The sequence below is a fragment of the Vigna unguiculata genome, chromosome 4, assembly GCF_037176805.1.
Source record: "Vigna unguiculata cultivar grain cowpea cultivar isolate G323 ecotype 2 chromosome 4, ASM3717680v1, whole genome shotgun sequence".
Lineage (NCBI taxonomy): Eukaryota > Viridiplantae > Streptophyta > Magnoliopsida > Fabales > Fabaceae > Vigna > Vigna unguiculata.
The window spans coordinates 39,299,528-39,371,616 of record NC_140795.1 but is presented as its reverse complement, the minus strand read 5'-3'; the positions used below and the strand labels follow the sequence as shown (position 1 = coordinate 39,371,616).

General features: G+C 30.5%; 5 protein-coding genes, 1 long non-coding RNA gene and 1 pseudogene across 8 annotated transcripts; 5 read left to right on the top strand and 2 right to left on the bottom strand.

Moving 5' to 3' along the window:
- Positions 1–4,651: 4,651 nt before the first annotated feature.
- Positions 4,652–5,604, top strand: LOC114181795 (chlorophyll a-b binding protein, chloroplastic-like). Its single transcript, XM_028068351.2, has one exon. It carries the CDS (start codon positions 4,713–4,715, stop codon positions 5,505–5,507), a length of 795 nt encoding a protein of 264 aa, XP_027924152.1. The 5' UTR covers positions 4,652–4,712; the 3' UTR covers positions 5,508–5,604.
- A 10,811-nt stretch (positions 5,605–16,415) lies between these two features.
- On the top strand, positions 16,416–17,470 carry LOC114181796 (chlorophyll a-b binding protein, chloroplastic). The gene has a single exon (XM_028068352.1). The coding sequence runs from the start codon at positions 16,544–16,546 to the stop codon at positions 17,336–17,338; it is 795 nt and encodes a 264-aa protein (XP_027924153.1). The 5' UTR covers positions 16,416–16,543; the 3' UTR covers positions 17,339–17,470.
- A 2,831-nt stretch (positions 17,471–20,301) lies between these two features.
- On the bottom strand, positions 20,302–27,268 carry LOC114182328 (WD-40 repeat family protein / notchless protein). 2 transcript variants are annotated; one of them, XM_028069186.2, is made up of 14 exons: positions 27,053–27,268; positions 26,031–26,305; positions 25,860–25,941; positions 25,588–25,677; positions 25,290–25,415; positions 24,748–24,875; positions 24,055–24,254; positions 23,669–23,732; positions 22,712–22,822; positions 21,873–22,010; positions 21,347–21,489; positions 21,209–21,263; positions 21,025–21,081; positions 20,302–20,931 (listed from the first exon to the last, which is right to left on the bottom strand). In XM_028069186.2, exons 2-14 carry the CDS (start codon positions 26,193–26,195, stop codon positions 20,848–20,850), a joined length of 1,443 nt encoding a protein of 480 aa, XP_027924987.1. In that variant the 5' UTR covers positions 26,196–26,305; positions 27,053–27,268; the 3' UTR covers positions 20,302–20,847. The 2 variants fall into 2 exon arrangements, with proteins under 2 accessions (XP_027924987.1, XP_027924988.1); XM_028069187.2 differs by having other exon boundaries at positions 26,031–26,299; positions 27,053–27,250.
- A 13,788-nt stretch (positions 27,269–41,056) lies between these two features.
- LOC114182198 (polypyrimidine tract-binding protein homolog 3-like) lies at positions 41,057–47,778 on the top strand. Its single transcript, XM_028068997.2, has 15 exons — positions 41,057–41,195; positions 41,700–41,766; positions 42,866–42,937; positions 43,048–43,124; positions 43,785–43,863; positions 44,176–44,299; positions 44,701–44,765; positions 44,865–44,914; positions 45,071–45,112; positions 45,211–45,262; positions 45,370–45,415; positions 45,509–45,522; positions 46,131–46,238; positions 46,332–46,475; positions 46,928–47,778. Exons 2-15 carry the CDS (start codon positions 41,710–41,712, stop codon positions 47,315–47,317), a joined length of 1,320 nt encoding a protein of 439 aa, XP_027924798.1. The 5' UTR covers positions 41,057–41,195; positions 41,700–41,709; the 3' UTR covers positions 47,318–47,778.
- Positions 47,779–49,539: 1,761 nt separating this feature from the next.
- LOC146887143 (secreted RxLR effector protein 161 pseudogene) lies at positions 49,540–50,371 on the bottom strand (annotated as a pseudogene).
- Positions 50,372–54,817: 4,446 nt separating this feature from the next.
- On the top strand, positions 54,818–58,851 carry COG0212 (NagB/RpiA/CoA transferase-like superfamily protein). Its single transcript, XM_028067536.2, has 6 exons — positions 54,818–55,210; positions 55,529–55,619; positions 57,059–57,285; positions 57,632–57,707; positions 58,204–58,329; positions 58,537–58,851. The coding sequence occupies exons 1-6, from the start codon at positions 54,857–54,859 to the stop codon at positions 58,689–58,691; spliced, it is 1,029 nt and encodes a 342-aa protein (XP_027923337.2). The 5' UTR covers positions 54,818–54,856; the 3' UTR covers positions 58,692–58,851.
- Positions 58,852–63,528: 4,677 nt separating this feature from the next.
- On the top strand, positions 63,529–69,691 carry LOC114182537 (uncharacterized). 2 transcript variants are annotated; one of them, XR_014994367.1, is made up of 3 exons: positions 63,529–66,777; positions 67,066–67,182; positions 67,904–69,691. It is a non-coding gene; the product is annotated as an uncharacterized LOC114182537 (long non-coding RNA). The 2 variants fall into 2 exon arrangements; XR_003604109.2 differs by having other exon boundaries at positions 63,529–63,698; positions 65,550–66,777; positions 67,066–69,670.
- The last annotated feature ends 2,398 nt before the right edge of the window (positions 69,692–72,089 follow it).

The window sequence follows — 72,089 nt, the reverse complement described above, 5'->3', positions numbered from 1 at the left end:
TTAACTAATATTATTATTTTGAAATTATTATGGTTTTTATAATATTATAACATTATACTCAATCTTAAACGTACACATTCAATTATTAATTTTTATAACTAACATTATTAAATTAATTTAATTTTTCTTAGTAAATAATATTTCCGAACTGGAATACTTATACTTTATGTAACTTGTATGGATTTTTTAGTAATCATAGTTATATAAATTACCAATTTTATTTATCAATTGCAATTAAGAATGAGTTGATTAACGTTTAATTTTTGTTGCACTACGTTTGATATAATGCAAAATTTGATAATATATTATTTTAATTTATTCAAATTTATTGGTTATTAAAATAATCTACCCATTCAGAATTTAAATTTGGTAATATATATTTTTTATTTATTCAAATCTTTTGGTTACTCTAATAATTTATTTAAACAAAATATAAAGTACTAGAATAAAATTATTTAACATACACCAATGAGAAATAGTAGACATAATTAGACGCATACTCCATTTAATAGTAAATATTCAGGTCTTCATAAACATACATGCCAACATACCAAAAAACATTAATGTTGACATACAAATATTAGACAAGTTGAAATAAAGAAAACCAAATATAAAGATATTGTTCATAGGTCCCATACATTTGTTTTACACACCAAAATAACAACAAACACTTATACATGCTAAATCTTCAGAATATGGATCACGTTGGTTTCGTCAGTCTACACCATAAATCGAATACGATCACCAGCAACCAACCCATTTTCCTTACAGAATTTCTTCCAACCACATGTCAGATAACACTCAAATGAACTTCTAATTGTCCATCAAATTTTGCAGTTCTAGTATTGTGATTGGCCATTTGTTAGCACGTAATTTTTTTCTCCCCTTCACCAAGCATTCTTTCACAAACTTCGCATCCAGATACTACATTAAAAGAAAATGTGTTACCAACATAAATATAAACCAAAATTATAAACACATAAATATAACTATCAACCATACCAAAGAAGATGATTGAACATCATAAGAACTTAATATTTTCTCACAATCAACAAAACCAACTTCAACTTTGTTGTTGCAAGCATTGCCCAAATCTCTCTTATAATCTATTTCAACTCCTTCCGCCGAGAAGATCCTGTGAACAAAGATATTGTTTCCTACATAATTTAAATGTAGGAAACAAGGAGAAATGAACTCATAGTATGCCACATACTGACAAAAACCAAATAATACCATCCTCCCACCCTCATCTGTGTCCACATATATTTCAAACTTTTTTGTGAAAGGATCATACAACTTCATCGGATCGTTAAACGAAACTTTGTGCTCACAGAAGATTTGGAAGTAACCGGGCAAGATTATCAACAATTATCACAACAATCAACAAAAACCCTTTATTAGTAACAATAACTACAAATTAAAAAAAAATGGACTAAAGTTCCATACCATGTTTGGAATGAATTGCACCCTAAATGCTTGGAAAAATATGACTGAGGACAGAGGGTCACATGCAAGACCATTGTTTCTTCTACCAGGATACACAACTTCATTCCAGTCTAGATCGAACACCCTTATGCGAAAGTATCAATCTCCACAATAAAGACTACAGACGTAATATACATCGTTTAGCTAAAACCACATTATCTGCTCAACCGCACGGAACTGTCTCTAAGCAAGAAGAGTTTCTTCAAACTCTATATTGATCATGTTTCCTTTCGGATCACTGAAAAAGTTAGTCCCCATCAGTAGAGATTTCCCCCATTGTTCATAAAAACCTTCTTCAAATTGTAGATACTAATTTCATACACAAAACCACAACGATCCATAAAAATAAGAACTGTACAAAATATAATGGACATGGTTGAAGCAAAGGATCATAGAAAAATTGAAACTTTCATCCAAAAAGTAACTGTATACATGAAACACACAAAACATAAACAAAATCAAACATGTAAACGAACCAACCTCTAAGGGTTCCATCACCATGACAGAGTTCTGGTAGAAATTGGTAAAGCTAAAAGCCTTGGAGGTAGACATTCGATCGTCGGACCCTTCTATAGCTCGTGAGGAAGATTGCTTTCTTTCTTCGTTTCTGAACAAAAAAACCTACAATCATCAAAATTCCTTTTATTCAAACTAAAGGAAACGTCTCCACCAAATCCAAACGTCCTGACCATTTAGATTAAAATGCTCCAAAATATCAGTATGTACACGTTGATAAGACATACAATAATTTCTTTTGCCGCCATCTCTTCAGATTCCCATCAGTATTTTATTTCAAATTTAATGATATTAATTTAAACCAAAAAATTATGTTTCTGATACAATTTAAATTATCTACTAATAGGTTCAATCAACAATAAAAATCTTAATGATATTATATATAAAATTTGATACTAATGACATAAATTTAAATTTAGTAGCAATTAATAAACTTATAAATCAATAACATTACAAATATAACCAAAATTAAAAAAAATTAAATATAATATATCAAACTAATTAATTTTACGTTATTATATCAAAATTATATTTACTTAATAAATGTAATAATTACATATACTCAAATTAACAAATCAATTCTTTAAAATCATTTAAATCGAAATAATTGATTTATATACAATAACATTAAATAACAATATATATTACAAAAAATAAAAATACATATTATAGATATACTTAAATCCTACCTTATCACCAATTCATCATGAAATATACTCAGAAAACATAACATAAAATAATAATGAATTCAACCAATTATATCAATAATATATCTCTTAAATCAATCTAATCGATACATATAATTAAATTAACTTTTGAAGTCTTGAAAAAAAAATTTTCTCTAATAATTTATTTATACATAAAAGTATAAAAATATTTTTTTTCAAAATAACCAAATTTTAAAAACAAAAAACACGATTCATGCGTATGCACGGGTCTCCTACTAGTTTTATGTAAAACTTTTGGTCTCGTTGGTTTTTTTTTTGTCCTAGCCCAGGTCCACGAAGACCCAATCACGTAGATCGGGGATTTAGTCAAATTAAGAGTTTTAATTATTATTCATTATTTTTAGGTTAAATTACTCTTTTGGTTTTTTTATTTGTCAAGTAATGTTAAATTGGTCATCCAATTTTTCTTTGTCTCAATTTGGTCATTCTTTTTTTAAGAATGATTCAATTTGGTTTTTGCTGTTAATTTTGACCGAATGGTGTTAAAGTCAACATGACATGTCAATTTCTGTTTTTTTTTTTTTTGAATTTTTTATACATGTCATTTCACTGTTGTGTCATGTGTCAAAATGATTCAATTTGATCTTTATATTTATTTTTGGTTTCAATTTAGTCCAATTTTTGTAAAAAAAAAAATAATATTGTCCCTCCTTAAATTGAGACTCAATTTACTTTTTGTATAAATTCAATCCCAATTTTTGTATAATTATTACTAAAATTAAGTTTTTATTAAATATTTCTAGAAATATTTTTAAATTAACTTTAAATTCTATACAAAACTTTAAAGTAAATTTATACAAAAAGTAAATTGAGTCTCAATTTAAGAGGAACAATATTGCTCCATTTTTACAGAAATTGGGATTGAATTGAAACTAAATAATGTAGGGACCAAATTGAATCATTTTGACACGTGATACAATTATAAAGTGACATATGTAAAACAATTCAAAAAAATCAGAAATTGACATGTAACGTTGACTTTAATCTCGTTTGGTCAAACTAACTGTAAGAACTAAATTAAATTATTTTTTAAAAAATAAGACAAAATTGAAACAGAAAAAAACTTGAGAACCAAATTGACACTTGTAATAAATACAAGGATAAAAAAAAGTAATTTAACTTTATTTTTATATCTAAACATATATATGGATTTGAGTTGCGAGTCATATTTGAAGTAGTGATAAATTGTATTTTATTCGTTGGATTATTTGAAATTTTATTTAAATATATATATATATATATATATATATATATATATATATATATATATATATATATATATATATAATAGTTTTCAAAATATGAAAAACTTATTTTAGTGGGAATGTTTTGATGATTAAAGTATACGATCTACACTGCCGTGAATAAAGCATAAATATTTGACGCGGAAGATTTGGATGACAATATTTCTACTGTGTCTCTATTATGCATTTTTTTCCTATATATAACACGCTTTAAAACGAGTTTATTCAAAAAGTTTTTCATAAAAAAATAGAATAAATTTTTGTTTGTAAATTAATCTTTTTATCTATAAATTAAAAAAAATAGAAAAATTATAAGATTTTTCTTACAAATTATTTTAACGGATGAAAATTTTAATTTCATTTTCATATTCCATACATAAACCAGAAAATCTTACGTATTCAGTTGGGTACTAACCTCAACTTAAGTGGATGTGAAATGGGGGCATTATTCATGCATGTGAATATTGCACGTAGCCTATCCAAAATCACAGGTGGCAACTTCTTACTGGATACGATTTGTTTTTGGTGATATTTTGTAGATACTCCATCTATGTTGTCAAGGGTTCATTGAAGAGATAAGTGGACAAAATGGATGCAGCAAACCAATAGAAATTGAGTAACAGATCTCCCAAAGATAACAACCCTTTCTTGTTCAACCTATATATATCATACGCCTCTCCCATCAACAACACCCATTCACTTACAAACCTTTTTCAGTTCTTCATTCTACAACACTGCAATGGCCGCTTCCACCATGGCTCTCTCTTCACCGTCACTAGCTGGTCAAGCCATCAAGCTCTCCCCTTCCACCCCGGAGCTCTCCGGTGGAAGGATTTCCATGAGGAAGACGGCCTCCAAGTCGGTTTCTTCCGGAAGCCCATGGTACGGCCCAGACCGTGTCAAGTACTTGGGCCCATTCTCTGGCGAGGCCCCTTCGTACTTGACAGGGGAATTCCCAGGTGACTATGGGTGGGATACCGCCGGACTTTCTGCTGACCCGGAGACATTTGCGAAAAATCGTGAACTGGAAGTCATCCACTCTCGATGGGCGATGTTGGGGGCATTGGGGTGTGTGTTCCCTGAATTGTTGTCCCGGAACGGTGTGAAGTTCGGGGAGGCGGTGTGGTTCAAGGCTGGGTCTCAGATATTCAGTGAGGGTGGGCTTGACTACTTGGGCAACCCAAGCCTGATCCATGCACAGAGCATCCTTGCCATCTGGGCCACACAGGTCATCTTGATGGGTGCAGTGGAGGGTTACCGCATTGCCGGTGGGCCTTTGGGTGAGGTCACTGACCCAATCTACCCGGGTGGGAGCTTTGACCCATTGGGCCTTGCTGAAGACCCAGAGGCTTTTGCTGAGTTGAAGGTGAAAGAGTTGAAGAATGGGAGATTGGCCATGTTCTCCATGTTTGGTTTCTTCGTTCAAGCCATTGTCACTGGCAAGGGTCCTTTGGAGAACCTCGCTGATCACCTTGCTGACCCTGTCAACAACAATGCATGGGCCTACGCCACCAACTTTGTCCCCGGAAAGTGAGAAAAAAATGACATGTGAACTATAATTTCATTGTTATCTGGTGAAAAACATTGGATATATGCTTTTACAACCATGTGAATCATACATTTTTATGCTACATTCATACTTTTGCACAGTCTTTTATATATATTATGCATTTTTTTATCATACATGATGCATCACATATCAATTAAAAGCATTGATTGAATAATAGGAACTAATTAATATTTATGTAAAACAAAAAAAAATATAATACTATCAAAGAATATCAAATTAATTTATTTCTTCAATATTAAATATTTATAAAAAAATTATAATTATATAAATTTTAAATGAAAGTGTTAAATAATAAAAAGTGAAATAATTGTATAAATATTATATAATTACGTATAAATAAATTTTGACAACAAAAAAAAATCTACTAATTTTTCAAATGTTATTTTTAAATATTAAAAAAATATTTAAGTTTAAAAATATTTCAAATATTCTTTTATTTCCTTCTCTAAATTATAATAAAATATATTTTTATTCATTAATTATATTATATTGAACAAATCACTAAAAAAAATTAAACTAATAATTTTTTGTATTTAGACATAGATCTTTCATTTTTTAAACTTCAACCTATGTTTAATGGTGCAAATAAGATCATAATGATTTTAAATTATTATATTATACACTGCATGTCTCATTAAGAACTAATTTTTGTGATCAAAAGTTGTTAGTCATTATGATGACCAATTTAGATACCAATTTAAAAAAAATAAAATTATTGGTTATTAAAATCGTCATTATTATGAATAAAAAATTATAATTGATCGCTAAATTGGGCACAAATTAATTAAAGACTAATTTAGAAACCAATTTCTTTGATAGCAAAAACCTTGGTAGCTAATATATAGTAACTAATTTACTTTGGTAGTACGAAACCAAGACTGTTAGAGTAAAAACTATTCATTATTCTTTTTATTTCTCTTTATTCAAATAATACCTTTTTTTTTTGGCATATTTTATATTTTGAAATATTATTCGCTCCAACATAGTTTGGATGATTATTAACAGAAAAATATGAATTATTATAGATCATTTGAATATATATGTCCACTGATATCTTTCTCTTAAGACAAATGTTACTAATTTCACGATCAAAGTGAATGGAATCTAAGACCTATTTTCAAATCAAACTTATTTCATTTGTCAATGAAAACACAATAATATTCACCTTCAAGGAGGAAACATTATATAGTTTTGAAGGGAATCCTTTAGATCCCTTTCCATTGACATTCTTCCAAGGATTATATTAATACAAGAGAGTGTTGTCTCTTCCTTAATCTCTAGTCACGAGAAGATGTATCATTAACAAATCTCAACTCATGATAATGTAGAGGTTGCTAACATTTTTTTATCAATAAAGAAAAATATCATTTCCTAAAACAAAAATAAGTACAAGATATACATAGAAAAAAATAACAAATGTTATAACTTACTTTTATAAGTATAGAAGAGAGAGTTTAAGAAAACTACAAAACTATATTATATTACTTTTATAAGTTTAACATTTATTTTTACAAGTATAATATAGAATAATTTCATTCTTCATTTCTCTAAAATACTTTATCTCTTTAAATTTGGAACATTTCTTACAACTATAGAGGTTTAGGAGTTGATTTTTCGTCCTTTATTCACTTAAAGCACATCAGTTACAAGATAGAGAAATTTTGGATAATCAAAGTCAATCAACTATTGTTTTACGTAAGTTTTTCCTTTTCCACATATATTGAGTTATTTATTTTAGTTTTCTTATGCATGTGGACGAGTTGTCTCTTGCATGTGGGATTTGACTAGAAAATATGAATCTTTGCCTCTCTTTTTTTATCGGTATATGAATTTTTACTAGTTTAAAGTTTATCATGATGTGGTTAATTTTTTAATTGGATTTCCTACAATTAAGTTAGAACTTCACTGAATCTTCCCTTTCTTTAGTGTAATTTCTTAAAAAATGTGATAGAACAATGTAAGAGAAATTACTTTAATTTAGTTAACATGAACTAAAATGATCAAAACCCTAAATTTCACTAAAAGAATGTAGGTTTTTTGTGTCGGCCGGAAAAGAATGCCACTAGTCCAAAAACGATGATAAGAGAATGATCGCGTCGGTCCAACAACGACAACGAGGACCACGTCTATTACCTGGATGTAAAGTTTGTTTGCGTCAACTAAACGTGGACGAAAATTTGTTGTTTATTTATCGTTGGCTTAACCAACGAAAACGCATAAAAAATATAATATTAATTTTGTATGCATGGGACAAGTCCACGAACAACTAAAATAACTAAAAACTTAAAACAGTTTTCATCGGTTAGGACGACGCAAATGAGAATAATTCCTTATGCGTAGGCCAAGCCCACAAATGATTGAAATAATAAAATATCTAAAACAGGGGTTTGCGTGGGTTGTTATAGTACCAAATAAGTGTCTTATCCACGAGAACTTATGCAAAAGCTCAAATAATTTTAATTTGTTATGACTTGCTATGAAGTTGCTCTAAAACAATGTTGATGATGTTGTTGTAAATGATTTAAAAAAGTTAAGACAAGATTGTTAATAACCAATATATGAATGCATATTAAGATTGAGTTTCACCTATATTCTTTAACTATATTTTTACTAATTCAGTATATATCAATGCAAGTATCCAATGTCATTGAAAGTTCTTAACTCATTTTAAATCAATCCCTTGTGACTTTTAACTCAACTAAAGCCTTTAAATTTGTTCCGAGCATTCAAGCGCATTAGATGACTTGGTTGGACCTTAATTCAAGATTACTTTTCCAACTCAATCTAAATCAGTTATGTAAGATGAGTGATGAGTTCATCTAAACATTAAAGCATAGACCAAATCATTATCACGTAAATAACAACAATATATATATATATATATATATATATATATATATATATATATATATATATATATATATATAACAATAGACTACATCTTATTACATGATTCCCAATTGTGGCATCAAAGTTGAGGTTTTAATCAAGGGAGAGAGAGAGAGAAGTAGTTTGACATGTTGAGTAGGGTCAATGTTACATTACACCCTTGGAGAGATGTTGGTGTTGATGGTTTTTTTATTTGTGTAATGATTTTGTTGTTAGATATGTCATGAGGTTTGGCTTGGTTGGGCAGTGTTGAGGATGAATTCTAACTTGAATATATGTGAGTTGTCAACGATAATGACGTGAAAGTTGTTGACAACAAGTTTGATATACAAGGTGGTGAGAACTAACACAGGTAAGGATTGATGTCAATGAGTCCATAAAGATCATTAGCAGCAAGAGTGGTTCAAGCAAATATGTTGACAGTATATCAATTTTTGTTTGTTTTAGGACACAAAAAAAAATGATGTTGAAGCGTCATTGTGGGGTTACTTTATGTGTGAGAATTTTTACGAAAGGATAATATGTTGTTTCTCAAGTGGGTATTCACTAAAGTCTCACATTGAGTAATATGAATAAGGAAAAAGTGGAAAGCTACTATAAAAATGAAGATTTGATTTTAGTGTTGTCCCTAAACTCAACAAGTATCTTAGGCGTATAGGAGATTTGGGTAGTTGTGTGAGTTGAGGGTTAGTAATTTTTCCAAAAAAAAATGCATGAGAATGTTTGCATTTTTATCCAAAAAAATTGCATTAGAAGATTTGTAATTTTGTCTAGAAGAATTGTACAAAAAGATTTATCGTTTTTGACAAAAGTATTACATGTTGAGTAATAACCTTTGTCTTGAATATTTGTGGATGTAGACTATAAGGTGTCAAAATGTGTTAATTATTTTTGTGTCTTTTATTTAAATTATATGCTCCTATTTGTGAGTGTGCTTATGCTAAAAGAAAATATTTTTCCATTGTGTGATTTCCAACACATACACACAAAGGTCTAAGAAATCTCTATAAATATATTGATATCTTATAGGTTTGGCAAATATTTTTTATAGCATTTATTACTTATACATACATACATTAACTAACCTCTTGATAATACTCACTCTCTATTCAAACTCAAAGCATCACTGACTTAAGATTAGTTAGAGGAGTATAAAAGTCATTACGTTACAAAGAGTTAGAAAGACCTTTTCCAAATAAAATCATGTTAGGCATCACTATGAGATTTGACATCTCAGCTATGTTGACACTCTAAAGTTTGTCAATCATTTCTCATCACATGAAAATTTATTAAAAAATAAAAAAAAAATCAGAGAAATATTACTCATTTGTTTCTTAGATTTATTTCTAGTCATACACACCAATTCTTTAATTTTAAAAACAGCAGAAGTAAAAGCAATCGGAACCTGAAATCTACTATAGCTTTTCATTCTCTAAATCATCTAGATAACTGCAATAATGACAACCACTTTAATCACTTTAAGCAAAAAAGTACAAGAAGACTTCATAAAATGAACAACTAAATTCAAAGAAAAAAACTACAAATCTTGAAAAACACCCTTCAACCATTCTGATAATCAAATAGCAATGGAATAGTGAAAGAACAAATGAGAGAAGATTGAACATTGTTCCCATGCAAAGAACACATAGAGCATAAAACCACACCCATTTTTTGAACCTTCAAATCAATAGGTAAACGATCATACAAAAACTTCTAAAAAACCAAAGGTTTAGCTGGTGGAACAACATTCATCCAAATACAATCCCCCTAATCCACGCATTCCATACCAGAAGAGTAAATATTTTAAGCAATTTTTTTTAGAAAGGACATCAGTATCATCTAAAATCCAATTAGGCATATCCTTATCCTCATTAACTATAAGAAAAAAGAGAAATCACATAAATTGGCAACAAAAGGAGGAAATTTCAGTAAATATTTGTCCAAGTCAAGTGAACAAAGAGTTGGAAAGTCATTGTCTATTCTTGTAACAACAAATACGTATACAAATTTATGTATATTGGTGAATTAATATAGTTGTTTTCGTATGAATGGATTGTAGAACATTGGGAAAATAACTATTACATTTAGTGGCGGAACTTGGACCAAAATTTTAGGGGAGCCAAATTATATTTTTTATACATAAATTTTTTTATATTTAAAAAAATTATTTCCTCACATTATTTTCTTTATTAAAAACAAGCACATATGATAATAGAATCCAAAAAAATATGATAATATATATATATATATATATATATATGAAAGTGTAACATAAAGTTTATTTATCAACAAACATATATTAAAAACAACAAAAGTTACTATAGGTAACTTTTAAAAACTTGAATAATTGAATAAAAAATGAAGTTTGTTGTAATATCTCTTGCAATATATATTATTATAGTCCTTGCTATAAAAACTTTTAAAACCTATAAAAAAACACTCAAAAAAAAGATAAAACATGTTGATGACAATCAACTCAATGTCAATTAGACTTCAATGTAACAATGAAAACATTTGAGTCAGATCGTCCTCTTGGTTTTTTACTAAAAAGATAGTATGATAAACAATATGCAACATCTTTTAATAGCAAATACCGAATACTCTAACCATGAATTAATATTGGTGAATTAATATAGTTGTTTTCGTATGAATGGATTGTAGAACATTGGGAAAATAACTATTACATTTAGTGGCGGAACTTGGACCAAAATTTTAGGGGAGCCAAATTATATTTTTTATACATAAATTTTTTTATATTTAAAAAAATTATTTCCTCACATTATTTTCTTTATTAAAAACAAGCACATATGATAATAGAATCCAAAAAAATATGATAATATATATATATATATATATATATATATATATATATATATATGAAAGTGTAACATAAAGTTTATTTATCAACAAACATATATTAAAAACAACAAAAGTTACTATAGGTAACTTTTAAAAACTTGAATAATTGAATAAAAAATGAAGTTTGTTGTAATATCTCTTGCAATATAGATTATTATAGTCCTTGCTATAAAAACTTTTAAAACCTATAAAAAAACACTCAAAAAAAAGATAAAACATGTTGATGACAAAATGTCAATTAGACTTCAATGTAACAATGAAAACATTTGAGTCAGATCGTCCTCTTGGTTTTTTACTAAAAAGATAGTATGATAAACAATATGTAACATCTTTTAATAGCAAATACCGAATACTCTAACCATGAATTAATATTGGTGAATTAATATAGTTGTTTTCGTATGAATGGATTGTAGAACATTGGGAAAATAACTATTACATTTAGTGGCGGAACTTGGACCAAAATTTTAGGGGAGCCAAATTATATTTTTTATACATAAATTTTTTTATATTTAAAAAAATTATTTCCTCACATTATTTTCTTTATTAAAAACAAGCACATATGATAATAGAATCCAAAAAAATATGATAATATATATATATATATATATATATATATATATATATGAAAGTGTAACATAAAGTTTATTTATCAACAAACATATATTAAAAACAACAAAAGTTACTATAGGTAACTTTTAAAAACTTGAATAATTGAATAAAAAATGAAGTTTGTTGTAATATCTCTTGCAATATAGATTATTATAGTCCTTGCTATAAAAACTTTTAAAACCTATAAAAAAACACTCAAAAAAAAGATAAAACATGTTGATGACAATCAACTCAATGTCAATTAGACTTCAATGTAACAATGAAAACATTTGAGTCAGATCGTCCTCTTGGTTTTTTACTGAAAAGATAGTATGATAAACAATATGCAACATCTTTTAATAGCAAATACCGAATACTCTAACCATGAATTAATATTGGTGAATTAATATAGTTGTTTTCGTATGAATGGATTGTAGAACATTGGGAAAATAACTATTACATTTAGTGGCGGAACTTGGACCAAAATTTTAGGGGAGCCAAATTATATTTTTTATACATAAATTTTTTTATATTTAAAAAAATTATTTCCTCACATTATTTTCTTTATTAAAAACAAGCACATATGATAATAGAATCCAAAAAAATATGATAATATATATATATATATATATATATATATATATATGAAAGTGTAACATAAAGTTTATTTATCAACAATCATATATTAAAAACAACAAAAGTTACTATAGGTAACTTTTAAAAACTTGAATAATTGAATAAAAAATGAAGTTTGTTGTAATATCTCTTGCAATATAGATTATCATAGTCCTTGCTATAAAAACTTTTAAAACCTATAAAAAAACACTCAAAAAAAAGATAAAACATGTTGATGACAATCAACTCAATGTCAATTTGACTTCAATGTAACAATGAAAACATTTGAGTCAGGTCGTCCTCTTGATTTTTTACTAAAAAGATAGTATGATAAACAATATGCAACATCTTTTAATAGCAAATACCGAATACTCTAACCATGAAGGAAATAAGCTAAACCATGTGTGTTGATATCTTCTTGGATAACCATCTTTACTAGACAACGGATAGTTTTCTAGATGCATTTGATATGGACCCCATTTTAGATAAGTCCTTCGTACCTCATTAATTTGATTTGATAGGTATTGCCAAGTTTGAGGATGTTTACCCGGATCACGTTCTAAAGCATTTTCAAATTCATTATATGTAACTCTAGGAACTTTAGATAGTTATTTTTTATTTTCTTCAATTTTTTAATTATCGTGAGTTTTTCAAGTTTAGATGATGTAAATGCATTTTTTTCATTTTCATCACAAATATTCCTCTTGTAAAAAGAAACAATTCTACTTTTTATCATAATTTTTCTAATAGAAATTTGTCACCTCTCACCTATTTAGGAAAAGATAAATTATGAATATCCCAAATTAAATTTCAAAACTAAGACTCAATATATTAAGAAAATTAACACCTTGTAAATAATTAGCTTCCCTTATCTTAAATTAAATTCCTAATATTGTTCTTTCCCTATATAACTTCAAAAGCTAAAATAGTTCTATCTACACAAAGAGAGTTTGATCAACAATTAGAGCATGATTTTATGATCATAAAGATATGCCTAGAGCGTAGAAAAGCCACATACAAGAGGAAAACATATTATTTCGAAAAAAAAAAAGGTAAAAAATGAACTTACTCAAAAGAAATAATTGTTCAGTCCAAAATGTTTCTTAACTCCTCAATTTTGTTATGTTGCCGTCTGATTTTGAAAATGATAAGAGATTGATGATGAAAATTGGAATAAAAAAAATAGAAAAAGAGATGAAGGTACCGAAAATAAAGAAATTAAATGAAGAAGTAAAATAAATTACAAAAAGAAAAACCTGATTTTTAAATTTAAATAAAATTTTTAAAAATTAAATTATATAAATAATATATATATATATATATATATAAAAGAAAAAAAAAAACCTTGGGGGAGCCGTGGCTCCCCTCTATCAAGCTTAAGTTTCGTCCTTGATTACATTAGTGTAATAACAAGATCTATTAATGGATGCTCATTGCTCGTAATGTCTAAAGGTATGTTATTTTAAGGTTTAAACTCTCGATTGATTCTTGTTTTTGTTTAAAAATCTTAATTAGATCCTCAGATTTTCATTACTCTCAATTTAGTCCTCATTTTTGAAAATGTGTTAAGATTTGGTCATTTTTGTAAGTATATTGCTAATGATGTTAATTGATGTTGATGTCACATGTCAGCTCATTGACTTTCTTTTTAAATATTTTTAAAATTAAAAAAAATGCCACATGTCAAATGAGGGGTCCTACCACATGACAAAGATAGTGTGACATGGTAGTGACAGTATCATGTGTCATTGTTGGGACAAGTGTCATGTGAAAAATCTCAATTTAGTCCCTCTATTTGTTATTTTATCTCAATTCAGTCCCAATTTTTTTATACCTAGAGTAATCTCATCACTATCCAAATTAAGACCAAAATTAACTTTTATATAAATGTTATAATGATATTTTTATTAAAATTGATATTTTTACCAAGATTAGAGTTATTTAAATTTATATACGTTGAACTTTAGTTAAATTTTGTTTTAAATAAGTATATATATTTTAAATTGTTATAAAAGTATTTTAAAATTTTACATTTTAATTTATAAAGTTGTTATTTTTAAACCAACTCTAACATTTGTATAGAAATTATTTATATATAAATATTTGAAACAAAATTTAAATAAAGTTCAATGAAAAATATAAATTTAAATAAACTTAATCTTTTTAAAAATATCAATTTTAATAAAAATATCATTAGAAAATTTATATAAAAGTTAAATTTAGTTTCAATTTGGAGAGGAATAAAATTTACAGTATTAACATAAAAGTGAGATTAAATTGAGATAAAATAACAAATACAAAAACTAAATTGAGATTTTTCACATTACATTTGTTCTAACATTAACATGTAATATTGTCATTGTTATGTCATACTAACTCAACCACATGACAACATGGTAAGACTGTTCATTTTCATTTGACACGCAACAACTTTTTGTTTTAAATTAAATAAAAAATAAAAAACTTACTAGCTAACACATACTACATCACTGAATGTCGTTAGTATTGTATTAATAAAAAAAATCAAATTATGACACATTTTTAAAATGAGGACTAAATTAAAATTAATAAAAATTTGAAGACCTAATTGATATTTTAAAAAAAAACGAAAATCAAAGAAGAATTTAATACTTATTTTAACTTTGTTATTTAGGTAGTATTTTAGTGACACGACTATTGTTTTAGGATGAAGGACCCATTATTGGCAGCAATTCTATCACGTTGTATTTTATGTTTTATTTTTCTATTTTGACTTTTTTAATATTAATTTCTATTTTTTATTTTTAAATACAAAATAATAAACTTTTTACTAAAATAAACACGTAGAGAAACTTCATATGTCATTTTTTATATCTATATTTTAATAAATTTTTAAATTTTAGAACATGAGAATTGACTAAAGAATAACTAAATTAAATTAAAACTAGATGAATGTCATTTTAATATTGCATTAGTGGTGGCCTACCGAAGTTATTACAATAGATGTTAATTAATAAACGCTACTTTTTTTAATTAAGAATGACAAGGGGTTGGTTGGTGCTGTATCTTATCTCCATTCCTGCTATAAAAAGTTATCATTATTCTTATTCTTATAAATTGATATGAAACTGTTCTCACATTGTTATTTCCATCCGAAAATATAACTTTACTCACAATTGCCTACTTCTTTACTATTTTAAATATTAATTATATAATTATTTTACAAAAAATAAAGATTATAACAAAAAATATATTATTTATTATGTATTCAATGTGAAAAAGACATTTTTTATCCAATATTAAATATAATGAAAAAAATTATAAATATAAATATCAAACAAAAAAAAAATAACAATTACATAAAAGTTTAATAATTATAAAAAAAGTAAAAGTTATAAAATGTTTAAGTCACAATTGACAACAACAAAAATCAATGGAAATATTTTAAATTATAAAATAGTTTAATAAATCAAAATAGATATAGATATGAGAACGAAAACCAAAACCGTTATTTAAATACAAATCGAAAGTATTTAGACATATAGAAAGACGAATTTATTTATTATACCTGATTTGAGTCAATGATTATGAACATAAAATTGAAACAAAAACATTTTCAATTTATCCCAGGATGGAAAAATTTATTCAAAACATAAAACCTAAAATTGTTTTTGTTGGTCATATTTTGATATAAGTTGATTTTATTCAACAATGTAAAATTTTGGAGTTGTTATTTTTTTAGCATAATTCACTTTGAAACCTATTTACTTATTCGATCCAAACTATCCAAAAGAATCCTACGTGGCAATGTCTAAGAGGCATTTTATGATTGTGGTAGAGATCTCATCCAACCTACATAGTACGAGAAGAAGCTTGTGGCCATTAAGGATCCTACAAATCCAAGCCAATAGAAACTCAAATGCAGATCTTCTAAGATGTTAAGATAACAACGCCTTTTCTCGATTAAACTATATATATTGCTCCTCTAACCTTTCTCAAATACAACAACCACCATCACTAACCATTCTCACTTACAAACCTTTTTCAGTTCTTCATTCTACAACACTGCAATGGCCGCTTCCACCATGGCTCTCTCTTCACCGTCATTGGCTGGTCAAGCCATCAAGCTCTCCCCTTCCACCCCGGAGCTCTCCGGTGGAAGGATTTCCATGAGGAAGACGGCCTCCAAGTCGGTTTCTTCCGGAAGCCCATGGTACGGCCCAGACCGTGTCAAGTACTTGGGCCCATTCTCCGGCGAGGCCCCTTCGTACCTGACGGGGGAATTCCCAGGTGACTATGGATGGGACACCGCTGGACTTTCTGCTGACCCGGAGACTTTCGCCAAAAACCGTGAACTGGAAGTGATCCATTCTCGATGGGCGATGTTGGGGGCATTGGGGTGTGTGTTCCCTGAACTGTTGGCCCGGAACGGTGTAAAGTTCGGGGAGGCGGTGTGGTTCAAGGCTGGATCTCAGATATTCAGTGAGGGTGGGCTTGACTACTTGGGCAACCCAAGCTTGATCCATGCACAGAGCATCCTTGCCATCTGGGCCACACAGGTCATCTTGATGGGTGCAGTGGAGGGTTACCGCATTGCCGGTGGGCCTTTGGGTGAGGTCACTGACCCAATCTACCCGGGTGGGAGCTTCGACCCATTGGGCCTTGCTGAAGACCCAGAGGCTTTTGCTGAGTTGAAGGTGAAAGAGTTGAAAAATGGGAGATTGGCCATGTTCTCCATGTTTGGTTTCTTCGTTCAAGCCATTGTCACTGGCAAGGGTCCTTTGGAGAACCTCGCCGATCACCTTGCCGACCCAGTGAACAACAACGCTTGGGCCTACGCCACCAACTTTGTCCCCGGAAAGTGAAAAAAAAAATGACATGAGAGCGATAATTTCATTGTTATTTGGTGAAAAACATTGGATACATTTGAAACAATGTGAATTATACATCGTGTTCGTGTAGTTTTATCATATTGTTTATGCACTTTATTGATCACACATGATGCATCATTATATCAATTAAGAGTATTAATTGAATTAATAACGTATGATGTTCTACATCCACCATATAGAAGGTGAAATGGTAATAATGAATTTGAAATCTTAGTTTACAAGTTATGGATTTATTATATTATTTGATATTGCCATTTTAAAATATATAAATATGAAGCTAATTACCGATAAAATCATTCCAACATCACCACAACAAATATAAGAACACAATTTTAAAAGAATTTAAACATATATTGTGGTTTGTGGTTTGTGATTTGGATCAATAAAACATTTTTCTCTTGTCAAATAAAATGTTAATCATTTTATTCTATCTTCTCTTATTCTTCTCTTTAATGAATACTCATTTGAACAATTTTATAATTGTGAATACTCAATTTCACTCAGATAAATAAATTTATTTTTGATAGAGTTTTCCTCGTTGTGCGAGCAATCCTCTCATGGGCGAGTGAGTTTTCCAACTTTAAGTCACTTTGTAAAATTTTGAATTTTCACTTCGTTAAACGTCGGATCGAGCTAAAATTTTTACAGCAAATCCTAGACATATGATGCTTTGTTTTGACCGGTGTGATCTTTGATTGAAAGTCTATAATGGGAGCAATTTTTCTTGTAAGGTTCCCATAGATTAGGTTGTTTACAACTTTTACCTTTGTCACTTGTTTAGTGCATAAATTTTTCTATAGGTACCCAATTTGATCAATTATCTTTCAATTGAATGTAAAAACATAACTTTTGGAGCTTTGTGCAAGTTGTAGTTTTATTTTTAAATTCCCCAACCAATTTGCATATATGTTGTTAAGTTATTGTGTAAATTACTTGGGGTTATGTGAATGTGCGGGGATGATATGAACTTTTGGAATATAATGATGTATAAAACCGTGATGATGATGACCTTGCTAATGGATAAGTGTGTTGTACATTGAGGATATAATGTATGAGACTTGTTTAATTGTAAATTGAGAAAGTTCAATGGATTTCTAAGAAAAAAAATCCTTTTAAAGTATGTGTGTATTTGGTATGCATTGATGTAGGAACTCAGAATTTGGAAGTTTATCCTGACACCCTACTAATCATTCAAACTCGTGTAGAGGAGAATGAATTAGGAGTAGAGAGTAGCAGGAGGTCCTAATTAGAAAAATCATTTGTAGTTCTAGGAACCTATATAGGATTAACCTTGTGGGTGGAGGTTATCCATCACAAGTGCCAAAACTTTCAAGTAGTTCTTCCTCAATGTTGGTTATCCGGATAACTAAGCCTAATGGATCTTTTACGATGTGGCTTGTTGCTTATAATGATGTGAATTACTTAGCTCCCTAATATGATTTAATTTATGATTAATGAAACATTTGTTTTTATATTAACTTACCCTCTTGTGTGTGTGTCTGTGTGTTTTTTTTGCTTGTGTTGTTGTTCTTTTGCAAGATTGTCAATATTTGGTGTGAGCAGATGAAGATTTAGATGTTGACTCCCCTAGAGACGGTGATGACAGTGCAACTGTTTAATTCTTTAAATTTGTTTTCATTATTACGTTCTATCTTTTTGAACAACTTTTGTAAGGTTTACCTTTTACCATATATGATTAGAGTTTTATATTGTGGCAGTATACCAGTTATGTATTTATTTTTTAGATAATTGTATTAAGAATTTCTAGTGTATGGTTATTTGCTTGAAGCATTAAACCTTTGATATTTCTCTTTAGTATAATTACTCTATTAAATGTGATGTTACAATCCTGACACGTGACACGATGTATACTGACTTAATATATTGACATTTTTTTAAATAAAATTAAAGAAATTAAAAATAAAGAAAAAAAATTCACAAAATGACACATGACGATTATTGTTCACCATACGTTAATCATTTAAACAGTTTAAAAAAATAATCAAATTGAACAAAATTAATTAATATTATGATCAAATTAAAAATAAAAAATATTATAATCAAATTAAGAAAACTGAACCAAAATTAATATCAAATTAGTATTTAACCTTAATTTTAATTTGTAAAATACAGTATCAGATCCTTTGTTGGGATAAAATAAGAAGCAAATGTATGAAAGTTGGCTATTTGATAAAATCAAAAAGCAAGATTGTACAAAAACCAGAACCAAATAAGAGTAGTAAAACGGATAAGTCTATCCTATTTAAATATTTTAATCTTTTTCGTCATTTTTCCTCAAAAATGAAACAGGACGGACAAATCCCCTATAAGACTGCTTACCCTGCCAATTTTCTTTTTAATTTTTTAAATTAATATTAAAATTTGCTTATACATATTTAAAACATATTCAGTTATATAAATATCTTTTAAATTTTTTATTATTTAACTAAATTTTAATCAAATAAAATAAAGTAATTATTATATTTACATGTTAAATTATTTTATGATAAATAGCAATTAAAATTTAATTTATAAGAATAAAAATAATTTAAGTTGGACACTAATATATATGTATATCCTTAAAATAATATAATATAAAAAAAATTAATTTATTCTATATTTTAATTTTAATTTTAAAAAAAAATGGATTAGTCGACAAATCAACCACTAGTTTGAATCGATAATCTATCATTTTCTACATTTTCTGACAATTCATTCAAACAATCTAAAATTAAAAGTAACTTGCTCGTTTCAATATCTGAAGATACCCCACCCACCATTCATCTATAATTTGGTTGAAGAATGGTTGTGTTATGGTTCAATGAGGACATCCACACACCGCACTTGGTCGTGTTGTAATTCCAAGCTTTTCACATTTCTTTTTCAAGTTTGCATGGATGTTTTAATTTCAGTAAATAGCAGTCTAAACACATAGCTTTATAAAATAAGAACAAAATTTTAACTTCGTTGCATACTCAGTTCAAACACTACAAAAGTGACAAGGTGAACAAAAAAACCATCCTCAGACTTGTCCTTCCACATTCACTCCTGTTATCAGACTTCATTTGCATCAAACTGCACAAAAAATTGAGTTCATACTAATGACAACAATGACAATTCAACCACAAAATGGCCATTGTTGTGAGAAACAATGTCAGGGTAAGACAAAAACAAAAGGCTTCAAATCAGACAATAAAACATCTTGGTAGGTATATATTCTCACAAGTATGTGATTGGCATCCAAAAATTTCAATCAGCTTCTTCACCACTGTTCTGAGACTCAATTTGAGCAACTTCGTCCAGGGCCAGTCCTGAATTGCTGTGGAGTAATATTTCTGATGAACACTTATATGTTGTCCATATAATTTAAAGAGGACCTTGCATTGGCATAATATGAACCATTGATTTCCATGAAATCTCCGTGACTCCATTGAGATTAGATTACACTTACTTTAGATTCCAACATTCATCCCAAAATTAGCCTAGCCCATCCACAACTTTAGCACTTTATCCTTACCACCAGAGGCTACCTTCTCTCCGTCGGGAGACCAATCAACAGAAAAAACCTTTACCGCAAGAAAATAAACTTAGGTCGTCAGCAACTAGAACGAAAAAGTAATTAGAAAATTAATACCAAAAGTTTTGGCATGTGAAAATACTTCATCAGAATGGCCTGGAAGATCTTGCTTCAACTTACGAGTCCGAATATCCCAAACCTGGAAAACCAAACATGGTCAAGGTTCCACTTTTGAAAATGAAAATTTAAACATTCTGATTTACGAATCAAATTAAAAATTCGTGATACAAAATCCTTTATTAATAGAAACAGAAAACCATGCTTACCTTAAGTGTTGAATCTCTGCTGCCACTTAAAAGAAGTCTACTGTCTGCAGACCAGCTGTACAATAAAAGCCGATACAAACTTGGTTAGGGTTCTAAATGGAATATCTTAGGCTTCAAGAAGAAATCACTTAATTGTACCTGATCTGGTAAACAGGCCCGACATGGCCCCGAAAGGCAGCAACAAATTTCCCTGTGGTGCCATTCCATAACTTCACAGATTTATCAAAAGAAGCACTTGCCACCCATAGCCCATCAGGTGAAAAATAGACATGGTTCACAAGCTGTCAAGCAAGCAAGCTTAATCATTAAACCTAAAAGATGTTACGTGTATAACAATACAATCAATTTCAACCGGCAACTAAGAACAAGAAATGGACATCAGCAAATATTTAACATAATTTGGAGACATAGCAGTCCGCAGGACAACCTGCTGACTAGAGTTTAGACCTGACACATTGGCCAAGAAAAGGATATCAGATTTATTAGAACCTTTTTTTCAAATTTTAGATTACAAAGATACAGTCATATATCAAAATATTCTTTCAAAAGGCCTTAGGTACTCAATAACGCTTATATAAACCAAAGTCGCATTGCACTTTGATGATTGTTTTGGTTTATTCTGATTCCCATAATTTGAATGTTTTAGAAAAATAAAGAGTTGTACCTGCTGATGACCTGTCATGCGAGTTTTGGGGTGCTTGCTGACGAAAGGTTCCCAAAGGAACATAGTAAAATCATCAGATCCAGAGACCAATCTCTCAGGGGCATTGCCTCTCATTGCTTGATACCTTTCCAGAGCAACCTATATTCATCAGTGGCATAAGCTGGTATTAGTAAATTAGAAAAATGTACAACAGAGATGGAAGAAGTTCCGAGAGGAAGGAAACTATAATAGTTAAAACCTGAGAAATGTGACGCAAAGATAAATTTAACATTTAATAGATTGAAAGCGTCAACTACTCTAATAATATCTATGAATGCAAAATGGATAACTAAAAGAAAAGAATGGAAATATTAATTATTTCAACCCAAAGTTTCAAAAACTGAACTAACAGAAATGAGAAAAATGTAAATATGAAAAACAATAAATCTTTCTAAACTAAGAACACAAATCACCTTATGGACGGCACAAAGCAGAACACAAGAGCTTTAAACTCTAAAGCATACAAAATTACAAACTTCGACAAACATTAAGCTGGTCACTAAAATAGTCTTAATTATTAAGAATAATGTCCAAGTTCAAGTAACATTTTAATAACAACAATCAAGCCTAATCCCGTTATATGGGATTGGATACAGAATAAAACAATGCCATTGAGTAATATCAAAAATTGTTTTTTTTTGGGATAAGAAAGAATATAAACAATGGACCAATCTTTTAATTAAACAAACCTGCCCAGTCTGAGTTTGGGCTAACCAATCTGACCAGCCAATGCAGTCGAGTCTAGTAACTAAAATCCTACGTTTAAAGGGCCAACAATACCATTTAAAATTAAAGGTTACCTTCTTCATTTCCTCTGGAGATGAATATTGTTTTCCAGTATGATCAAAAGCTCCTGTGCGAAGAACATACTCGGTGCTTAATGCCAAAGAATTAACCCAATGCCCATGTCCCTAAAATTAATTCCAAAAATATTAGAAAAAGTATTGGAAAGTAAAGACAGTTTAATGACAGAAAATACATGTAGTTGATTCAAAAATTAAGAATAGAAAGCACATCATCGTATCAATGATAGACTTCCTCTTTTTGACAGCAAAGAAACACTTCTTGCTTTAAAATACCTCGTGAGTATGTTTTGCTTTCCCAAAGCCACCGTGTCAGTTACACATTTTTTCTCTTCAGCAGCTGCTATCCCTTTAACCACTTTTAATAAGTTTGACTCATGATACATATGTTCTAACTTGAGGAGGTGTATTAAAGATATGGTTTGAAAAGATGAAACATAATGACTATTGATGGTCACTTTGACAGAGAGAAAGTCATGTTGAGGAAATATCTATTAGCTTTGTCATCATTTACTTTGTCAGCTTCAGCAACCAACTGAGTTTAATTCTACTAAGTCTCTCAAGGGGTCTTTGGGTTGATGACATTTGTAACAAGTTTGTCTCATGAGATATATGCTTTAGCTTGAGGGGTAGTGTTAGATATGATTTGATTACACTAAATAGAAAGATATAATATGATTTGGTAGGGAAATATCTTACCAAATATTTTCTATTATTAGATATTAATTTTGTTCCCTATTATTGCATATCTTCTTTATTATAAATAAGAATACTCATGTGTACAATAATAGAAAAATACCAATAGGTAGCTACATCTGATGAGAAGATATTATCAAAAAACTAAATGAAGAAAAAGTTAACACCAGATCCGAAACAGGGGTCATGCATAACAAAAACCATGTTAAAAAATAAACATGCAGATGAAAAGTTCAACTGAAAAGGGATGAGGCTCACCTTAAGTTCACGGATTAGTTTCCCTTGTGTGGTTTCCCAGACCTTGATAGTACAATCCTGTGAACTGTAATAAAACAACACAGATAGACTCCAAGCAGTAAATAGAATTACAGAATGATAATTAAGACATTAACTTAACCAAAACAAGGGAAAAACCCAACTATAGCCATCAGCAAACACTAGGATCAGTTCAGTGAAAGTCCCGAAAATAAAATCTCGAGATAAAAACGTGAGTTAAAATCATAAATGAGAATTTAACCAACATGAATTTATATTTCCAGTCTAACAGGGGTATACAGGAATATGTAAACTATGACAATGAGCACAAATAAAAATCCAGACTAAACTTCATAGAAACTAGGAGGAAGTAAAGAGAGAGAAAATACCCAGTATAAATCACACCATCTCCACCCCATTTTACACATGTTATTGCAAGTGTGTGGCCACTAAGGCACATAACACATTTCTTTAAAGAAACATCCCATATACGAGCATCCCCATCTTTGCTGGCACTTACAAAGCGACGGGATGGAGCATTCAGGTGGACAGGTTCCCAAGAGATACCAGTAATCCATTTCTTGTGACCCTATATTTAAGAATAATTTGAATTTTATTATTAAAGAAGCATCATATAGAGTTCATGACACAAACTATTCTAATATTTGTTATAAAAGTAAATAGTGAACAAACCAAAATAAGAATTGAAATATGTAACTAATAATAAATAAATGACAATTCATATAAAACATCACCATAATAAAGCAGGATGTTCTTTTATTTATTTTTGGAATTAGAGCAGGGAAGAGGAGGGAAGCCGTGTAACCAGAGTTGTGTAATTCTTATAGCTAAATAAATGTTGCCCCTGCAGCCACTGCTCCATTGCCCACTACTGTTTTCAATCTTTACTTAACTACGACAATTGACTATTCAGTGTTCAAAGCATCAAGTTTCTTTGTTTGAATCTTGAAATACTGGAAGTTTGCAATGCTCTCAATAAACTTAAATGAAAAAAGAATTATGAAAAGAAAGATTAAACAAACTTTATCATAGATGATGGTATTCGTGATTAAAGATCTTACAGTTAGTGGATTGCCTAATGACTTTCCAGTTTGTGGGTCCCAACAAATAAGTTCTCCAGCCTTGCTCCCACTTACAAGATACTTTCCATCCGGTGACCATGCAATACAAAGTACCCAGTTCTTGTGTCCTGCATAAAATGTAAACAGCTATAATGCTATATATGACTCATTAAAATTGCCAAAACATTATGAAACTATAGATTAATATTAATTTAATGAAGGATAAAGAATAGCTCCTTACAGCAGAGTAGACCACTGTAATTCTCCCAATACTATAATTTCCTGCCTTCACGGTCCCTATCCTTCCCTCTTATTATTTTCTCATTCCTTTGCAACAACCCCCACCCTACCACTATTCCCCTTAGCAGTAACACACTGTTTTTCAATCAAGAACCTTCAACTAATTCTAACTCCTTTTACCATTTAGTTAAATTGATCATTTTTATTCTTGTACTGAGGAAAGGATAACTAAACATCAATCAACTTTTTCCTGACTTAATTAGCAGATACCAAGAACAACTTAACATTTTTAAATGTCAAACCTTTGCAAGTGTACAATGGTGTCTGAGTGGTCAAGTCCCAAAATCGAACACTGGTATCACCAGAACCACTTGCCAGTTGTCGTCCATCAGGACTGAAGGCAACACTAAGTACAGCTTCAGCATGACCTAAAAACACAAACAACCGCAACAATATAAATTCCAGAGAATATGAAAATAACAAAAACTTGTGTTGTACTACAATCTTCAACATCCAAACCACATTGCTGTCTCACAGTTTAACAAGCACAATACAACACTGAGCCACTACGAATGGAAAAATACATAATGTCTCACATACCAGAAATAGTTGCTGAACAGCGATTCACAGGACGAATCCGGAAAATAGCTTGAGGTTGACAAACTATAGGCAAAGCCTTCTCCACCGAGACTGGAAAAGTGTTAAAGTAACATTGCAAATGAAAAGAAAAACATCATTACAAGTGCGTCTACTCTTTAGAAAAATGAGGATTTTTTTTCTCAAAATATGTATTAAAAGCAAGTGAATAAGTAATTTACAACGAATTAAGAAAGAAAGAAAAAACTAATTTATTGTAAACAAACATGACTAACCTTTGTTTTTCTGCAAGTATGTTTCAAGTGGCACAATGAGCTCCTCATCTGATATATAGAAAGCATACGGCAACTTCTCTTCCTAAAATAAAGCATAGATAATCACTCAATGTTATAAATAGTACACAAAATGTAAAATAGAATTTGAGAAGGATAAAGGGGCTTGCTTACATTGTTTAGAAGCTTATTAACAATCTGATTGAGGTGTTGAGGGCCAGCATTCTGAGGTAGGTACATAGGAGAGCCCAAAGGAGTTCCATCTGGGTCTGTCAAAAGGCACATCACGTTGTTGATTATCTCCCTCTTCTCCACCATAGTCTCTGTCTCTACCTCCATTTTTCAATTAGGGATTTTCCTTCTCTTATGCTTAGATTTTCTTAACGATGATGCTTCTTACTCTTCCACTTGCGGTTCTATTTCGTTCGATCTTAGTTGCCGTGCTGAAACTAATAAAAGTAGTGAAATAAAGTCACACTGGCACAAACCCTAAAATTACGCAGGACCCAGGATCAATTATACACAGACCTATGACACATAGGCACACACAGACTTCCCATATTTATGTTTTTTTTTTCTTTGTTAAAATATCATCATTTTAAATTTTAAATTTTAGTACAAAAGTGAGAAAACTAATGTATTCTTTTTACTCATTCTAAAACGAAATAACCTAGTCTTTTTTTCTTAATTTCACTGTAAATTAATGCTTAACTATAAAATATCTGGAATGCAAAAATTGCCATGACTAGGATCTTCTTACATGACACTCATAGGCCTTTCTAATTTAAACTCACTTATCTTCAAAGTTAAAATAGCATCAAAGAATAACTCTAGTATTCGTCTTCACACATACACATATATGGCCCTAATACTAAACTATTACCCCAAAAACAACAAAAAAAATTGCAGTGAAAAGATAAATGAGATAAACATGATGAAAGAGCAAGCAGTACACTTTAATAACAATTCATGGCAGAACCCCTGAGAATTTTGGGGCACACAGTATATATTTGCCACTACAACATACAAAAAATTTTGGGGTGTAATTTTGTGAAAGAATTCCTGTAGTTGTCTATCTGTAACCAGAACAAGTTTGCTATATTGCAATGAGTGGGTGTCACGTGATTAAACAAATAAGAAGTGAGGTGAATGTTTGCTTAAAAATGTGAGGGAGCTTTAGTTTCATCTGAGAATACCTTAGAAGAAGAGTGAAATTTTCCCAGAGGAATTGCAGCTAACGAACCTCCACAACAATGGCAGTTTATCACAAAGAAGCTACGCAGCTATACAATTCCGCGGCGGAGACGGCGGCGGAGGGAAGATGAAGGTACTCTATCAGAGTTGGAAGAATATATTTCTAGGTTTCCCTGAGGAATAACATTAACGGCAAAATAAGTGAATTTCCGTTATAATTTTTTATATTTTGTTTGTATCTTGTTTTAATATTTCTAATATATCTGTATTTTTTTTTTCTTAACCTTTATGATAATCGGCTTGTTTTAAATCGGTCCGTTTAAGAAAATATTTTTCATCTAAACATCTATAACTATATATATTTAACAAAACATTTATTAGAAACTAAGATTAAATAAACTACGGATAAAATATTTTTTCTTTTTTTTTAACCATTAGTGTTTAATTATCGTTTTTCTTATTTACTCTTTAACTTCACCAATAATGATAATTTTGAAACACCCAACAATAATAAAAATTTTAAAGATAACAAAAGCAAAATTTAAATTTTACGAGGGTGAAACTTATATTTTACTAATACTTTATTTACGTACTATAAGATTAAAATTGTAGGTTAAAAATACTAAATTTAAATAATAAAAGATTGAGAAATTACACCCCCACAAGCTAAATAAAAAAATTAGATAAAAAATACAATAATATCTGAAGATTAAAAAATATAATTTTTATTTTACAATAGTAAGATTACTAGTTTAATCTCCCATGTATTATTTTAAAAAAAATAAAACATACTTATTTAGCGGAATACCGGTATACAATTTTCAACTACTACTATTAAGATGTGTTATCGGAGAATTTTAAGATTTAGAAAAGGTTAAATCATTCTCGATGTCCTCATTTTTGTAATGAATTCTTAAGTAGGTCTCTTAATTTTATTTGACTCAACGTAGTTCTGTATTTGTTATTTTGTCTCAACTTAGTCCCAATTTTTTTAAAACTGAATCAATTTCATCCTAATATCAAATTTGTTTTTTTTATATAAATTTTACAATGGTATTTTTATTATAATTGATATTTTTAACAAAATTAAGTTTATTTAAATATATATTTTGCATTGAACTTTATTTAAATATTGTTTCAAATATTTATATATCAATAATTTATAGACAAATGTTAGAGTTGGTTTAAAAATAACAACTTTATAAATTGAATTGTAAAATTTTAAATAAATATATTTATTTTAAATTGTTATAAAATTGTTTTAAAAATTTATATTTGAATTTATACAGTTTTTATTTTTAAAGGAACTCTAACATTTATCCATAAATTATAGATATATAAATATTTAAAACAAAATTTAAATAAAATTCAATACAAAATATACATTTAAATAAACTTAATTTTGTTAAAAATATTAATTATAATAAAAATATCATTGTCAAATTTATATAAGGTTAAAATATTTTTTTGTCCCAATTTTTGTCAAGTTTTGTCAAATAAGTCTTAATTTTGTGTTGTGTTCAAATAAATCCAATTTTTTATCAATTTTGTTCAATTGGATCCTTTTTTGCTAACACCGTTTAAATCATTAACGACCATGAACAGTGACAGTCACGTGTCACTTTGTGGTTTTTTTATTTATTTTTTTTGAATTTTTTGAATTTTTTTTAAATGTTTTTTAATTTTTTTTAAATGTCCACGTGTCATAGTGAAGCCATATTTTACATTCAACATACTCAAAGAGTATAAAAGAAGAAGAATAATAGTGAGTATTGAGAGTATAATCATGGAGCTAAAACAAGAAGAAACTTATATATGCTATATAGATTTTGGGGAAGATTGACCATTGTCACATACCTCTGGAACCACCATTAGGGTTGCCCCTGTCGCCACTAGAAAAAAAATTGCAGGGAGGAGAGAGTTGCAAGGAGGAGAATTAATTCTAACACAATTAGAGTCACTTTGTTGCCATGCCTTTTTTACATTACTTTTATGAAGTGTAAGGACAAAATTGGCTCACGCTTTGAAGTAGGGACAAAATAAAATTTAGTAAATAGTTTGGGAATGGAAAACATATTTAACCTATGAATAAAGTGATCAATAAATATGAGAAAGTATTTTACTTTAAGTTTGACTCTTAACACCATTTTCTCATGTACTTTACTTATTTTTAACAATAATAGTATTTATTTTCCAAAGGTTTATCTAAGGTTCAAAATGTTTTCAATTGCATATATTTTGAATTTAATTATTGTTAGTTCATTTATATTTTACCATTTTTGTGTCTATTATGACTCTATCTCAAACTAAGAGACATCATCAATAAATCTATGTTGAAATGAAAAAAAAAAATATTTGTGGATAAAATCAATGACGAATACTAAATGGATATCATCAAATGAATATTTATGGATAAAGGATATTGATATTTAATGACCCAATTGGTGATAGGGTAGATATGAGTATCATGGTATCTAACCTCTGAATACTCACTACTCGCTAATAATTATTAAAAATTTAAAATATTAAATAAAATTATTCACGAGCAAAGATATTAATCATAGAATAATAATTTAAAATTTGACCATACATTTCTATTTTTGATTTAGACCCATGAAATTGAAATTATTTTTTGTAAAACATTATTTTTTTTAAAATTGATATGTTGGTTCAAGGTATTATTGATGTGGATATTTAATGTTGGTCCAAGGATATTAAATGGATATCTTTAATGAATATTTATGGGTAAATGATATGGATATTTAACTACCCACCTGGTGATGAGGAAATATGAGTATCATGGTCAGGCTTGAGCAAAAAATGCGTACCCGACGACACCCGTCCAATCCTCATAAAAAACTAAAGCATGGATCGGTTATGCATGATTCGGGTAAAGGTGGGTAAAATAAAACGGGTTTAATGGATTGAATTGGTCATGTACGGGTGTGAAACAAAAAATTGCAAATACCCGACCCGGCTCGTAGGTATTATTAAATTAGAGTTAAATATGTTTTTGGTCCCTCAAGTTTTAGTGAATTTTGGAATTAGTTCCTTTTCGAAACTTTATACTAATTTAGTCCTTCATTTTTAGAAATACGTGTTTTGATAGGTTTATTTGACATTTTATACGTATTTTATGATAATATTTGAGTTAACATTGAAGCGAAAATGTTTCAAACGATGTAAACAATTCATATACTACCATGAAATGTGTTTGAAACGTCAGATAAACTTAACACAATTTTGTTAAAATGACTAAATTCACACATTTTTAAAGATGAAGGACTAAGTTGGTCAAAAGTTTTAAAGAGGGACTAATTTCAAATTTCACTGAAACTTGAGGGACCAAAAACATATTTAACCCATTAAATTATTATAAAAATTTAGGAATGGATTTTAAGGGTGAAAGAAACATTCGAAAACCCTAACTGTCTCCAAATCATTTTTTGTTCTCCTTGGTCTTCTGATACAGTCTCGCCTCTTCTTTTGTTATCTGCACGAAGAAGTAGCTACAAGTCTCCAATACCGCATCAAGCTCAACCGTGTCGGATTCGTTGGGGATGCAAAACGAGAACTAATGCGAATCTGGGTCACTAAGGAGGGAGTTGCATAAGTAGGTCCATAATAAGCAAGCTTAGATTTTTCCCAAAAGGTTCTTCTTTTTCCCTTTTTCTCGTTCTAGATTGCTTCCTCTTATTTATTGATGAGCTAATTTGCAAGCATTTGGTGATAGAGACAGTGGATGGTAATTTTTAGGGTTTATATGTTTTGGATGGTTATTTGTCTTTTAGTTTTGAATTTTAGACACATTTGTGTTGCATTTTGTGAACTTTGGATTGTGTTTTGGTGCTTGTAAATTATCTTTCCTTCCAATTACAGAGTTATGGCAATCCTAGGCTAGTAGTTACACATGGGAAATTTGGATCCACTAGATTATAAGATTCATTGCAAAAGAGAAAGGTGAGAGTGATAATTGTTGTTTATTTTTTAGTTGATTACCATTACTTTACCCTTTATCTGGAAAAGTTGAATTCATAATGTGCTACGATTTAAATTGACAATCGAATATTTGGTCATTCTCTTTAGTCTTCATCTATTGAAAGAGTTATTGATAATAATTATTGAATGATTGGAAGCTTACTTACGTGTATGTCAAAGAAACATGCAAATGAAATTTTATGGTAATATGTTTTATGGTTTTTATCATATGTTAAGAAAATAGTGACCTTTATGGGATATACTTAAGAAAGTAGGGATATCACTAAATTAAAGTAGTTTTTTTTTTCACGTTAGTAATTAATAATTTTAAAAAATTGGGCTAAATATATATAACTTAGATGTTATAAGATAGAAGTGAATTTATGACATTGATGTAATAAGTTGAAATGAAAATTATGATAAAGGATTGAAATTACAGTGAGATATTGTGATGAGGAGTATAATGAGGTGGCTCACTCAATTCTATGTTTCTTTTATTGTGGTTTTAGTTTTCTTTTTTGTGTTTGGTTGAGTTCATCACTCAATTAACTAATAATAAGTGTCATTTTTAGCAAAGTCACTACTGAATAACGTGACAGTGTACTTAGTTTATATAAATGTTAGTTTGTTGGATAACACATTTTTCTTATACAAACAATGCATAATTAGTAAACATGTACTTTCTTTGGATTGTTAATGAAATAAGGATTAATATTTAGTATTAATATTTTAATAATACATATATGATTGGTAGTTATTGAGTATGACTTCTTCATTACAGTTGTAATGGAGACACATAATCAAGAATTGCCTCCATGTTCACATCAAGCTAATCAACCTAACCCTACAACTAAACCTGAACATGAAGGGTGAGGGTTTTAAGAACTTGTGCAGACAATTACAACCTTTGTTTGTTGCCTCATCAAGGTTCACAATTGCTAAAGATTGTTTTAAGTTGTACATAGATGAAAAAATTAGATTAAAGGCCTTCATTAAGTCAAATTGTGTTAGAGTATCACTAACTACTAATTGTTGGACATCAATTCAGAACTTAAACTACCTAACACTGACTGCACATTTCATAGACAATGATTAGAGGTATTAAAAGAGGATAATCAGTTTTTCAGTCACACTTAATCATAAAGGGTAAACAATAGAAAGGAAAGTTGAAGAAGTTTTAAGGGAATGGGGACTTAGGAATGTCTCCATACTCACAATTGATAATGCATCATCTAATGATGTGGCTGTTACATATTTAAAAAAAATGAAGAATATTGGTGGGTTGGTCATGGATAGACAATTTTTCCATATGCAATGTTGTACTCATATACTAAACTTAGTTGTGAGTGATGGCTTAAAAGAGTTGCACAATTCAATCACAAGTATTAGGAATGTTGTCAGATTTGTGAGATCTTCACCACAAAGATTGGCTAAGTTTAGAAAGTGCATAAAGTTTTCAAAAATTGAATGCAAAAGACTATTGTGTCTTGATGATCCCACAAGGTGCAATTCAACATATGTGATGTTAGATACAACCACAAAATTTCAAGTTGCATTTGAAAAACTTGACAATGAAGACTCTAGCTATATGAGTTTTCTTGGTGATGAAGGTGTAAGTTTTGAAATGGTTGAAATGCTAAGAAGGGGGGTTGAATTGACTAGTTAAAAATTAGGATGTCTTTTGAGGGTTTAAAAATTGTTTTAAATTGAATCAATTCGATTACCAAGTTTGGATGCAAACACCTCTGGACAGTACACTTTCAACCGATCAAAAACAAAGTTAGTCCATTGATTTTACTAAACAGATGTTGTACTAGTATAATCAATCGATTGAATCAGAAAAACAATTGACTAAAATACTGGGAAAAATACAGAAATACAGATTTGTGATTTAAAGCACGAACAATGTAAAAGATCAGTCAAGACAGGTTTCAATGAGTTATACAAACATGTTCAATGTTGTAGATGCCACCAAAACACACAGGAATATGAAAAAGATGGTTTAAATCCAAATTCTTTAACCTTTAAATGAATATGCAAGAGAGAAGGGTTAGAGACTTGATTGATGCAATGATTTTTATACTGGTTCACTCAAACATGAGCTACATCTAGTTTGTCAAGACAACTTAAGTCTGACTTTGCACTATTTCAAAAGATTTACAAAGTTTACACCCTTACACCTTCAAAATATGCAAAAACACACACAAAAGACTCTTGAATCACATAAGAATCACACCAGCACAACAAGACACCTCTGGCAGACCTAGAAAACCACCAGGCACACACACAAAGCTTGAGAAAGATCAAACCTCAGTGGTAGCACAACCTTGCCTACCATAAACACCTTCTACAAGCTTCAAAACTAAGCAAAATGCTCCAAGAATTTATCCAAGATCAACCTTCACCAGTTGCAATCTGTCAGGAAAGAGAGAGAATTCCCAGATTTCCAGAACAACTTTGTGCTAAAAATGATCTTCTTACCTATTTTTCGAAAAATACAACTCTTATAGTCAAACTGTTACGAAATTCAACAGGTTGATTTTCAAATCAATCGGTTGATTTCACTTAACTTAAGTGAAATCAGTCGATTAAAAAATAAATCAACTGATTGAATAAGTTACAGTTTAAGACTACCATAGTTAACATTTTAATATGTTAAAAATTCATTCAACATATTAAAAGTCAATTTTAACCTATTGAAAAATATTTCAACAAATTAAAAGACACACTAAAGACCTTATACATATAATAAATGCTAGATGGTCTACAAAGAGAATTACAAACTTCAAGCTTGTTTTTCTAATGATTGATCCATATGGAGGACACTCGTTCAAGGCTTATTCAACATGAGCAACATCAAATATGCATAACTTGATCAATGTAGGCATGATTCAAAGCAATGGCTTCATGTTACTTCAACAAAACTTCATCAAATCTTCAAGTAACACATCATCCAGGCTTCGCATGTCAATAGAAAGTCCCCCTAATGCTATTGATTGGGAACATGTCCAAACTTTTCTTAAGTTTCTGAAAATTTTCTATGAGGCCACCAAATATTTTTCTACATCTTTGCATGTGAGTATTGATAATGTTAATTTTTACCATTATCCAAGCTATATTTCATTAGCAAAATCATCTCTTCCAAAGCTTTTAACCTACTTAATCCTCAATTTTACCTTACTTTTGTAAATAAATACATTGTGGGTTACATTGATCTAAATATATCACTAATCCCCATTTTTGTGTCCTTTTTGTAGATGGGAAGCTTTGTTCCTAAAATCCAGACTAATGAGTGACCCGGAATAGCAAAGAGAGAAGAAAAATGTCAGCAGGAAGCGCCTGGCGACGCGAAGCCAGCGCCAGGCGGAACAGACCGCCAGCCATGCGCCAGCCAAGCGCCAGACAGGCGCTACTGTTAGTCACCGCCTGGCGGCACTTAGTCACCGCCAGGCGGTAGCGGGAAGATTTGCCCCCTGTTTGGTGGCTTGCGCCTGGCGGTGAGACCCTTCCGCCAGGCGCCCTTTTTCGCTGATGTGTCAAGTGACCCCTTTTTCTTCTGTTTTCGCGGAGGGAACCACATCTTTTGGCATTTTGGAGGCACGAAGAACACATTTGGAGAGCTTGGAGGAGCGCTAGGGCTCGTGGGAACAGCTCCATCTTCCTCCTTGTATCTCTTTCTCTTCCATCTCTTCCATTTTTAAGCTTGAGCTCTCCATGGCAATGGAGAGCTAAACCCATTTTTTGTTGGGGTTAGATGTAGCCACGAAACTCTTGTGTAAATGCAAATGTTTTGATTATATATATGACTCTTTCATTAATTGCTAGTCTTCTTATTTCTTCACTTAAAGCTTGCATTGATTTAGCCATCTCTTGCATGATTTTTGGTTCATTGGGTGTGGAAATATCTTTTGAAACCTAGATTTGAAATAAGAAAACTCAATGGAGCTTGTACCTAGGAATGGGGCTTGACCCATGGGTTGCATTAAAACCTTTGTGCATAAAGCAAATTTGCTTATTAAGAGTTCAAGGAATTGACTTTTAATAAGGAAATTTAGGCTCAATCTATTAAGGAATTAGAGTTTGAGTAATTTTGTGGGTTGGCATTAGCATATTAATGAAGAGGATGTTAAATTGTAGTTGCATGAGAGCATAGTTGGTGAATTCTAACCCCGGCAATATCAAGTCATATCATTTCTAATCTTTTCCACTCACTAAGTGCCTTTAACTTCCAAAGTTCAATTTTAATTATTTATGCACAGTTTAATTTCATACATTAAAACTCAAAATATGGATTTATTCGTTAGTTTAAATTAGTCACTAATTACGCAATTAATTAGTATACACGAGTCTCTTGGGAAACGATATCCCGGTCTTACCGGTTACTACTTGCACGACTTGGTACACTTGCCAAAGTTTTAACAAGTATACACGTTGCATTTTACCAAATGGCTACTATTCATTTTGCACTTGACAAGACAACCATGAATCTTAATAATATATTAGCACCTATTGGTTGTGATATGAAGTTGAAGTATCATAAGTATTAGGGTAATTTTGATAACATCAATCACTTGCTATATTTTGGTGTCATTTTTAATCCTCTTTACAAGTTTGAGTATGTGATTTGGAATTTTCAAGAAATGTATAAACATGATATGAACAAAATTGAAGAGCTAATTAACTATGTAAAAGACAATTTTTAAAAAAATGTATCATTGGTACAAAACAGTTCATGATGAAAAAATAGACATGAGCAACCATCTGAACATTAATCTGATGCATCAACCATTGGAAAAATTCTAGAATATTTGACAAGGGCTAATGCTTTTAAGAAGCACTTGAGAGAAAAATACACCGTATATAGAAAAAATGAGTTAGAGAGGCATTTAAATGAATTTGTTGTTAATGGTGATGACAAACTTAACATTTTAGATTGGTGGAAAATAAATTCTTCATGGTTTCCCATTCTATCAAGAATGGTTAGAGATGTGTTGGCCACCCCTATTTCCACAATTGCTTATGAGAGTGCATTTAATACAGAAGGAAGGGTTTTAGATGCTTTTAAAATCTGTTTAAATCCATCCATGGTTGAGGCACTTATTTGTGCTCAAAATTGGTTGAAGACCACCATGACTAAACTTGATGGTATTAATGTCAATGAAGAGTTTGAGCTTTCTGAGAAGATTTTCACAGGTACGAGATTTGTTTATTTTCCAGCTCAACATTATTGCATAATTATGTTGTTTTGTACATTGATAATAGTTTGTTTAAATTAGTTTAGAATTTAATAGCCACACAATGGGAGGACCTCAAGTAACATCCGAATGAGTTGGGTCTGGAATCGAAGTTGGTGCATCATGTCACAACAACCACAACTGTGAATCTTAATCCATCTAAGATATTTGTCTTCCTTTTATTATTATTATTATTATTATTAAATTTACTTATTTTGCTTGATATGTAACTACTTTTCTTTTATGCAGTTGTGGTCTTTTTTGAAGGCATTTGTTAGAAACAAATGCAAAGAATGAATTTGAATTGTATTTTTGGAAGATATTTCCATTACATATTTTTGAAGAGATACTATTATTATCATGAATGGTTATTGTCACTAATTGTATAGTTTATCACCATTGTAAAATAAACACATAAATGACAACTATTATTTTTTGACTTATTGATTCTCATTAATTGATGTAACATTTTATTTTGGGTTGTCTAGATGATACACATGAATGAATCAATGTTCTTGGTTGTTTTGGGTTGTTCTGGTCAGTTTTAAAATTGATGTTAAAATTTGCCCATTGATCAATGTAGTTTGTTGTATTTACTCCTTTTTTAATTTGATCTATCTTTAACCTATTTCCAGTATTTAGATGATTAAAGTAGAATCTCCACGTAATTGTCTAAATGATGCACATGAATAAACTTCTTTTTATGAAATAGGTACCCACTCATATGTGTTGCAAGATGTGCAATTGAAGTAGGAATTGGATGTGGTGGTTTTGGTTTTGGTGAGTTTTAAATTTGATGTTAAGAATTTGTTCATTGATCAATGTACTTTGTTGAATTCACTCCTTTTTTAAATTGGTCTTTCTATAACCTATTTCTAGTACTTAGATGATTAAAGTAGAAGCTCCATATAATTGTATAGATGACTCATGTGAATGACCTTTTTTTTATGAGATAATTATCCACTCATCTATGTTGCAAGGACATGTAATTGAAGTAGGAGATGGCTGTGATGTTTTTGGTTTTGGTGAGTTTTAAAATTGATGTTAAAAATATGTTCATTGATCAATGTACTTTGCTATATTCACTCCTTTTTGAAACTGGTCTATCTTTACCCATTTCAGTACTTATGTTAGGGGTGAATTATAGATAATTTTCATCTCAATTGTTTGATTTGTGATTATTTAAGGGCAACAATATTTGTAGTAATGTAACATCATGGTTGTAAAGAGGAAATTGGTAGACACAAGTACTTCCATCATTGAAGAAGCAAAACCACTTCTCAAATAGGTGTGGTGCTTTTGAATGGATTGTTGGATAAATTCTAAGTTTCAATATTTCTTTTGTAAATATAAATATTATTTTGTGGTTGTTTTGATAAATTGTTGTATTTTCTTCCTATACAGAACTTTTCAAGATGATTTAAGTAGAAAATGAAATTGATGTTGATATAGGAATACCTGCTGTGATGTTTCCCCAAGATCTTGGATTGACTTTGGAAAGGCGTATTAAAAATATCTCCAATCGTATTATTAACTTTTTGTCATCAAAGTTGTTTCTTATTATATAACTAGCTACAACTTTTCTTTGCTGAAGTGTTTTTGTGGTATGTTGTTGTTGGTACCATTTTATGTGTTTCATATTAGACCCACCAGGTGTTCTTTCATTTGACTGGAACTTTCAGTAAAAGTTTGGTGATTTTTGCGTCAACTATCCTTGGATTCTTGCTTTAGTGGTATGGGGCTTTAGCACTTGGGTACATAACATTTATAGTTGAATAATTTTGTTTAGAAACATGTCTCAATTTCTTGTAGAGTACATAGATAGATACTTTGTTTTGAATTTTAAAGCAAATTTAATATATTCATTCACCTCTTTACTTTGAGTGTTATGTTTTGGATGATATTTGTCTAGTGTGTATTTTATTTAGACATTTTGGATACTGTTGAACATTTGTTATTTGTGAGTTTGATTCATCTTTGACATTGAAAAAAATGCTGAAAGCAAGACAAAGATGGGGATATGGTTGTATGAAAAGAAGTGGAAGTCACAAAGGCACTTGCTCCTGCTCAAAAACTCATTAATTCCTTATCTTGGTTATTTGTGATGGCTTGTTGCTGCTACTGTTGTCCATTCAAAAACTATTTAAATTTTTGTTTTAAAATTTTGTAATGGTTGATATACTTATATGAAATTATTAATTTTACAAATTCAGTCATTAAATATTTTTATTTCCAATTGATAATTTTTTTCTTAATTCATCTAAACAAGTTAAATCCGAATAACCTGCCCATATTTAACTGTATTTGGGCCTATTCATATCCGGCTAACCTGACAAATAAAAAGGTTGGATTGAATTTTAAAATATTGAATTTGTGGGATTGGTCAGGTTGGACCCGAACTTGATCCAACCCGACCAACGCTCAGGTCTAATCATGGTATTTAACATGAGAATACTCATTACTCCCTAATAATTATTAAAAATTTAAAATATCAAAATAAAATTATTGGTGAAAAAGCTATTAATCATAGAATAATAATTTAAAATTTGACTATATATTTCTATTTCTTATTTAGACCCATGAAATTGAAGTTATTTTGTAAAATATTATTTTTTAAAAAGATTGAATTATTATAATATTATATTTTATTAATAATTGAATACAAGAATTATATTAAATTTATAGTAATTTTAATAATTTATAATTGAATTTCATAAATAATTAATTAAAATGTCAATTTTAATAAAAATATTAGTATACATCTATATAAAAATTTAATTTAGTCTTTTGTGGGAAGAGACAAAAATGTTTCATTTTAATAAAAATTGGGACCAAATTGAACAAAAATAAGAAATAAAGGAATTGAATTGAACAAAAGGAAATAACACAATCTCGAATTGACACGTGACAGTGATATTAAACTTGAAAATTGGAAATATAAAAAAAAAATCACGAATCGACACATGACATGCATTATCCATCAATGTTAACTATTTAAACATCATTAGCAAAAAAGATCATATTGACTAAAATCGACAAAAATTAGTACCTAATTAAACACTGAAATTCGACAAAAATTAATACCTAATTAAACACTGAAATTAAACAAGGACCATATTAAACAAATGTGTCAAAAATAGATATCAAAAGAGTATTTTGACCATAACTTTAAATTGATATTGATTAAAGTTCTTAAGAAAATATAAAAAATATATTATATTGTTTTTTTTTTCGTTAAAAATGGTTTAAGAATATGTTGTCATCACTTAAAAATATTTGCTTGCTGTATTAATAAAATTGCTCATTTTAACGTGAACACAGAAAAATTAGAGTAAATAATTATTCCATTTTAGCAATTTGAAAATATATTTGTACGAACATCTTTTTTGACAACATTAGTTCAAATCTCGCAAGAAAAATCTAAAACCAATTGTTGTGAATACTTACCGTTCATATTTAATACATTTATGTTAATTTATATTTTTTTAAGAATATTATATATTTTTTAATATACATGATATTATATCAATAGATAATAATATTATAATATTATTAATTTAATGTACAAAATGAAATGAAAAAATAAAAAAATAAAAAAATAATTATTGATGGACAGGAAAAGAAATGAGAGAAATGGACAATTTTAGAAAAAAATATGTAAAACTAATTGTTATTTTTAAAAATTTATCAAATAATTATATTATAAAAAGTAAAATTAAAATTATCAATCGTAAAAAAAAAAGAAGAGAAAATCCTCTGTAGAATTATAGATTATAAATTACAGATAATTTTAAAAAGAATAGTTAAATTCACATTTCCACATTTACAAGATAAACTTAGGCTAATAATTTTTTTATATGCTTTAAAGGAAAAGGGGACTTATAAAAATATATAAAAAACGTACGTTTCAAAAATTTAATGCGTTTAATTGATTATATTTTTAATGTATTTTATTACAATAATATATAAAATATAGTTATAGAAAAAGAAGTATGAACTTATGTTATTAATCATATTTGAGTCTAAAAACAGTAAAACATCATATATTTCGGTTGAAAATTCACAACTTTTTTTAATTTTTTTTATGAAGAAGGTTTGTATTATAAATTTTTAAAAGTTAATAAGTAAAAATGTGGTTACGTCTATTTAATTTTAAGAACTATATTATTTGTTAATTTATAATTTTATGAATTACTCATCATTTTATTTATATTTAGAGATCAATTTAATAGTCGATTTCAAATTTAGGTGCTAAAATAATAATTTTAAGAATTATTAATCATTTTATTTTTTTTAAAGATCAATTTAATAGTTAATTTTAACTTTAGATACTAAAATAATTAGTAGTATTTAATTTTATAAATTATTTATGTTTCTGAAGATTAATTGAACAAACTGTTATAATTTTAAGAAATAAATATATAATTCATTCAATAAATTTATGTCTGATGGCTTATTTTAGAGACTATATTTTTATCTTACGTTACGATTTAAAAAATATTAATCACTAATATACACTTTATGAACTATTTTTATTATTTTTTTAATTTTAAATTACAATTTGAGTGATAATTGCAATTTTAGGAAATTAATCGAAAATTTACTTTATAAATGTTTGATGTTTGTCGAATGCAACCCACATAAGATTGTTTTCTGGTAGGTTTTTTTTTTCTTGTTTACATTCTTATGAATATTAATATTCACATAATAAACTATTGTTATAAATAATTTTGTACTAAAGTTAAATTTATAGAAAACAATTCAAAAATTAGATTAAAAATATGTAACATTGTTGGATCATTGAGTTCCTATGTTTTGGGCTTAAAAATGATTACATACGTAGGGCAAGAAATTCACGACACCGTTTGCACCTTCTGTAATCAACTTTCTTCTCTCTCTTCTCTTTCCTTCTTCTCTCACTCACTCTCTCGAGGCAAGTTCTTTCTCTCTCTCTCTCTCTCTCTCTCTCTCTCTGCTTCTGAGTGTTAGCTTTCCATTTTGTACGATTTGCAGCCCGTGCCATCGTGACGCGATTTTGAGAAACTTTTTTGTGCTCCTTTATGTGATTCGAAGATACCCTTTTGCCGCGTGGCATTTTATTTTGTATATTACTTTTTGTTCTACTCACTCCCAGATTCACCTCTTCAATTGGGTAACTGAGTTTTTCACGAGTTCGATCGAGTAGGAGATAAAGTTTGGATTTTTACGCGATTCGCACTTGGTTTCAGAAAACCCCAATTTTTTTTTTCCGCCTGAATCTTGATTTGCTGTGAATTTGGTTTTTCATAGCAAATGAATCTCGAGCTTCTTAGTGGGAACGTTTTGTTGCATGTTCAAATTGGAATGCAAACAGAAGAGAAGATGCAGATATATTGGTTGTATGTTTCTTTTTTATTTTAATTTTTATTTCCTTTTTTGTTATTTGTGTTTTGCTTAGGTAATTTGCAATGGCTGAACCTTCCAAGGTCATTCACGTTCGAAATGTGGGACATGAGATATCTGAAGTAAATTATTTCTCCTCATTCTTACTCTTTCTTGTGTCTGTGTTCTGTTGTTACTTGTTTTTGTTATATGATCATGTCATTGCTTTAACATTGCATAGTTGCATGAGCTTCGGCGCTGTCATGGCCAGAATAGTAACTTCTGTAATATTGACTCGTCCGGGAAAGAAAGTGACAATAGCCGTTTTTGTAATTAGTTCTACAATTTCCGTTTCAGTTATTGATTATAACAGGTTTTGTTTGCCATACTTTGGATCTCTTTAGTGGTAAAACAACCGTTCCTTGCTAACTGAACCTGCTAACTTAGGTAGTGGGTATATCAAACGATGTTGGACAGTATTAACTAAAAAGTACTTGTATTCAACATTAGTAGCTATATTTATAAAAGGAAGCTGCAAGATCATGTCAGTAACGAAACTTCTGGTAATAACATGTAGTTAACTGTAAATCTTTGCATAGTTCGTTTCAGAAACAGTTATACATTATTTGTTGTGTTGCCACGGCACTCTATATTTCTTCTAGTTTAGTATTATCTGAATATTACAGACACCTAGACACACCTATCAGTAGGGAAATGTAAAATGAAATGAACATTGATTTCAGAATTTGCGTTAATAATTTCTGATATGAAGTGACTTTTTGCGATCGTAATCTAAATTACTATTACTGATCTGTTGAGTACTACAATCCAAATTAAACAGTAAAACCTTTTGAGAGGGCTTTGGATATCAGGTCACGAAAAAAGGGAAAAAAGTTGATTTTGGAATACTTTTTAAATGAAAGAGGGATTTACAAAAATCCACACCACAGCAAACAGAAGTCTAGATGCCAGCCTGTGGTAGAATACAAGGATGTTTGGTTACTGTGCATTACTGACAACCGGAAAGTGTATAATAACATTTTCTAAAATTGCTTATTGAGTTATAGTCACCGTATTCCATGAGTCATAAAGTAATTGCCGCCAACAACCAATACTTTTTTCTTTTTTTTTATGTTTACTATTTTATTTATCAAAGATGATTTGAATGAACAATTCTTTCCCATTTTCTGCCGAGTTTAAATTTATCAAGTGATTTATAAGTCATAACTCATGTGGTTGCAGAATGATTTGCTTCAGCTATTTCAGCCTTTTGGAGTTATAACAAAGCTTGTTATGTTGCGTGCAAAAAATCAGGTTGGTATTCTTATTTCCAAATAATTTTTTCTGTTTTCCTTAGATTCTGGGAAATCTAGGCTGTTTTGTTTCATCATTTTTTTTATTTGTATAATCTATTGCTCTTATAGGCACTTCTTCAAATGCAAGATATTCCTTCTGCAGTTAATGCTTTACAGTTTTATTCAAATGTTCAGCCAAGCATAAGGTACAAATAGATTATCTTTTCACTTTTGAATTTGTTGTGGTTGACTTGAATACAACTACCTCTTGTCCTATTTATAAGAATAAGAACCCACTTTCAACTTTATTAATTGGTAACTGTCTTTTATATCCTTAATTCATGTATGAAGTCTATTAATGAGACATTGACTCATTTCCCAACAAAGTAGATGCATTCATTGACCTATTAGCAATACAAATCAGCCACTGGTTAAAACAATTATCCCTTGAGTTATGAGTAATATAATTAAATATAACCATTAACCTTTACTGAAGCCATTTACGGGGTGGTGGGTATTCAACTTTTTTGTTGGTCTTGATGGATTACGTATTTTGTTCTTATATATTGGCCTATTAGCAATACAAGTCAGCCACTGGTTAAAACAATTATCCCTTGAGTTATGAGTAATATAATTAAATATAACCATTAACCTTTACTGAAGCCATTTACGGGGGTGGTGGGTATTCAATTTTTTTTGTTGGTCTTGATGGATTACGTATTTTGTTGTTATATATTGGAACAAAGGTAGTATTTTGATAACTTGATATTGGATGTCTTGTTAAGAGATTTACAAAGCATTATTAGTTTCGATTGCTTCTAAGAAATTATTATTCTTTTCATAGTTATCTTATTGTTTTATTGTAGGGGGAGAAATGTTTATGTCCAGTTTTCCTCACATCAAGAACTAACTACAATGGATCAAAATCAAGCACGAGAGGATGAGGTTGGTTTTTTGTGTTTTTTTTTTCTTTAAATGGAAAATATATGCCTCAACTGGTTTTTTGTGGCAAAAACTTAATATTTACCAACCCTTTTTCATTTACCATTTGTATTCTTTATATTTATGCGATGTTCTGTCCCCATAATATACATGTATATTGTTCTCAGACTTTGTATTGCAATAAGTATAGTGTTGATTTCTTTTGTTCTGTAGTTTTCTTTCTCTTTATCACGAACTTCTCTATTTATTCTCCTTTCTCTCTCTCTCTTCTCTTTCTCTATGCTGTCTGCTGTCGGCAACTCTCTGGATGCACAGCCAAATCGAATTCTCTTAGTTACAGTTCATCACATGCTGTATCCTATAACAGCGGATGTGCTACATCAAGTGTTTTCTCCCCATGGATTTGTGGAAAAGATTGTAACCTTTCAGAAGTCAGCTGGTCAGATTCTCTCAGATTTCTTCCTCTCTCTTTCTTTTCCTTTTAAGATTTTCTTTTTGTCTTGGGGGGCCTAAATGGATTGAATTGAATAGAGGATATTTGGTTCATGTAATAATTTCTTTTGCATTATGTAAATATATGTTTGGTAGATAAATAGGACAATGAGTTCGTTGATATGAATGAAATTAAGTTTTTCGTTTTTCAATGTGTCAGTGTCATTTCTTTTTTTGCTTTTCACACAGTATACATATACCCTGTTATAAGATATGGCTATTGAGGAACAAGGACCATCACTGCATTTTTTTTAAGGAAGAAGATTGTCTTCCTATCATATTTAATTGGTTGATGTTCTGTGCATGTGTTTTATTACTGGTTTCATCTCGTGTTTAAAAACTGTGTAGGCTTTCAGGCTCTCATCCAGTATCAATCCCGTCAAAGTGCTGTTGCTGCCAGAAGTACACTACAGGTTGTTTTGCATTTACATGGAGTTTGTGGCATTACTTGGCTTGTTAATTTCTGGCGATATATTTTTATATTTGATGATTGTACTTCTGACAATTTATAGGGACGCAATATCTATGATGGTTGTTGTCAGTTGGACATTCAATACTCAAAGTAAGTTAAATTAATCTCAGCAATTTCATCCCATTGTCATTTTTGGGTTTAGTGACTTGTGTTATTCTTCTATGCTGCGGATTAATCTTGCATCCCCCATCTTTCTGCCTTGCCTTTATTTATTTATGGTTGGATAATAATTCATGTTCATTGCAGCCTTGATGAACTACAAGTGAACTACAATAATGATCGTTCAAGGTGTGATTCAATTGGTTCTTTATTTGTAGTCCTTTTAAACATTGTCTCTTTTATAACATTGTAATTATTATAATGAGTTTATCCCTCATGCTCCACAGGGACTTCACGAACCCAAATCTGCCTACTGAACAGAAAGGTCGATCTTCACAAGTATGTTGTTTGTCACTTGTTTATTTCTGAATCAAATCTTGTTGATCTTTGTCAAATCCTTAACTAATCTGTTTCTTTCACTTCATCTTTCATATTCTATGAGATAGCCTGGATATGGTGATGCAGGAGGCATGTATTCTGGAGCAAGGACAGGTGCTAAATATTTTAAGTTGCTTTGGTTGGTTTGCTTTGTTTGTTATTGTTTTATTTCTTTGTATAACTAATATTTTTGTTTTCTTTTTGCAGCTGGATTCTCACAGGTGGATATTTTTCAAGTCAAGTTGATGTCTCTTTTGCGATTAGTGATTTGCAGTGGAATATACGATGAAGTTATCAACTTATCATCAATTTACATCTTGTGAAAAGTAGCATTATAAATGTCTAGCGGATTAGTGGTTGATCTCTTTTTACTATATAGATATTTTAAAATCTAAAAATGTGGTAAATACTTGGTTTCATAACTGCACCCTACAAAAGGTGAGAATTTGAGTTTACTGATCTTTAGCAAAGTAATTTCCCATGGGGCTTCATATTTTATTTAATTTTTTTCGAAAGTTTCACTGAAAATGTTTGTTGGCCTTTCTGCTATGTGATCAGCTTGGTATTTTCGTCCTTTTTTGTGATAAATGACAGTCATTATATTATGAACCTGTTGTTATGGGTTTTTTCTTTATTAGTTGAGCGTTGATATGCATCACTTGAATGAATTTTTCTTCCCATATATTTTTAAAGCATGTTTGGCTTAGCTTAATTGTTTGGAAAAAAAATTAATTGTTATTTTAAGCTCGGTTGATTTTGATTCTAAGCCATTCTGGACATAAAATATGCCAACATCAATCAGGCGTGCTAACTTGTTTTTGAATTTTAGATGGCCAATGCTGCTGCAATTGCAGCTGCCTTTGGGGGAGGTTTGCCTCCTGGCATAACTGGAACAAATGAAAGGTGTACGATTCTTGTTGCGAATCTCAGTCCTGATGTAAGTACATTGCCTTGATCTCTCTTCCCTTTTTCCATAAAGTTCTCTACACTTTTTTAAATTATATTTGGCGTGTAATTTGTTTTTATTCAGAGAATAGACGAAGATAAACTATTCAATTTGTTCTCCATTTATGGGAACATTGTCAGAATTAAACTACTCCGAAATAAGCCTGACCATGCACTTATCCAGATGGGGGATGGTTTCCAGGCTGAATTAGCAGTACATTTTCTGAAGGTTTGTTTCTTGTCACCTTGCTGGTTATATATATCTTTAACTAGATCTTGTGATATCTTCACTAACATGAAATGTTATTATTGTGCCTGTAGATTCATTGTATTTGTTGTTCATGCAATAAGATATTATGCTTACTAGTCTTCTTCTTTGGAACTTACTCGGAAACAATTCAACCATATTCATATTTTATTGTTGAAACAACTTATACACAAGTGCTTATTCAGTAAGTGCTTAATTAAATTTTGATTAAAACTGGATTCCTAGCCAATTGAATCGAGATTTTATGCAGGTGCTAGTGCACGTTACATTGAATATAGATCCTCTAGTTGTCTACCAAATATTTGTGTTTATTTGATGTATTTATTCTCCATAGTTGCTGCCTGCAATTTAATCAGGCACTTTTCAACTCTAGCTTTGAGCTACTCACTAAAACCTTTGAATTTGGAAAACAGGGAGCCATGTTGTTTGGGAAGCGATTGGAAGTCAACTATTCAAAGTATGCAAACATATCCCAAGGTGCTGATACACACGAGTATGTCAATTCAAATCTCAATCGATTCAACCGAAATGCTGCAAAGAACTATCGGTATTGCTGCTCCCCGACAAAAATGATCCACTTGTCCACCCTCCCACAAGACATAACTGAAGATGAGATTGTAAGCCTTTTGGAGGAACATGGTAACATTGTCAACTGCAAAGTGTTTGAGATGAATGCTAAAAAACAGGCACTTGTTCAATTTGACACTGAGGAACAGGCTACTGAAGCCCTTGTGTGCAAACATGCAAGTCCACTTTCTGGATCGGTTGTCCGTATCTCCTTTTCCCAGTTGCAGAATATCTGAGCATAAGAACTGAAGGAAAATTGATTTATAGTTGCTACTTGCTAAGCATATTAGGTTCTGAATTTGGGAAGGATAATTTTTATGCTGATTATGTCACCCTCATTGTCATTGTAATGGTCTCTTTGCTTGCTAATTTACTGATAAAACTTGCACTACTTTTTCACTTCGAATCATTTCTCTTCTCATTTGCCTCTACTAGATTTTTAGGTTGCTAACATAAAGTAGTGGGGCAAGCTTTATTATTGCAGATGGATGTAGCCTTTGAAGAATAGAAAAGAAAGAGAGAGAGAAGTTAAGTTACTACTTCTTCAGAGTTGAGGGATTCTCTTATGGTTGTTCTTATCATGATTGTTGTATATGTTCTGTAATTCAGGCTAAGTAGGCCTTTCTGTTGTATTCTCAAAATCCATTTCAATTTTCTTGTCCAGCTAAGTGGAAACTACATTTTTGTTTCTGGTTTATTTATTCCTATCTGCACTTTGTATCTCTCTTTCATGTCCTACCCTTTTCTTCCCTTTCCTTCTTCCTTGCATGTTCAAGGATTGAGAACATTTTCATTATTTCCCTTCCTTTAGATTCTCATATAATCTTTCTTATCCCTTTCCAACTCAACCTTCAATGAAGGAATGTAAAATTCTCATTAAGTAAATAAAAGGACCTCTTGTTATATGCAGTCTTTGCTAATTTACACCATTGATGAGTTTATGAAAGTAAAGGATAGCATCTAATCAGTCTTCTTCCATTCATTTCTGGTATATGTCTTTGTGATTTAATGGTTCATCCGTGCATGGGAGGAGTTCTCAGGTTTATTATTTTGTATTTGAAGAGAAAAATGTTTATGGATTGGTATATTAAAATAGTTATACGCTGCTTCAATTATGAACTGTTATATATGGTAAGTTTAATCCATATATTTTAAAAAAATGTATGTCATCTATTTAAAAAACTATCGTCAGTTTGTTAAATTTTATAATATTACTTTTCAAAGACTGTTTGGTGACAAGGAGCTTGTAGACAAGATAAAAGGACTGTTGTATCATGTGGTCAATTAATACTTGGATGCACATACACTTCCTTACCGAATTGTTTATTTCCATTTTTAATGTAATATTCAAGGAAAATGAGTTAAAAAACAATTAAATAGTTGACATTGTTTTATTATTCTTGTTTTTATTATTATTGTCATTGTTTTTATATATATTACTTTCATTATTATTAACTATAATTATAATTGTTGTCTTTATATCACTATATTTATTGTAAAACTATTATTATACTTTTATTATAACCGTTAACACTATCACTTCTTTATTGTCATCACAATAAATATTATAATTATTGATATCCTAGAAGTGTTATTGAATTTCGGTCATGGCGGAAATCAGTATTGGTTTTTCGGTCTGCCACCATAATAAGGCGGAGGCAAATCAAATTTTTCATGACGGTTGCTTTTGGCATGATGGATGACGGTGGCGTAGCAATTATGACAAAAAATCGGATAAAAAAATAAGAACCCAAATCTTGAACAGAAGAGAAGAAATGTGCAAAATGGTGGTGGTTTACAGTGGTGGCATGGTGAGAAAAAGATGAGCAGAAACTTTAATTTGATCTTTGCCTTTTAGTCTTTAGCAAATTGAGCCTGACCCACTAAATTTTTTATTTAAACAAACCTACACATATTTCTGACCATTATCACTATTTTACCCTGTTTTTATCTTTTACTTAATTTACTTAAGTTACTGCAGTAAAGTTTTCTTTACCCCATAAAGTTTTCTTTCCTTTTCTTTAGAAATAAAACAACACTCCTTCCTTCACCACAGTACTACCGCAACTACAATCACTGTCACTCACTACTGTCATCAGCTGCTGTTGCCAGTCCCCACCGCCGGTCGCCAACTCCAGCCTTCACCGTTAGCCACGTCGGCCGTCTCCAAGTCTTTTTTTTTTCTACTTCTCTACTTTGACTATACTTGAAATTAAAGAGAAGAATATTTTATAGTGAATTTGAGAGTGTGTGTTCTCTCCTCTTAGGTTTCAATATTTATAGTACATGAGATACAATGGATGAGAGGAAAGAGGAGAATTCTAGAAGATGCTCCTAGGAACTAGAACTAAAGCATGCTCCTAGGAACTAGGACTAAAGCATGCTTTTAGGAACTAGATCTAGAGCATGCTTCTAGGAAAATGAATCTCCTTTAAGACTATTTATTTTAACACTCCCCCTCAAGCTGGAGCATACAAATTGTATGTGCCAAGCTTGGAACATATAAATTCAATCCTAGGACCTCTCAAGGATTTTGTTAATACATCTGCAAGTTGTTCATTTGATCCTACAAATTCTGTGTAAATTTCTTTGGTCATCATTTTTTCTCGAATAAAGTGACAATCAATTTCAATATGTTTGGTCCTTTCATGAAACACTGGATTAGAAGCGATGTGGAGAGCAGCTTGATTACCACAATACATCTTCATTGGTTGAATGTTGCAAAAACCTATTTCTTGTAGAAATTGTTTAACCCATATAAGTTCACATGTTAGGGATGCTATTGCTCTATACTCTGCTTCAGCGGATGATCGTGCAACAACATTTTGCTTTTTACTTTTCCACGAGACTATATTTCCTCCAAGAAAAACACAATATCCCGTGGTAGAACGTCTATCCATAGGAGAACCAGCCCAATCAACATCACAATATCCAAAAACTTGAGTATTCCCTTTATCCTCATAAAGTAGTCCTTGTCCTGAAGCTTTTTTAAGATACCTTAGAATACGAATGACAGCATTCCAATGATCGATAGACGGATTCTGCATGAATTGACTCACAACACCAACTGTAAAGGATAAATCTGGTCTGGTAATAGTAAGATAAATAAGTTTTCCAACTAGTCTTCTGTACCTTTCTGGATCAGAGAAAGCTTCTCCCTGTTCTGCCATTAATTTCTGATTTGGATCCATGGGACAATCCACTGGTTTACAGTCGATCATACCTGTCTCTTTAAGGATGTCAAGAGCATATTTCCTTTGAGAAATTACAACTCCTTCCTTTGACTGGGCTACTTCTATACCCAGAAAATATTTTAGAGTTCCAAGATCCTTGATTTGAAAATTATGGCATAAGTGTTCTTTTAACTGAGAGATTTTACCAGCATCGCCTGTGATCACTATATCATCGACGTACACTATTAAGTACACACATTTTCCAGGAGAGGTAAGGCAATAGAAAATAGAGTGGTCTGCCTCACTGCGTTTCAGTCCAAAGTTTTGAACAATGTGGCTGAATTTCCTGAACCAAGCACGTGGAGATTGCTTGAGACCATAGAGAGAGCGACGTAACTTACAAACCAAACCAGACTCCCCCTGAGCAACAAATCCAGGAGGTTGCTCCATGTAAACTTCCTCTTCAAGATCTTCATGCAGAAAAACATTTTTAATGTCTAGTTGATGAAGGGGCCAATGACGAATGGCTGCCATTGCAAGAAAGAGTTTGACGGTAGTCATTTTGGCTACTGGTGAAAAACTACCGCTGTAATCAAGTCCATAGATTTGAGTGTATCCTTTGGCCACCAATCGTGCCTTAAGTCGATCAACTTCACCGTTGGGTCCAACTTTAATGGCATAGACCCAGCGACAACCTACTGTCTTTTTCCCAGAAGGAAGAGGAACTAACTCCCATGTTTTGTTGTGTTCAAGAGCCTGCATTTCAGAAATCATGGCTTGTCGCCACCCAGGATGATCAAATGCTTCTTTCACAATTTTAGGAATAGTAATGGAAGAGACAGAAGAAATAAAAGAGAAATAGGAAGGAGATACCCTGTGATAACTAAGAAAATTGTAAATAGGATGAGGATTTCGAGTAGATCGTGTACCTTTGCGGATGGCAATGGGCCAATTCAAATCATCATGATCAGGAGTCGTGGTACCAGGTGATGATGGAGAATGACCTTCAAAAGAGGACTCACCTTGGAGTATTGGTCCTGCCATTTGGTTCCTGTGTTGATAAGTAATAATGGGTGGCGACAACGACGCATTAGGATCGAGTACGGTATTTTGGACTATCTGGGCCGGAGACTCAAAGAAGGGAATAGGTAGAACATGTTGGATAGAATTTGAATCACAAGTAGCAGTAGGGAAGAAGGTAGATTGCTCAACAAAGGTGACATGGGCAGTCATGTAGTACTTCTTGGTCTCGGAAGAGTAACATCGATATCCTTTTTGAAGACGAGAATAACCTAAGAAAACACATTTGATAGATCTTGCTGAGAGTTTGTCTAGACTTGGAGACATGTCATGGACAAAACATACACAACCAAAAACACGTGGAGTGATATGAAAGAGAGGCTCTTTTGGAAATAGAATGGAATAAGGAACTTTATTTTTAAGAGAAGAAGAAGGCACCCTGTTAATGAGATAACATGCAGTTAGGATAGCATCACCCCAATAATGAATCAGCATATTTGCACCAAGCAATAAGGTACGAGCAGTTTCAACTAGATGTCTATTCTTCCTTTCTGCTATACCATTTTGTTGAGGTGTATGAGGGCAAGTAGACTGATGCAAAATGCCATGTGAGTTTAAGAGCTTGGATAATTCAAAGGAAAAATATTCTTTAGCATTATCGCTTCTGAAAATTTTGATTATTCTCCCAAATTGATTTCGAATTTCATTTAAAAAGGATATAAAAATTTGCAAAAGTTCAGAACGATCCTTCATTAAATAAATCCAGGTACATCTAGAAAACTCATCAATAAAAGTAACAAAATATCTGAAGCCAAAAGATGACACACGACTTGGCCCCCAAATGTCAGAATGGATAATAGAAAAAACAGAATCACATCTAGATTCAGAATGTTTAGGAAAAGAAGACCTCACATGTTTCCCTAATTGACATGATTCACATTCCAAAGTTTGGAGACTATTGAGTTCAGGGACCATCTTCTTTAGTTTCGTCAAATGAGGATGTCCTAAGCGGTCATGTAGCAATTTAGGAGATGAAGCAACACAAGATATAGATGGGCTAGAACCAAGGTAATAAAGGCCTCTAGATTCATGTCCTTCGCCAATCATACGACCTGTACCACGTTCCTGTATGACAAAAAAGTTGGCATCAAAGGTTACTGAACAATTTAATGATTTTGTTAATTGACTTAAAGAGATGAGACTAAAGGGACACTCAGGAACGAAAAGAACAAATTTTAAGTTCAAAGAAGGAGAAAGAGAAACTTGACCAATTCCTTTGGAAGCTACTTTGGATCCATTAGCAAGGGTTATGAAATGAGATGTTTTAGGAAAGGAGAGAGAGGAGAACAAGGAGATATTACCAGAAATATGATCAGATGCACCTGAGTCAATAATCCATGGGTTGTGACTCTCCGTAGATTGTGAAATGCAGGCAGTTGACAAACTAGGAGTTGTAGATGATTAAGCTAGGTTGCTGGATTTCAACTTTAAATATTTCTGATATTCTTCTTCAGAGAATTTTGTCTCAGAACTTTCAGCTTTGGAAATATTGGCTGTCTTTCCAGGAAAGCCATGTAGTGAGTAGCAATTCTCTTGAGTGTGGCCCATTCTTTTACAATATGTGCATTGGGGACGCCCTCTAGCACCACGCCCTCCTCTAGCACCACGATTTCCTTTACCACGAAATGAAATCATAGTAGAAGACTCAACATTCTCTTGGACATTTCTATGCTTAAGGGATGGAACCCGAAGGAGATGTGTTATCAGGTTCTCTATAGAAGGGACTTCTTGACTAGTTAGAATTTGATCCCTAATATGATTAAATTCTGGATTCATTGCTCGAAGAATCATAACCATGTAAAACTTATCCAACTTTCCTTTTATTTCTTCTAATGAGTCCACTTCTAAGAACACCTTTAATTCCTCGACAGCAGATTGAGCTTCAGCCATAAAAGTTACCATATCATTGTCAGATTGCTTTAAAGAAGATAGTCGATTAGCCGAATCGTAGAGCCGTTGGATATCATTTGTGAATATATTTTGGGCCTTCTTCCAAAAAGAATGACATGTTTTAAAGGCCCTAAGCGTACTCAAAATATTAGGCTCTACTGATTGCCAAAGTAGAGCACAAAGCTGAAAATCAGTTTTCTTCCATTGCTGAATTTGATCTTGTGGCACTGAGCTTCCATCTTCTTCCAAATGATCATGAAACCCTTGACCAAGGAACCAAAGTTCCACAGATGCAGACCAAGACAAGTAATTTTTTCCATTTAATTTTTCCAAAATTATGGAAGTAGTGCCCGAAAAAGATGGAATACTCCTTGAAGACATGATAAGTTGACAGTAGCTGGTGGAGGTGCTCTGACGAGTCAGACGAAGGTGGTCTGGAGATGATCCGGCGACGGGACAGCGGCGCGTGAGACCCACGCGCCTATGGAAGCAGCGGCGTTGAACGGCGCGTGAAGCAGCGAACGGAGGCGCGACCACCGGGGTTGGATTGCGCTCCTCGAGGCGACTCGAACCCAGGTGCTGGATGGCAAAAATACGGCGGCGGCCGATGGCAGACAGTGGCGGACGACGGACGACGAAAGACCAGTCCTTTGACAAAGACAGGCAGAGCGGGATCCACCCGCTCTGATACCAACTTGAAATTAAAGAAAAGAAGATTTTACAGTGAATTTGAGAGTGTGTGTTCTCTCCTCTTAGGTTTCAATATTTATAGTACATGAGATACAATGGATGAGAGGAAATAGGAGAATTCTAGAAGATGCTCCTAGGAACTAGGACTAAAACATGCTTCTAGGAACTAGATCTAAAGCATGCTCCTAGGAAAATGAATCTCCTTTAAGACTATTTATTTTAACAACTATAATTATTTTGAAGAAACTATACTTATTTTCCAGCAATAATAATGACCAATGGTCATGATACTTCGAGAACATCTCATAGACGTGGCCGGGTTGGATACATTGTCATCCAATTTGACAAATCTAGCAGTGATATATCTAGATTCCAATTTTGCTATGAAATTACAATTCACATGTATTTGGGAATTTTCTTCAAATTGAAATTCTTTGAAGAGTTGTTTTAGCTATATCAGCTCACAAGTGACCAACAATGTCATTCAAAAAATTTTAGGATCAACTCAAGATTAAAAGTTTATGTAATGGTATTATATTTTATTTACTATAATATTTCCATTATGGTTCAGTTATAATTTTATAAAGATTTTTGGAGTTGCTGCTATTTTTCATTATCCGATAACATTGTATCTTAGTCATATTTTTATTTACATATATTTTAATTATGGCGTAAAGATTAATAAGTAGTAAAATTATATGTAAGGATTTAAAAAATAAAAAATTCATCCGGTATAATTAAAATAAGATTTTTTTATAAGAATGAAGATCAAAGTATTTTTAACTACACGATGAAATGAAACTAAGTCTTCTATTTTTTTTTTAGGAAAATATAATAGTGGGTTTTTTTTCGTCATATTTTAGTTTTTTTTTTTTTTGATATGTACACTTGTAACCGGAGCAAAGCATAGTTTCAAATCAAACCGAAACGTTTGGTAATAAAATGGAAGCTTTCCGCTTATCACATCCATTTATGCTCACAACCAACCCCTTCAAGGCTCCCTCTCTCTGCACCTTTTCCTTCTCCACGCATCCTCGCCGGTGCTTCAAGGTGGAAGCTGCCAGAACACACAAGAATAACCAGCCCTTCGACGCGGCGGCGTACGAGGCGGAGCGGCTGGCGCTCGACGCGGAGGCCCGGCGAGCCATGGCGGAAGCCGCTGACCCGAAGGCCTGGAAATGGGTAATCCGAAAGAGGATATGGGACATGATGGAGGCCCGCAATTTTGCCAACAACCCTCGACCTGTTCACCATCGCATTCCCAATTTCGTTGGGGCTCCCGTCGCTGCTCAAAAGGTATTCATTTTATAATGGAAAGTGAAGAACCCGCTTAATGAAAGAGCAGGGCATGATTGGATAAGAATAAGCTTTTTTATAAATAGAGGAGACAAGATGAAGGGAAAATTAAATAAACTTCAATATAATCTGATAAGATAACAGGAGATTGAATGAAATGACATCTTTTTTTGAAGTAGTATAGTACGAAATGAAATGAATGAGATTGATATGAGGAGCTTTAGCTTCCATAAGAAAACTTGTTAAGTGAAAAAACATATCAAAGTTACCCTGGATTTGAAATGGGTTAATTGAACTGTTTGATGTGGGTTTTGGCAGATGAGGGAGCTAGATGTTTTTCAAGTTGCTCAATGTGTAAAGGTTAATCCAGATTCTCCTCAGAAACAAGTCAGGTTTCTCACTCTTTCAGGTCTGATACTTCATTTGGTGTTTCTTTTGTGTGTGGTGCTGAGTGGGGAGGGTAATGCTATTTATGAACATTGGTTTTGAGTGGCGCTGAGTGGGGAGGGGAATGTTCAAGTTTCTTTTGTGTGTGGTGCTGTGTGGTTGACGCCTCATTGGTTTTGTTGCATTTTTTCTGAGTTTGAAGGGATTGTAGATAAGTGAGAAATAACAAGAAATGAAAAGGTTTTAGAAAGATATATGCTCATGAAAAGTGGAAGAATAATGCTACTAGAAACTCGCTTGTGTAGTCATACAGAACCGCACATTTAGCTACTTCTCAATATCGGTGGCTCAGTTTTAAATTTTGTCATGTTAATCTCAGGTGTTGATCAATTGCTATTGTTGTGACTGCAAGAGTAGTCTAAATGTTGCATCATTCTAAGTGAAGAATATCAAAAGAAAAAATAAACCTGCTTGACAGTTAGTTGGTAGAAGTTGTTGCATGCATGACTGCTTGACAGCTAGTGGATTGCATCATGTAAGCTCAGGAGCATCTTCCTGAACCTGAACTGTTCCATCTAAACGTAGTATTAGTACGGTGTAGCTAAAAGTGAATGATAATCAGTATGGGTTATTAATTGTCATTGTAAATCAGTATATCCCTTTTTGCAGTAAGCTACTATTAGTTTTGCCTTTAAAAGTGAGGCTTTTATAAAAAATTGTTGAGTAGAATACATTGACACTATTATTTTTTTAGTAATATTAATGTGGCGTGAAAGAGTTGTGAAGGTCTGGCTTAGATGTCAGTGACTGAACTTCACATTTCAGGTTTTATTTTTATTAGTAATCATTTGAGAATCCTCGTTATGTGGACAACATTGTGTATCTAATCCTAAGTTATCAGGACATGTAAGATCTTGTGACATTGAAGGCTCCTGCTAGCGTACTGTATGTCTGACCATATGGATTCTAAATCAATACAGAAATCGATAATTTGATGTAAATTTTAGAATCCTTAAAAGATGGATTTTCCTGTAACACTCAGTATTTTTGTTAGTAGGTCAGGTAAAACTTTTTATGGTTATGCATTTAAGATATCTATGGTCATGACGGTCTTTTACTGTGTACATTTTTTTTACTGAAAGTGTTATATTTCACTTTGTTAAGTTTGACATACCTGCCTTTTGGTGATTGTGATTGCCTGCCATCTTTACTCTTGATTTGCCTTATTATTTTGATAAGTGAGAGTGTTAGACTAATTCTTTACTGGTCCTTTATTATCTAAATTGAGCATAATGTGAATAACATTAAGAAACTTGAACTGGCTAAAGCAGAATTTGTGATCAATTTTATAAAATTATAATAATAAAATAAGACTTTAAGAATTTAGTTAATTCAAGACTCGAGGTTCTTATCTTCTCCTCTAGTTTCCTTCTAACTGTATATCTTCAACATATTTCGCAGATGGGAAGAAGTTGTTGACTCCTCAACCTCGTTTGAGAACAGGTTTCTTCTCGGTTCTTGAATCCAGTATGTTAACTTTGGATACTATGAAGGAAGCCTGCACTTCTGTTGGTGTTGCCAAGCATGGACGACCGATTGGGTTAGATGAAAAGATAAAGGTAGATCTTATTGTTATTGGATCAGTTGCTGTTGACCCAAGGACAGGGGCTCGATTGGGAAAGGGAGAGGTAAATTTACATGTCTTTGAATTTTATTATGGCCATGTTTAATCTTTTTGTTCACTTATCAATTAAAAGTCTAGAACTACAAAATTAGATTTTTAATGCTTGGCAACCTGTATTGATCTTGCGTTTAAAAGTTTTGACCTTCTATTTGCTTACATATCATGAAACTTCTTGCCCATGAAATATACCTCTGGAAGGAAACCAACCTCAGTCTAGTTTCAAAGCTTCCCGTGAAACAAAAAATCCCTACTTTCCTCTGAGTGGTATGCGTGAGCCTTGAGGGACCTTTTAATCTATTAATGGACTTTTGAATTTGAGTGTTCCTTCAACTAATAAGATTCAACTGCAGGGATTTGCGGAACTTGAATACGGTATGCTGAGGTACATGGGAGCCATCGACGATTCAACACCAGTTGTTACCTCAGGTAGTTTTGGTTCCTAACCTGCCTTTACCACTTTTGTGAGCCCGTCATTTTAAAATTTTCTCTCGGACATTTTGAAAACACAATTTCAACTGTTGAAGTACCTGCATGTATAACACTCATACTTATTTCATATTTCAATTTTAAAACATGGTTATGACACAAGTTGGTTATGTAACCTCTTTTAAGAAAAACACTTTTCTTTTAAAAGAATTATATACCCTGTATGCTTGATATTATTTCTGTTTCCACACATGATTCTCTAGCCTCTTTTATTTATAAAGGTTTATTTGGGTCGAACATATTTGGGTTGCAAAACGTAGTTTCCTTGCACTAATGCTGACTTGTTAATTGAATTTAGTGCAATATAATCACTAATGAGTTCCTCCATACCATATTGTAATGTGCAGCCCTATTCATTACCTTTTTATTCTTTCCTTGTGTAAAATTTACAATTTGTCTTCTTTTGTATGTAACACATTGAGAACAACCGTTGCAGTGCATGACTGCCAATTGGTGGACGACATTCCAGTTGAAAAACTATTAATCCACGACGTACCAGTGGATATCATTTGTACTCCAACACAAGTCATTTTCACACACACGACTATTCCAAAGCCTCAAGGTTGGTGAAACAATGCCACCTATCTGTCTTTACGTCTTTTTCTTACCCATTAATCTGTAAATCATTGAGATGCCCTTGCATAGATGTAATTTCTGCACAAGTGGTCAACCTTGAATGCTGTAGCTTCAGTTTCTCTTTCCCTTGTTGGATGTTCATAACTTCCGATATTTGTAAAAAAGACTAACCAACGTATTATCTTTGCTGCAGGGATTTATTGGGACAAGTTGTCTCCTGAGAAGCTTGGACAGATTCGTATACTGAGGGAGCTCAAGAAGAGGATTGAACAAGAGACTGGAACGAAGCTTCCTACTGGTCCATCAGAGAAATTACCACCCACTGCTCAACGAAGTCGCAGGGGTTAGTTATATACATGTAAGTTTTGATGGATTTATGTATATATTAGAGGTGTTTAGTGTTAAGTAATGAGAAAACTGAACGTTTAACTTTAAAATTGTTTACGTGTATATATATCTAGCATTGTTATGTAAAGACCACTTCAAAGAAATAAGCATTTTCAACCCATCTGAATATTGTTTATGAAGCCTTTTAAGAAGCCTCGGATGGGGAAGACTGCCGTTGTTAATGTTGAATGTATCTAGAGGATGAGTTTGTCTGGCTTATTTATGCTATCTGTGAACAGGTTTTCTTTTGTATCGGTATTACACAAAATGAGAAAAAAATAGTAAAATAAGTTTTCTATAAAATTAAAATTAATTTATGAATAAGTTAAAATCAATTGGAGAAGCTAAATGCTTACAACCTTTTCAAAAAACTGATTTTAACTCCTACAAAAATTAATTTATTGCCTTTTTTATTTACTTTCTTTTTCGGTGTGTGTGTGTGTGTTTTTTTTTACAAAATTATTCAAGCTAGTTTTTGTTAGACAAATGACAAAAATCTAAGAGGTTGAATTTTATTTGAAAATAATTATCCATTTTATTGATCTAAAAATGATTTTATTATAGATGTTTAAATAATTGATTTAGTTCTTTTAAGTTGTAAAAGTTATTATTAAACATTTCTTATGATAAAAAGAATCTTATTTTCTTGAATTTATAAATATATTTTTCATTACACATATGATAAAGAAGTAAATAAACAAAACCTTGTGTAAAAACTGTGGGAGACCCGTCCCCCTTAGTCCCTTGCTTGAAAATTTTAGTTTTATTCAATTTAGATCATAGTTGCTGAATTTGGATAAAATATCTAGGGTGTTAAATTAAATTTTTTATATATAATTTATTTAATTAAAAAAATATTTCTTTTACTTAAATCATTTTTATACTGTAATTCTTTTCAATTTTTAATATTTTTAATTTATTAAATTCACATAAATGGGTATTTGAATTTTTATTTCAATTCAAGATTATTCAACTAATTCATTTTATGCAATGAAAAATATAAAATGTCAACATTTTATAATATAGAGTTATATTAATCAAGATTATTCACAATCTATCTTTCTTTTATTTCACACTTTCTTGATGATTTGGTATGAAAAAAATCTTATAATCAGATATAGAACCTTAATCCCTTTAATCCATTTATAACCGATGTCCATCAAATTAATTTTTATTTTACTTTTTAAACAATAAAAATATAATATATATATATATATAAATTAATAAAAATAATATAATAATATAAATATCAGACAACAATTACACAATTAGGTAACTTTTGAAACAATTATATAATTAGATAAGTCGTGATCAGAGAATACGACTTTAAGAGAGGAAGTCAGGTTCCTTGCTCACAATTTCACTATAGGTAGAAGGTTGAACTTAAATCGTGGTGAATGAAGACAATTTTCATTTTTCTTTTATTTTAAATTAAAAGTGGTTAGTATTATGTTCAACTTTCAATTCTTTTTAAAAATTAGAGGTCGTCATGGTGCGGCACACCTTCTTTATTAAGAAAATAAAAGGTAAAATTGTAACCAAGGTTATCTAAAATTGGACTACTTTGGTGTAAACAAGTTGAAACTTTAATCCAACAAAATTATGTGCTCTTTCAATACTCAAATTTGACTCGCATAGACATTGAAAAATACCTAAGGCTAGTGGATAAACTAATTTACTTATGTCATATATCTCTGAATATGCAATGAATATCATTATCCAATTTATACATGATACACACAACCCTCATATGGTTGTTGTTGAGAGGATCTTGAGGCTTCTGAAGTTTACTCCCGAAAAAAGAACTTTATTCTTAAATCATGAAAACTTAAAAGTAGAAGGATACATTAATGTTGATTGCGTAAATTCAAAAGATGATAGAAGGTCTACCATTAGATACTTTACATTTGTAGGGAAATCTTGTAACTCAACAAATTAAAAAACAATTAGTAGTGAGATCTAGTGCTCAAGTAAATTTTAGAGACATGACATTTGAGGTATGTGAATTTTTGTTGGTAGAAAATGCTCTACCATATTTGGATCTTCAACCAAAGCAACCTATGAATTTGTATTCTAAAAATAACAACTGCTCATAATTTTGTCCGACATGATAGAACAAAACATGTTGAGATTAATAGACATTTCATCAAAGAAAAACTTGAAACTGGAATCATTTTCTTACTGAAAGAGTGACAAAATGGATATTTAATGAATCTTTATTTAAGGTCAAATGTATGATATCTATGCACCAACTTCAATGGAGGTGTTAAGATAAATTAAGTATTCTATTTGATAAAAATATTATGCTTGTTGAAAATAAAAGATTGATAAAACTGTAACTATGTTAGTAAAATAGGAATTATATATATATATATATATATATATATATATATATATATATAAAGAAGATTCCTTTTTTATGTCCACATCTCATAATACCAATTCTATCATTTACAATATAATTATTTATTACATTTTTTAAAATTAACGATTATTTTTACCTATTTTCTATAAAACTGTTTATCTTGTTTTTATTCTTCAACAATTAATTTTTTTATTCATTTCACTTTATTTTTAATAAATATAAATTTATTTTACATATTAACTTAACGACATTATACTGTTATCATCTACTAAATTTTAAAAATGTGTAGATAGGCACTATAGTTCTGTGTGTACGTTAGTACATATTAAATTGTTTTATGAATAAAGTGATATCAGAATTATTCTCCAAAACATTTCAATCAATTATTCCATTTCAAGTCAAAATAATTTATCAATATTATTTATTCTTCCTTTTATGTATAACCCTAAATAATCGAAGCTTATGATATAAATATTAAATCAAATATGAAATAAATTTAATAAAATTTAGTTAAAAGAATTAAATTGATATATTTATAAAGATGAGAGATTAAATTGGTCCAACAATTTAAAAAGAGACTAATTCCAATTTTAACTGAAAGTTAAGAGATAAAAACATATAACCCTTAGTTTTATTCTAATAAAAAATGTACAATGTTTTATTGTTAAATAAAAATAACTATTTAAAGAACATTTTCATTTTGGTCCCCTTATTATTTTTTGGTTCAATTTGGTCCTCTAATTCTTTAAAAGGTTCAATTTGGTCCTTGCCGTTAAGTCAACTTTAACACCGTCTCCTACATGCCACGTATCATTTTGTGGAATTTTTAATTTTTTTTAATTTTTTTTTAAATTTAAAAAAAAAATTAAACTGCCACGTGTCACCTTATGGTTGTGACACGTGTCAATTTGAGATTTTTTTATCTAAAAAAATGTACTGTCACGTGGCAGGTCACGATTGTGCCACGTGTCAAGCTAACATTGGTTGTTTTCAATTTAGTCCCTCTATTTACAATCTTGATTCAATTTAGTCCTCCAATTTTTTAAAATGATTCAATTTTGTCCTCTCCAATTTGAGACAAAATTAATAATTAAGCTTAATTACAATTTATATATTCATGTTAAAATAATTTTTTACCATTTATACATCAAATCACTCCCTAAATACTCATGTTATTTCATTTCTTACATTTTTCCCTTGTAATTTTTTACACTTGAAATTTTCTATACATGTAAAAGAAATAATAATTTGAATAGTTAGATGGAGTAATTTAATCTATAAATATAATAAAAATTATTTTAATATGTATATATAAATTGTAATTAAGCTTAATTACTAATTTGGTATCAAATTAGAGAGGACAAAATTGAATCATTTTAAAAAATTGGGGGACTAAATTGAATCAAAATTGTAAATAGAGGGACTAAATTGAAAACAACCAATGTTAGCTTGACACATGGCACAATCGTGACCTGCCACGTGGCAGTACATTTTTTAAATAAAAAAATTTTAAATTGACACGTGTCACAATCATAAGGTGACACGTGGCAGTTTAATTTTTTTTTAAACAAATTTTAAAAAAAAATTTAAAAATTAAAAAAAATTAAAAAAAAATTGAAAATTCTACAAAATGACACGTGGCAGGTCAAGGAGATGGTGTTAAAGTTGACTTAACGGCAATGACCAAATTGAACCTTTTAAAGAATTAGAGGACCAAATTGAACCAAAAAATAATAAGGGGACCAAAATGAACAAACCCAACAAATTAGGGGACCAAAATGATAATTAAGCCTAAATTTAATTAACGAAGGTAAAAATAAAAATATAATTATTTTAATTTAAAATAACAGATTTTTTAAAGAATAAAATTGAAAAAGAATGTGTAAAAAAAACGAATTCTCTTTACATATAAATATGAAAATAATAATAATCAAAAAGTAATATTATTAGACTTTAAAAATATGTTAATTAAAAATTAAGTATTTTTATAATTTTATAATAAATAATTAATTGAATTACAAGAATAATTATAAAATTTAAAAGATAAAAATAATAAAATAATTTATATTAATAAAAATAAAATCAATAACAAAATGTTACACAAAAGACAATGTGAAAGGGGTTGTAAAAGTTAATATTTTACAGATAATAATTATAAATATCTAATATGATGATTTAAATACTTTTTCTAACATTTAAAACCCCACAAATTTACGCTAACTTTTTTTTTTTCACAATTAAAAGTTATTGGCGATTTGACCTACAAGAAAGTAAAACAATTCCAATATACCATGACTAATACACTTTTTCTTTTTATAAAAAATTATCTGCTTCTTCACATAGATAAATAAAAATAATAAAATGAAATTTTAAATATTTTTAAATTTTAGCAAAACCCTATAAACAATAAATTGAATAGCAAATAGAATCAGACTCTGCAGAACGATGCAAATACTATTTTGGGTTTTCACAAGTTCTTCCCAGTTGAAGCTTTGGCGGAAAAAAAATCTATGGCCCTTTTTCTCTGCAAATTGATTCAGTCTCCCTTTCATTGATGGGGTGGTGCACAATGTGCTTCACTTGTTGCTGGAAAGACCACCCTGGTGATTTTATTTTTGTTTTTTCGAAATAGAGTTTTGCTGAATTTTGTAGTAAAGTTGTAAACTTGATTATTTTTATTGTCTGTCGTTTTTGGGCTGGGTTTGTCCAATGGTTTGGTTGCCTTTCTTTTTTGTTGATTGAGAATGTGGCGTCTTTGCTATAGAAGGAGAACACAGATAAATTATGTGTGAATGGCGAGAGTAAGAGAGGAATTATGCCTAGTAGCACATTTACCAAGAGGGTTTAGTGGCATTGAGGTTAATCTTTAAAACAACAAGCTTTAAGTGGTCATAACATTTTCCTGAGACAGATTATTCTCCTTGCCCAAGAATCAGGGGGTCAATATAATTTTGATTGCAAATGTTTTGTCCATTTAACGATGAGGAAGAGTTCTCCATGAAATGTCTCAAGAGCATGTCATTTGATATCAATCAATTAATAGTGTTGTTAAGGATTCTAGTTTTGGATAGAAAAATGACATTCGAGACAATTTCTTTGAAGAAGAGAATGATATGATTTTGACATGGTACATATAACTTTGAATTTTCTCTATAATTTTCATTTTTGTTTTTAGTTAAGTGGTTGAATAGTCACATGGAAGATAAAAAAATTCACAAGAAGGTAAATCATTCATGTGCTTAAGGTGGAATACATATAGTGAGAATTAAAGAGAGCATTAGTGAGAGTTAATTACTAGTCAAAATTAAAGGTAATTTAGTCGGAATTAATGTGAAATTTATAGGATCTTATGTAATTTATGAATTCTGAAATAATGTGTTGAGTTTCTAATTTCTTCTCATTTTTTTTTTGTCGAATTTCTTTTTCTCTTATCTTTTGTTTCTTTTTTTTTTTTTTATCGAGTCCTTCTCTTTTAATTTTGTTTCTTCAGTAATTTATTATCTCTCTTTATCTCTATATATGCTCTTTCTTTTATTTTCTTCTTCTCTTCTTGAACTTCTCTTTCAATTTCCTTTTAATATATGAAACAAAATCATTAATTAAAAATTTGTGACACGCATGGAGTTGAGGAACAACTTTAGCACCATTTCCTGCCGTAAGTTAAAAAAAATTTAAAATTAAAATTGAATGTAAAAAAAATTACTGAACATTAAGAGCTGAAACTCTTTTACCAACTGACCAGAAAATAGAAAGTGTACTATTATGATATTTAATTTGGGGAAGAATATTAATACTATACTAAATCAAAATCATGAGAATGTGATGATAAGTTATAGGGTTGATTGTCACATATTATCCTAAAAAAATCAAATTTGGGTTCTTTTAACTCAACTCCATAAAGTTCTCACATAGATAAACTTTGCATTCTTTTAGTTCTCACATAGATAAACTTTGCATTCTTTTAGAATTCTTGTCTCTCTAATTGCATAACAAGTACATGGCTAAATTATTTAAAACCTTCTAAATTCCACATTAATTCCTGCCAAGTAACTTCTAATATCCACTATTAATTAACTCTCACTACTACTTCCTTTAATTCCTACTATTAGTGTTATTATTTCTACCTTGAGAACATGAATGATTCACCTTTACGTAGTTTTTCTATCTTCCCATATTCAACCACTTAATTACAAACATAATATAAGTTACAAAGAAATCCAATATTATATCGACCCTCTCAAGACTATTTTATGTAAAAATTATATATTGAACAGGCTCGGTGTGAATAATGATTTTCATTATCTTGGTTATGTAAGTAGCTCCTTCAGCACATCATAAGTAGAGGGTGTTGTTGTCTTTGCATATCATAGTTTAAATTGAAGTTTCTGTCAGCACATCATTATCTATGTCTTTGTGGGATTTTAAATTGAAGTTTCTGTCATGATTTTTGCTAGTCAATGCAAAATGCAATGGTAGTGGTGGCCGCAATTAAGGTATCATGTCCATGTGAAGTGATACAATTCATGATTTTAAACCTTGGATCACATTCACAGTTGTGGAATCGTGTTGGATGAAGGAACTTGAGTAAGATTTACAGTGGCAGAACATGAAATATCCTTCTGAAACTTTTGAAGACACAATATCATGTTCGAGAAGTAGGATCTTATCTTCTTCAATTGGAAATGGTTCAAACTTGCTTTTATTAATGGAAATAATTGATTCATATTCTTGCAGTAGTCCTTCAGGAACAACATCCATGTGTTCTTGAAGCAAAACCGGGTCTTTAATAGAGGCGGGACAATCAACAAGGGCTTTGATGCAGAGAAGAAAATCTGACATAGATCAATCTTCAAGAATCATCTATCTAAGCTCAATGCAAAGCTGCATCACTCCTGGTCTTGTTTATCTGTGAAAATATTCATGGATCTTATCCCATTCTTGAGAGGAATGAACACATCCATGTATGTGAGAGACAATGTATGCTGGATTAATACTTACCAGAATCACAATTGGCTTTGACGAGAAAATGAAGCAGAATAATAGGATTCACTACTACACATAACTGTGCTAACAGACGCAATCACTTTTGTACTGTTCAGTCTATAATACACAAATATATTTTCTCTCCAATATTGTATCAATTATATAGGTGTTATAGCAAAAGTAGCTAGTGCAGGGATCCTCAGCAAAAGATGATCTACAATCTCTCCTGGTGCTGCAGTTAAAGTCTCATAAGGAAGTACATCTATTGCTTCTTACTGAACCATTTCATGAGGTTTACTTCCCACTACCTTTGTTCTATCAACAGGTGGAGAATCTTAAAGACATTGGGAGACTGCAATGGAGACTGCAATAAGTGCCTTCTATCTCAATGATTTCATTGGAAGCTGAGGATTTGGCAATTCGTTTTCTTCATGGATACACAGCAGTTCCTGTGTGAAAAGGCATTTCTGATATTCTCAATTTGTGGTTATTTAGTGTATCTTTTTGGAAACGTGGAATGAAATGTTCCAATCGTTATTGGTCATTGGTTGCCTCTTCAGTTCATTCAGATTGAGCAGCTCAGCTAGCTTCTTTGTACTGTTTTGTTAATGTTCTTTTTAGGAGGTATCTTTTGCTAGATCTTCAGCAACGTTGACATGCAGGGTTGCATGTTCCTTTGTTAGCAATTTTTGCATTTTGGTATGTTTCCTGTGGATTTATTTTCCTTGCATGTGTACCTTTTCTATCTTGACAAGTTCTTGTTTTAGAAAAACTAGAAAAAGAACTATGTAGCTCACAATTTTAACAGAAAGTTTGGTTTTTTAATCTGATATTCCATTGTTTTACTACCAATTACCCTCATACATGTGAGAGGGGATACTTTTTCCTACCAATCCTATTATTATATTCTTAAAATAATTTAATCTGTAAATAAATCGTTTTATTATGGATCTGTGAAAGAGTCAAATTCAGTATTGATGGTTGCAGGTTAAACATTCAGAGGATCAGCTCTTTATACTTCTGACATTTTGATTGGTTTTGCATTGTTGAGACTGCTACTTCTAACATTTTAACTGGCTTTGCACCATTGAGACTGCTGCCAAGGTATTTGTATTGTTCAGATTATCTTATATTGATATATAAAACGGATTGCGCTCTTTTGTGATTTTGTCAAAACTTTATATATCTTTCTCATGTGGAATTGTCCAAAAAAATATGATATTATTAAGGAAAAAATCGCCCCTGATAATATCATTGAAATCACCTGTGACATTTCTCCTAAACTTGTGATGATCATGTTATTTATAGAGTTTTTATTACATTAAAAACAAATTATATGAAACGCATACACTTCAAAATGACTTACCTAGGACTAGTATTGAAGCATAAACATTCCTTTTGTGTTCTTTGGGTTGATTTGGCACTGGTTGTTAGTTGTCATCATCATATGTAATTCTTGTAACGTGGTTGATAAATACACTCTCTTGTACATCTTTCAGTCCAATTATTTCATCGTATCATTGTATCAAATTCTAATAACTAACCCACCATTCTCCATAAGGCTTCTTTTTGACCTTTGGATCTTGTGTCACTGGTCTTTGAAAAATACTAGTTTAGGATGACATGCGTCATATGGTTTTGCAGTAATCATTTTCATTATTATTAGAGCTCCTTTGACATTATCATATCCGCTACATCGTTTAGTCACTTTCTATTTCTATATTGTTCATCTCGTTATATAAGTGTATGTTCCTCTTTTAATTAAACTAATTAGTATATGTGATTGCCTGCAAAGTCATGCTTGAAATATTGTTCATCACACTAGTTTGGTTGATGTGGATGCTTGAAACATTTTTTGGCGAACAAGATCATGAGTGGAAGAATATTGTTGTTGTCGATAAGTCAAATGTGGAGAGTTATATACATTGAATTGCAGACTTCCTTGGACCCCATGAAAGGTACATATGAACCCTGCTACTATTTTCCTTGTTAGCTTCTTTTCTTTTCCTTCATTTGAATATTTTGTTGCTTTGTTTTACTTTTCGTGGTTGGATCTTTTTCGTGAAACTTGAATAATGGAACGAGTTCTAAAGTGTTGAAGCTTTGATAATGATAATAAAGAAGTTCCACGTAATGGTTCATTTGTTCAGTGCAAGCCAGTGGCAGAATATTATTACGATGACTTCGATTTCTGTTAAGATCCTATTGCCTAAGTCAAGCATGATGTGCATACCATACTTGAATCAATTAAAAATTTTCGTAGTGAGTTCAACATTAAGAACGTTCTTCCAAGTCTTTTTCAAATATCACTGTCTACTGTGATGGAAAATCAATCATGCTTTTGAAGCACAAGTGTAGACTAAAGTAGAAAGACTAACTATTTAAGTGTCTTAGTAGTAAAAAATGTATCTCTGAGGTATCCAAAGAACTTTGCCATTAATGATTGCATTTTTGTTTATTTATCCAAACCAAATGTTGAGTTCTAGGAGGATTAATATTCTACCTGCCATGTTTTACCTATGCAGCCATGATATTGATCACAAGTTTTTGAGTTCAGATTTTTTACTGAATTTTTGGTATTGTCTTTTCGCTGAGTCTTAAAAATATACTAATATACTGATAATCAGTATATTTTAAAGACTCTAACAAAAAAATCATACTCACCAAATTCAAATTTTAAATCTTTCTGCATAAACTTAGAGTATTTTAATGGTGCAGATTCTACAGTGAGTTAAAAAGCTAGAGAAGTGATTGTTTTTAGTACCACTACCACAATTATTAACCCAATGTTTTCCACACACCCAAATAGTAATCTCTATTGATTTTACAGAGTTAAAGTCATTTTGTTACATGTAGTGAAGATATATATGATTTGACATGACATTTGAAATGAACAATTTGATACACTAGGATGACAAGACCTTTGTGGTATGGGGTGAAAGGATGTGATCATGTAATAAACAAACATGATAAAAGAATGGTGTAAGTTGTTTACTGTGGTGTAGTTGAAGAGGATAAAAAGGTTTTGGGAAGATAAAACGTGAAAACAGCCAAAAAGTACAAGTTGGAATACCTTGTACCCAGTGGCTAGTGTAGTTGACGTTGATTTATGATGCTGAAGTGTTCAATTTAATCTTTTGCAGTAGTTTGGTGGATTATTTTGATTGCTACTTGCTAATTGTCCTACTTGTTCTGTATTGTGGTTCTAAAGTATGTGGATACCCACCACAACTTGAACTACTTGCATTTTTAATTACTTTTTGTTGTGAACAAAAATCTTGTCTTAGGGGTTTAAGCACCAACGAATCTGCCACAAGGCATTATATGCATGGTAATATAGTATCAACTAATTGAAAATCAATTCAGTATTCAATATCTTCTTCCTTTTGACATGTTAGATATGTTTGAATAAACTTTCCCAGGAGAACTTCTTGGAGAAAATAAATAAATTCATATAACTTCTTAATTTTTGTTAGTTCAAGTAGTTTTATATATGATGAAGTATGCAAATTTTCATATTTTTTTCTTATTTTAGAAGTCTTTATGAGAAAATTGCTCTTTGTCCATAATATACTTTTGATGAAAGACTGATCTATAAATTATTAGTAGAAAAATTATTGGGAACCTCAATCTATTTTTTCTGTGTTTATTTTCATGATTTTTAATTTTTTTTATGCGAATTTTTCTTGTTACTGAAGTGACTTTAATAACATAAAAATATCTACAAAGCTAAAATAACAGTGAGGTTAACAAAGGGGTAGGGTTAGGTTTCACAAAACTTTGGTCTTGTCTATTTTTTTAAGTCTTTGAACTTGGTCTATTTATTTGATATTGCTCTGTTTTAAAGCTTGACTTTTTAAAAGCATAATTTGATTTGAAAGTATATTTAAAAGTCCAATGGTAAGACTTTTTTAAAGGTTGAAAAATGGCTTTAAATTAGCTGGTGGGCCTAAGTTTGAACATTATATTAATTTGATAATGTTCCTTATCTCATTTTTTTGTGGTTCAATGTACACATTTCTAGGTATATGCTTGGTTATATAATTTTATAATGAAATTTTATTTTTCAACTAACATTTTCTAATTTCATAAACGATTAACTGTACTCCTTCAATATCATGACAAGTGCAAATTAAAATATGGCAATAATTTATGTATTAGATTTGCAGAACGTGGAAGGAGGATGACCCGAATTATTCGTACCTGCACTAGTCAAAATTTATGGTCATCTTCAAACTTCTAATAAAAATATATTTCATTTTTAATATAATAAAAAAATAATTTTAATATAATTTTTTTAATTATATTAAATTTATCTGAATTTGATTAATGATTAAGGTATTGTTTTAAAAAAGACAATTCATATTAATATACAATTGATTTAAAAAAGAATTTTTATTTTATTTTGTATATTTAAAATTTAAAGTGATTCTTCAGTATGGTAATTATATATTAATATTGATTCTTTTGAATAAACATAAATGATACGATATAAAAGACAAAATATAAAACACTGTCTAAGTATTTATTTGTTTATTTTTATGACTTATAAAACGTGTGCATGGGTGGTCCATGAATCTAAATATTACCACACACAACTTTTTGTTTTTGTTTACATTACAAATAACTCTCACACGTGAGTTTATCCGATAATCAACCACGTATAGATAATGATTAACGATAAATAATTATGAAGTTAAATATACTTTGTATTTGGTTAATTACACGTGTGTCGGTGTGTGTATTTATGTGTTATCAGCAAATAAAAAATTAATTATGAATATAAAAAATACAAGGAAGTAGAAGTACTCGAGGATAACGTAGACAGTGAAATATACGTATATTTTGGCTTTATACGGTGTTTACGACAAGTCGACAACATTTTAGGGGAACAAATTGTTCACAATAAAAATGTCGAAAAAAAAAAATCGAATCAAATTATGCATGTCTAAAATCTTTTAGAATATTTTCTTTTGTTTTTGTTTTTTTTTTCTACTTGCTAGATACACTGTATCTATTCATGCTTTGAAAATATTAATTTTTCATATAGGACGTAACAATGTTTCAGAAAGTACTAACACTTGTTAATATTATTCCGTTTACAAAAATAATAAAAACAAAGTAAAAGGACACATGTTTTTTTTTTTTTGTTAACAAAATTATCGATAATTTGATATTATTTTTTACGAAAAGTTTGAATTAGGGTAAGTCATGGTTTTCTACAAATAAGATTGGAAAATTTTAGTGCAAATTTATCTTTCAAAAATGAGAAATTTGAAAATTGAATTTGAATCATGGTCAGTGTGAACAAAATAATTCACCAAATTTGTTTATCTTCTTGGCTTACAATATGATGTTCTTTGAAAACACAATTTATTATTAGCCATCGTCCTTTCATAATTTAAAATGTTTTTACTCCTTTTAAAAAATTAAATTGATTCACGCTTTCAATTTGTAATTATATATTAAATTTTTGTTCTTAATTTGCTAAAGAGTCACTTCAATATTTATATTTACATCAAATGAAAGCATCGAAAAGGAGTTACCAAAATTTATATTCAAATTATTAAAAAATATCAATTAAAAAGTAGTTATAAAATTAATCTTTTTATATTTCTATAATGTTATAACTACACAATATGTTTCATCAAAATAACTACTAAATAGCATCTTTTTTTCAAATAATTAAATCAATAAAATCAATAATGTTTACAAGAGTAAAAATAACTAAAGAATATATATAATCTACTTTCCTTTGTACTAAAAAATCTAAAATCTCTTTCATTTTTATTTTTTCTTCACTTTCTTTTTCCAAATCATTAAAAGTACAATGTTCAAATTTTATTTCATAAGTACGACAAAACATTGAGTCATTTTACGCCGAAAGAGAATTTACATATTAACTTTTTTATTTTATTTTATTTGTGTGTGTCTGCGTGTACCACCACCACCACCTTTAATTTTTATTTCTTTTATTTAACTACAAATGTTTTTATATGAAATTCATAATT

Bases quoted from the DNA above. Each gene is read 5' to 3' on its own strand.
- LOC114181795 (XM_028068351.2), top strand. From the start codon at position 4,713: ATGGCCGCTTCCACCATGGCTCTCTCTTCACCGTCACTAGCTGGTCAA.
- LOC114181796 (XM_028068352.1), top strand. From the start codon at position 16,544: ATGGCCGCTTCCACCATGGCTCTCTCTTCACCGTCATTGGCTGGTCAA.
- LOC114182328 (XM_028069186.2), bottom strand. From the start codon at position 26,195: ATGGAGGTAGAGACAGAGACTATGGTGGAGAAGAGGGAGATAATCAAC. The intron at 25,942-26,030 runs GTAAGCAAGCCC...GCTTTATTTTAG, and splicing joins TTAATAAGCTTCTAAACAAT to GAAGAGAAGTTGCCGTATGC. The intron at 21,082-21,208 runs GTAAGCATGGTT...TTGGTTTTCCAG, and splicing joins GCAGAGATTCAACACTTAAG to GTTTGGGATATTCGGACTCG.
- LOC114182198 (XM_028068997.2), top strand. From the start codon at position 41,710: ATGGCTGAACCTTCCAAGGTCATTCACGTTCGAAATGTGGGACATGAG. The intron at 44,915-45,070 runs GTAAGTTAAATT...TGTTCATTGCAG, and splicing joins TTGGACATTCAATACTCAAA to CCTTGATGAACTACAAGTGA. The intron at 45,113-45,210 runs GTGTGATTCAAT...CATGCTCCACAG, and splicing joins TACAATAATGATCGTTCAAG to GGACTTCACGAACCCAAATC.
- COG0212 (XM_028067536.2), top strand. From the start codon at position 54,857: ATGGAAGCTTTCCGCTTATCACATCCATTTATGCTCACAACCAACCCC. The intron at 57,286-57,631 runs GTAAATTTACAT...ATTCAACTGCAG, and splicing joins CTCGATTGGGAAAGGGAGAG to GGATTTGCGGAACTTGAATA. The intron at 58,330-58,536 runs GTTGGTGAAACA...TCTTTGCTGCAG, and splicing joins GACTATTCCAAAGCCTCAAG to GGATTTATTGGGACAAGTTG.